The sequence below is a fragment of the Osmerus eperlanus genome, chromosome 21 (genome assembly GCF_963692335.1).
Source record: "Osmerus eperlanus chromosome 21, fOsmEpe2.1, whole genome shotgun sequence".
NCBI classification, from domain to species: Eukaryota; Metazoa; Chordata; class Actinopteri; order Osmeriformes; family Osmeridae; genus Osmerus; species Osmerus eperlanus.
The window spans coordinates 2063015-2124123 of record NC_085038.1 but is presented as its reverse complement, the minus strand read 5'-3'; the positions used below and the strand labels follow the sequence as shown (position 1 = coordinate 2124123).

Genomic DNA, 61109 nt, shown 5'->3' with positions numbered 1-61109 from the left:
GGCACAAGTGGCATGTCACCCTTCTGCACACAAACACACACACAAAGACACACACACACAGGAGTCATCTTGGTGAAGGTCACTAGAGCAGGAGATGTTTTGCATCATCATTCGGCCTTTGAAAAACAGTCTCTCTTTTTTTTCTATCCACCCCCCCTCTCTCTGTCACTCTCTCACACACACACACATAATATTAATTCCTCATGGCCAAAACAAAGACCTTAACCTCTCAGCCCTCATACTACAGCAATACAACATCAAAGCCAGAGACTCCATAATGGATACCACTACATGTCTGGAGGCTAAAGACTGCGTGTGTGTGTGTGTGTGTGTGTGAGAGAGAGAGAGAGAGAGAGAGAGAGAGGGAGAGAGAGAGAGAGAGAGAGAGGAAGAGAGAGAGAGAGAGAGAGAGAGAGAGGGTGCTGGCAGATGTAGCCACTCCAAGCTAATGGAGATACTAGTTTCAATTTTACATTCAGTCACCAGATGTCACAGCATTGGCTAGCTCGTTAACGCCTCTGACCAATCAGAGACTTAACGAGCACTCGTTAGGAACTCTTTCAATTACAGTGTTACAGGATGACCCTAGTGGACCAACCAGGTAAATTGTAAAGTGTGTGTGTTTGCATGTGTGGTCCTGTGTTGACCACCCAGCCACATAGTAGGATTCCCCGCATGAGTGAATATGTGACTAAAATGAAAATGGCTCTATTTGTGTTAACATTTTGGAATGTGTGCGTGACTACTTTTGTGATTTTTACATGGACAGGCATGGTATTTGTATGTATTTGTGTGTGTGTGTGGGGGGGGGGGGGGGAAGCAGGGAGGCAGCAAACAGGCGGTGCATTTGTGTGTGTTTTTTCCCCCGGCAGATCCCATTTATCAGGCCAGTTAACCCCTGGCAGCAGGTTGTAATGTGAAGCAGGGGACCAGGCCGAGAGGCAGCCACTTGCTTTAATTAAACCCCCCCACAGATGCAGCCCCTCCCTGGGCCTGGGAGGCCGAGAGTCCCCCCTCTCCTGGATCCCCCACTTCTGCTCTGTCGACCCACACGGCAAGGTGGGAGGGAGGCTGAGGGGTGCGATGGATCTCAGATCCATTACCTTCTCCTTAGGGGTCTGTTTACATCTCGGAGGTAGGAGGGAAGGAAAGAGAAAGAAAGAAAGAAAGAGAAAATGAAAGATTTTAATTCGACATTGTGTCTTTTATGTTCCTCAATGTCATTTGTTGGTGATAGAAATTTCACAATCACACAATGTAAAGTTCAAAACAGGCTAAAAATGAACAGTGAAGAGTACTTCATCTACATGTGTACTTTGACCAACAGAACAGTAACACCTCAAATTAATCTAGAAGAAAAGGAATCCCTCTGACCTCGGAAAAGCTCAACCCAACTAACCACACTCGCCTGACAGCGATTCATGTTGAAAAAGCAAACATAAACTAATCTTATTTACTTTGCGCCAAGCGTCCGGCATAATTGAAATGTGATGGTGTTCTTTACCCTCTCCAAGAACTTCAGAGTATTTGCCAAGAAGTTAACCTCTCCTGGCCCAGGTTTTCTCCCCGTGAGTGATGGAGTATCTCAAAGCTGACTTTGACTGTGGCGTACATTTCCTCCTCTCCACCTGCTAACGCAGGCATGAATGCAGGCCTTGTTCCAGTCGACGGTGCCTTCTGAGAGTGTTTGCCTTTGTGCCGTGCCATGGTGTCGGGATAGACGGGGGGATCTCCGGGTTCAAAGGCGGCTTCAACAGCCTGGGCGATCCATCTGTGTGACAGTGCTGAGGGAGGAGGCCTCTGGGCGGCGGCTTGTAGGCGGCGGCTTGTAGGCGGAGGCCTCCGGACGGTGCGTCTCCAAACGTTGTGTTCTCAAAAGTCCGGCCTCTCACAGATGTTGTGCAGTTTTTACGGGAAAAACTCAACTGTACTCCATAACTCATGTTCCAATAATAAGTTTGGAACTCCTTTTCCTCTCTGTATATCTAAATGTCACTATGCTGTCTGTCTGTGTGTGTGTGTGTGTGTGTGTGTGAACACTATATATATATATATTTATGCATGCAGAGAGCCACACGTCAACATCTCATTTATGTAATGGCTACACATTTATCGCAGCGAAATGTGATTGACAGGTGGAAATTACATCACTAACATTTCAAAGCCCATCCCGCTTCACTCTAAGTAATATGTCCAGAGTGATGTTTTCCTCCAACATTTTTTCTCTCATCTACCACATCTTCTCACCCCCCCACCCCCTCTCTCTCAAACACACACCTGTGTTCTCTCTGTTACCCCCCACCCCCCCAGTCTCTCTTCCCACCCGTCCCCTCCATTCTCTCTTTCCTTAGCTTTTTACTGTCCCAGCAACCTTACGGTATCACTGCACTATCCAATTGGCATAATTGAGCCAGGTCAGGTGATATGGGGACCCATAACAATCAATAGAGGTGAAATAAAAAACAGCTCTCTGTTATTACCTCAGTCCTCTGCAGCGTCAATCTCACACACACACACACACACAAATTAAGGACACGCAAATGGATAGTTTACATGTTTCTAATACGAATGCCTAGATGTAAAACACATCCTGTCCAGATAACCCAGTAAAACAAACACATACAGACACACACACATGCAACAAATAGGGAAAGTGCGATGTTTCAGACATAAAACTCTAAAAGTATGGAGACACGTACCAACACATTTTGTAATACTCTCTCTCTCTCTCTCACACACACACACACACACACACACACACACACACACACACACACACACACACACACACACACACACACACACACACACACAGGTACCTGTCATACCTGTGCTTACCAGGGCCAGAGTGGACGGTGCCAGCTGTGCTGAAGCGATGACAGGCTGTGAGAAGCTGGTCAGCAGTATGAGGAGGGAGACAGATGAGCCGGCACTGACAGCCTGCCACTCTCCTCCCCGCACCATCTCATCAGCATGACACAGCTGTCACAGCCCTATTTCAGGAAAATTAAACAGCCTTACGGTAAACCAGCCTGTTCGGGCGGGGCCCGGGGCCAGTGTGTGTGTGGTGTGTGTGTGTGTGTGTTAAGGTATGTCGTTGGAAGCGTATGCACATGCATCACCGGTGTTGTTCGTCAGTGACTTGCAAGCATCTGCAGCCGCTGTAAAAGCTTGTTTTGACATTAGCCACAACTTTCTGCTTTGGCACAGGTATTTTTTTTTTTTTTTTTGCAGGTGTGTGCGTACAAGTGTGTGTCAGACAGAGCACCTGCCTAACAGCCTGAGCTGCACAGATGGACACACTCACCCCCACCCCCCTCCGACACCCCCTCCTCTCCTTCCCCCTCCCCTCTTTGCCTAAGCACCATCTTCTCCCTTTGACATGGTAATAGCTCCAAATTGATGAAGACATTTCACTCATTCAACGACAACTCCCTGACAAGCTACGCAAACACTCCCCCTCACGCCCCCTTGTCCATCAATCACCAGGCCCCGCCCCTTGCCGCCTGCTGCCTGTGGACCCCAGAGCCGCTGTTTAATCAGCTAATTGGCTCTCCCTTCTCAGTCGCCCCTAACGACTGCGGCAATGCTGGATTATCTCGTCATCCCGTTTTCCTAATCTTTGTTAATGGTCTGCTCATCCACCAATTAGAATCTGGCGCTCTGTCCCCTAGGAGTGGAACAGTGGTGTGCTGCCGTCTTGAGAACCTAGATCGTCTCGTGATATGTAATCCGAGGATGGTGTTATTTAGGGGATTGTCAGATGGCTGAGCGGTTAGGGAGTCGGGCTATCAATCAGAAGGTTGTTGGTTCGATTCCCAGCCGTGCCAAATAACGTGTGTCCTTGGGCAAGGCACTTCACCCTACTTGCCTCGGGGAGAATGTCCCTGTACTTACTGTAAGTCGCTCTGGACATTGGGTAATGTGGGACACCTTAACTTCAGAGCATTTTCTTCCCTGCTATGACAATGTCTAGTCCACAGAACTTTGACTATAGGTTTAGCATGGATGTTATGTGACTGAAATCACAAAACGTGATTGGTGTGGGGTCACAGAAAGGGTCAGGGCACTAGTCAATCAGGAAGCTCTGATGAGAAAATGCATGCAAAAAATGCACATTGCTTTACTCCATGTGTACTTGAGTGTCCGCGCGCGGTCGTTCGCCCTCTTTGCCCGTTTATGCCACTTTCCTGCAGCACATTACGTGCCGCCGGTAAAAGAGTTGTGATGCCTTTAAAAGCATCAATAACACCCAACCTGCGCTGACCCTGTGACAAATAAAAAACTATCGATCCTACGAACTCCCCGCTTGCCCCTCCACCTCCCCTCCCCTCCCCAAAAGAGACTTATTGTTGGGCCCCACTCTCCTCTAATCACTTTGCACACCAGCCAAGAGCCTAAATAAAGAAAAGATAAATAAAAAAGTCCGTGTGCCAACGTGATGCTCTCACCTTTGCAGATGAAATTACCCGAAAAGCTGTTACAAATCAATATAATCAATGCAATCAGCTAACTGACATAGGCAATCTCCTGCCAGTCAGTAAAATACCCCCGGTGGAGATCTTTCAATCTCCAGCACCGTAATTGCCCCCTGAGGGCGACGTTACCGCGTAGCATTTTGTATACTTAATTAAATTAGCGTTCGTAGCGGACAGGATAGGTTGCCAGGTTTCACTGAGAAGGTGTTGGCCTTCTGCCAGTAATTAAGGCAATACCTTTCTTGATTACTCCAATCCCCTTTAATGAACTCATTATGCATTTTAACCCAAACAGTCCCCCGGAATTAATGAGCAGGCAAAGAGCAGCTATTTGAAAAAAAATAAAAAAAATAAACTCCTCGGTGATAAGTGGCGATCATAACTCAACCACTCAACAGTGCTAATGTAATGTTTGAGTTTTTTTTTCTCCTGTTGTGGCACGCGGACCCACTGGGTCCCCACTGCCTCTGAGGGTTCAGAATCCTTAACGTTGTTTTAAAAGGACACCGCCTGAAATAAATATCTGTGTGTGTCTTAAAACTAATCATGCGTATGTACCAGGGAGTCATCTGATTTCATTGATGACCAAATTCATTTTGTGTTTTTTTTATCTGCTATGAAAGCGTATCATTTATCTTACTAAACTGATGAATGCACACACACACACGCAGGTAATGATTTAGCGAGACCTGGGACCACTGCAGGGTGGGGGCATCTTAAAACTGACCCATAATGCTCGGCTAATTAAATAATTCACTAATTGATTCACCGCCAAATCAATAAAGCGCACCAATGGTTTATGATGTGAGAGCCAGTGAGTGGCCGAGTTATTACCTTCGGTAGTTGGCATACACAAGGAAATACACCTACAGCAAGTGCGAACACACACACACCAATTAACTGCTACAGCAAAATCCGAGACTTCCAACCCATTTCCCATCAACACACACACACACTTCTGATAGCCTATCTCCTTTACTGACCGACAATTGGAAAACAGGGGAATTGGGTGTTAAAATGGCAGCCTGCATTGCTGTGACCTTGCGCTTGTATAGCATGACATCATTTCAGCCCCTCACAGTCACATGATGAACATAAAGGTGGGGAGACGACAGGTCTGTGTGTGTGTGTGTGTGAGAGACTAGTGAGGGCTAAACCCATAAACATAGTGTCTGCATAATGAATTTGCTCTCAGGGGAGTCTGGGAGATGGGTGGGCTTGGAGTAGGAGGTTGTAGTTGGAGAAAACGTTAATTAAAGCCTAATGAATCCCTATATTGTAGTGTGTGTGCATGGAGGAAGGGTGGGGTGGCACTGTTTGTGTGTGTGTATAAAGCATTCCAGTGTGTGTTTGATTTGCCCTTTCTAAGTAGAGCACGTTCTGTTTATGATCGCCACGGTGTGTGCGTGTGTGGTAAGGTTGGGGTCACCTGAGATTGATTAGGACAAAGAGTGAGGTATGATATCAGTTAACCTCCAAGACCCCCACAGCAGTAAATACATCCACCTAAACAGTTTCTGATAATTGTTTTGTATATTTTAGACCACACACCTACACACACACAGATGGGATGAGTGGGAGGGAAGAATCCTTGGACTGAGTTGCTGGCACCACCTTCTGGACAAAGCCGGTATGACTCACTTCCGCCTAAATCAGGTTAACAACCTCACAAATAATTTTCAAACATCGCAGGAATCTTGGAATGTTGTATTTCTTTATAAATAGTTTCATGATAAAGTGATGTGATGCAGTTAGCTTCATGTTGACAGGAAGCTGGTCTTTACAGTCAACACAAGTCGGCAAATAATGCTAGAAGTAAGTCATCCAAAATGGCCAATAACGGTTTCCTTCCTGAAGATTAATTCTGGGCTATTTGACATGATCAGTGTGTGATGTCTTACATTTATTAATTATCCATTCAACAAACACACAAATACCCTTTTTAAGTGAGGACCAAAGACAGGTTCAACCATTTCCAATAAAACACATTCAGATAACACCAAATCAAGAATACCTTCATATAACTCAAGTCTGAACTGGGCAGGGGAAAATAAATAATAAAGGCATACTCATGTAACTGAAAAAAACCCAGCACGACTGATCAACAATCAATCCCGATAACAGTTAACAAAACTACTTCAAAAGTTCACCATCGTATCTGGGGTCTCAAACAGGGCAGAGACGTCCTATGATGTTTTTCCCTTTCCATGGTAACCGCTTGGAATCACAATCGTGGCCAGACTGTAAATGTTCAACAACAACAATCATCTTACAGCTGGTCCGTTCATGCTGGGCGCAACGAGTTTCTATGACGACCCACAGCGAGCCCATTCGGAGCAGACATGTTCGATGTGTCTCCAACGACCCCTTCCTTTCCCAGCAGCAGCTGGCCGTGGCCTGCGTTTGACAGGCAAGCGGTGGAGTCTCGCACGCGTCGCACATAGCTTGGTGCTCGCTCCTCACTGTGTTCTACACTGCAGCATTTGGGTTGTGGGCGGGGGGGGTGAGGGCAGGGGGTGAGGGCAGGGGCAGACCCCTGAGCTGCCCAAAGCAGAGGCGTATTGTCGGGAAGGTAGCAGGGACGAGCCCAGAGGAGCCTAGTTCAAACTTAAGGGCTGTCCAAACTATGAGGGGGTTAGGAGGTGTCCAAGCATCGCCCTGGGCACCCCTGCTACCAGGGCCTCCGAGGCGTATGTCGGGAAAAGAACAGATTTGAGCAAAGACGGAGGACGCTCCAATCTGCTTCTCAAGCCAGTTATGGTTCCATCACCGTTTTGCTTTAACCCATTAGACTCCTAGAGATTTGGTACACACACACACACAGAGGTAGACAAACAACAAACACCAGGTTGTAAATGAGCGATGTGTTCTTAACTGATGTACCTGGTTATTAAATAGAAGAACCAGCAGCAGACCAGGTGGACAGAGGGGGGTCCGGGTCCTGTCCTTGGTCAGGTGCGGTGCAGCAGAGGGCAAACTTGAGGCACCTACGACATACGCAAACATTCCTCCAATGACATTCAGGAGGCAATTCACCCCTGATCCAATCTGTTTGTTTTTTTTCCTCGTAACAAAGCAGCCGCCAAGACAAAAGCCCACTTTCTCCATCAGCGCCGCATCTTGTGGAGCGTCAGACCATGTTGGTCTGGGTGGTGGGGCTGCGGGCCAGGAGGTCATGGACCTGGTCCAGCACCCAGTTGATGTCGGGTCTCTCCTGGGGGTTGGAGACCAGGATGGAGCTCAGCAGCATCTGCAGGCCTTCGGAGTAACTGGAAATCAAAAAACAAAAACACAATTGTTATAAAGTTCTGCGTTACAAAAGAGCACAGTTTGGAACCTCCCTGGAACCCATATCTACTGGTGTGGTTCTCCGGTGAGAACTTGGTGCTACTTTGAATCTTCGGAAAATCACAGAAATCCCAAAAAGGGATGCTACGATTCGCATTTGGTGAAATAGTAAATAGCAGCTGCCCGGTCGTCTGACCTGCAAGACTGAGGGATGTGGATGGGATTCTGGACGGCTAGTGCCACACTATCCCCCTTCTGGAAGATCAGATCATAGGGTCCCTCCAGCATCATCATACAATACAGCACACAACCTAGGGACTGGGAGAGGGGAGGGGAGGAAGAGAAAAAGAACGAGAGTCAGCTCTCTTCCCCAATACACACTCTCATTGCAGTATATATGGAAGTCAAATGGCTTAGTGGTTAGGGAGTCGGGATATTAATCAGAAGGTTGTTAGTTCGATTCCTCGCCGTGCAAAATGACGTTGTGTCCTTGGGCAAGGCACTTCACCCTACTTGCCTCGGGGGGAATGTCCCTGTACTTACTGTAAGTCGCTCTGGATAAGAGCGTCTGCTAAATGACTAAATGTAAATATTTATAATCAGTGAACATGCATCACAGACTTTCTACCATCAAAGGTCCCTTATTAATGACATGTTCTAGTTGGACACACCCTCATTTTTGTTATCACTGCACACAGACGTCAAAGAACGAGCTGGCAGCTACCCAGTTATTCCATAGGCAAACAGATGCCCAACGTACCAAACACACACATTATGTATATGTATATATACATACAGCATACACACACACACTCATAGTTGAGGCTTGATGCTTCAGGCTGGCTCACCCAGATGTCGGTGCGCTCGTCGATGACGCAGTGGCTGTCCACGTTGAAGAGCTCCGGAGCCCTGTAGGAGATGGTGCACCTCTGGGCCGCCCAGTCCTACAGAAGCAAGACACCCGCGGTGGGAGAGGGGCAGGACCGAGGAGAAATGTTTTATTAAGAAAGAAAGAAGAGATGTGGAAATGCAGGAAATAGAAAGACGATATAGAATTAGCTTGAATACTAAAGGAGGGAGTCAGGTGGCTGAGCGGTTAGGGAATCAGGCTAGTAATCAGAAGGTTGCCGGTTCGATTCCTGGCCAATGACGCAAAATGACGTTGTGTCCTTGGGCAAGGCACTTCACCCTACTTGCCTCTGGGGAATGTCCCTGTACTTACTGTAAGTCGCTCTGGATAAGATGCTAAATGACTAAATGTAAATGTAAACAAAAACATAATTTACAACCTCTTGGTGGGGCCTGTTGCCGAGGTCCTGGCTGCGTTGCCGTGAGAGAAGGCATTGGCCTCACCTGAACAGTCATGGCTTCTCTGGTCCCCCGGACCTCTATCCTGGATCGGTTCATGGAGCCCAGGTCCATCAGCAAGGACCGGTCCTCCTCTTCAAGGAGAACGTTGGTGGGCTTCAGGTCCCTGGAATACAGAGGCCAAAGACTTTGTCAAATGTGCCTGTGTATGGTGAAAGGGGACTACGCCTTTGATAAGGTACCACCGAACCTCTCTAACCTCACCTCACATCAACATAACTTGAGTGTCACAACTTCTGTGGTGATCGTGAGAGCTGTGGGGGAAGAGTGGATGTGAGGGGAGAGGTTTGTACCTGTGGTGGATGTGAGGGGAGAGGTTTGTACCTGTGGTGGATGTGAGGGGAGAGGTTTGTACCTGTGGTGGATGTGAGGGGAGAGGTTTGTACCTGTGGTGGATGTGAGGGGAGAGGTTTGTACCTGTGTGCGTAGCCTCTTTCATGCATGGCCTTGAGGCCCGAACAGATGCCCAGCAGGATGCGAAGGACCCGTCTCTCTGCCATCATGCTGCCCTTGTCTCTCAGCTTCTCCAGCACAGACCACAGGCTACCTTTCTGCATGACACACACACACACAGTGAGGAATCTATGGAGCACGTATTTCCCACTCCGTGTCCGTTTCACGTAGAGAGCGTGCGTGTGTGTGTATGACAGTGTGTGTGTGTGAGAGTGTGCATGTGTGAGTGTGTGTGAGAGAGTGTGTGTGAGAGCATGTGTGTGTGTGTGAGAGAGCGTGTGTGAGAGCGTGTGTGTGTGAGCATGTGTGTTTGAGCGTGTGTATGTGTGTAAGAGCATGTGTGTGTGTGAGTGCTTGTGTGTGTGAAAGCGTGTGTGAGAGAGCATGTGTGTGTGTGTGAGAGAGAGCATGTGTGTGTGTGTGTGTGTTCTCCAAGCGACTGACGCTGATGTACGGTAGCAGTAGCCAGGCCTCGCTCTTCCCGCCTCGCTCCACGAAGGTGTGCGCCGTCAGAGACAGGATGTTGGGGTGGTTGAACAGGCGGTGCATGTCCACCTCCGTCTGAGCTTCCTGGCGCCCTTCGCGGTCGTGGCACAGGATCCGCTTCAGGGCGTAGAAGTGGCCATCCTGCACCCCCTCCACCAGGTCCACATAGCTGAACCCACTGTGGTGGAGATGGGGAGCACAAATCAAAATGAGAGTTAAAGGGTGGGAGTGGTTGTGTCGAGCAGTATACAGGAAGTACATTGACATTGGAAGACTATTCACTCATGAACTAGGCTGCCACGTCCATCGTATTTAACATCATACAGACATTCCTACCCCTCATCAAGTTTCTGGATGAAGTAGTATCGCTTATTGTCGATGGTGAGGGCGCCGCGGGAGCAGATACACAGGGCCTGACCCATCCTCTCTGGTACATGTCTCAACATATACATACACACACACCTAAAAGGAAAGGGGAATCAAGCATAAAAAGTACTTCTATTGACTGCACTTGGACTAAGACAAGCGAAGTCATGTTTTTGGTGCAACGCGTGAGCTTGCGATTGGGTAAAGGTCGTTGATCGCATTCATCAACATTAGCTAACTACCTACCTGTCCCCGTCGCAGCTAGCCGGATCGGTTGGCTTTTCCCTGGCTCTCTTCGCTAACGTCACATATTATTGTAACTATTAGCTATTATTAGTGTAACTACAGGTTGTGACCTAGCACCGCACTAGGTTGAGCTGTAACGCTAGCGCCACGTAGTAGAATGTCGCAGCGAATTACACAGGCACGTACATCTTGAATTGCTACACATACACAAATATCTACTCCAATCATAATAGTTAAAAAGGTATTTTACTACAGTGTGATGAAATTACCTGGTTTATCTAAATGCGTCTTTCATGCGTCTTCGTTGGGTTTTCCTGTCGCCTCACTTCCGTGTATATGTTAAACGTAATGGTGACGTTACGTACAGACCACGCCCGTTCGACAATTTCAAAAGTGAACACCAACGTTCACATCGTTTTATTTGGTCGTTTGAGTAAGTAAAATGGCAATTCGGGTGGGAATGGTTCAAAGCTTTTACTTCTACGCTGTCTTTAATAGGTTTATTGTAACTGTTCTATGACATTGGTTACTTTATTCTAATTCGCCTGCATCAGCTTACACATTAGGGTGATAGTGACAGCATTGTTTTCTTGTCTTCTTACAGGAGTCGTCTTAACCAGTCTTTATATCTATGGTCTTAACCCTTTTGGTGAATGCGGACTTCAATGAGACGCTTCCTGCAACTTTCACAGCTACACATCCGTCCCCCCCCCCCTCTTCAAAATAAGAGTCTGTTGATTTGAGATCACACAACTTTATTTACAAAGGAGGGGTGCCAGTCACCACAGTTTCCTGATGCGTTACAATCATAAAATAAAAACTGCAATTTGACAGCAGAGTAGACACACAACATGGAAATCAAGAGTCCTAAAATCATGCTGGGTTAAAAGGAAAGAAATAGAATATTGTGTAGCTTATCAGTAATGTAAAATAACTCTCCAAGTTGGAGAAATCACTTCCATTAAGACCGAACACCATGGGGTTGAGATAATCAGGTTGGCCAAAGGAATTTACTTGGCAGTAACTTTAGTGTTGATGACAGTACTGTCATAAACGAAGAAAACTTTCATGGCGACAGCATTTTTCATTAAGGCAAAGAACAATTCCTTGGTCAACCTTCTTGGAAAAGATTGTCAGACATGAGAAGTTTCTTTGGTAGAGAAAATATATTGGCTTGAAGCAGGTTCTGCTGTTCCTTCCTTCCTCCCTGCATGGTCATGTAAAGGCAATTCCATCTCAGTGATGTTTGCCAGTAGAGGACCCGTCCCTCCTTTGTTGCTCCCTCCACTCCTCCTAATACTCCTCCCCTTCCTCTTCATCCTCAAATGAGTCGAGCCCCACCTCTTCGTAATCCTTCTCCAGGGCTGCCATGTCTTCTCTGGCCTCGGAGAACTCTCCCTCCTCCATGCCCTCACCCACATACCAGTGCACAAAGGCCCGCTTGGCGTACATCAGGTCGAACTTGTGGTCCAGCCTGGCCCAGGCCTCAGCGATGGCGGTGGTGTTGCTCAGCATGCACACGGCTCTCTGCACCTTGGCCAGGTCTCCTCCAGGAACCACGGTGGGGGGCTGGTAGTTGATGCCCACCTTGAAGCCAGTGGGACACCAGTCCACAAACTGGATGCTCCTCTTGGTTTTGATGTTTCCGATGGCCACGTTGACATCCTTGGGCACCACGTCGCCACGGTACAGCAGGCAGCAGGCCATGTATTTACCGTGACGAGGGTCACACTTCACCATCTGGTTGGAGGGCTCGAAGCAGGAGTTGGTGATCTCCGCCACGGACAGCTGCTCGTGATAGGCTTTCTCGGCAGAGATGACCGGGGCGTAGGTGGCCAGGGGGAAGTGGATGCGGGGGTAGGGCACCAGGTTGGTCTGGAACTCTGTCAGGTCCACGTTGAGGGCGCCGTCAAAGCGCAGGGAGGCGGTGATGGAGGACACGATCTGGCTGATGAGGCGGTTCAGGTTGGTGTAGGAGGGACGTTCAATGTCCAGGTTTCTACGGCAAATGTCGTAGATGGCCTCGTTATCTACCATGAAGGCACAGTCGGAGTGCTCCAGGGTGGTGTGGGTGGTCAGGATGGAGTTGTAGGGCTCCACCACAGCTGTGGACACCTGAGGAGCTGGGTAGATAGCAAACTCCAGCTTGGACTTCTTGCCGAAGTCGACCGACAGACGCTCCATGAGCAGGGAGGTGAACCCAGAACCAGTCCCCCCTCCAAAGCTATGGAAAACCAGGAAGCCCTGGAGGCCGGTACACTGATCTGCCTAAGGGGGGGAAAGACAGAGAAACACAGGGAGATCAGTGATGTAGGGACACGCATCATTTCAAACTATATATGCAGTATGTCTGAAACACTCTCAGGACAAGAGGCGCACAGCCGTCACATCCACGTGATCACATGGTCTTTCGGGCGTACCAGTTTGCGGATCCTGTCCAGCACCGAGTCGATGATCTCCTTGCCGATGGTGTAGTGCCCGCGGGCGTAGTTGTTGGCAGCGTCCTCCTTCCCAGAGATGAGCTGCTCGGGGTGGAACAGCTGACGATATGTTCCTGTACGCACCTCATCTGGAGAACAGACAGGACCCGGTTATGACAGGAACCAGTTCACAACTCAAATCGCCAAGTCGCTTTCGCAAACACGTGTTCAATTTCATATCAGCGTTGGGCAACGATGATTAGTCATCCGTAAATCTGGCTTGCAGTTGTGTAGCATATATTTAAAATCTACTGTATGCCATCTGCTGTGTATGGGCACTTTTATTTTGGATGAAAGCATTTGGAATGAATAACCATACAAAATATTTACATGGTTATAATATCTACCTATTTATGCTCAACTCACCAATAACTGTGGGCTCCAGGTCTACAAAGATGGCTCGGGGAACATACTTCCCGGAGCCGGTGTTGCTGAAGAAGGTGGTAAAGGAGTCATCGTGCCCACCCACGGGCTTGTCGCTGGGCATCTGACCGTCCGGCTGGATGCCGTGCTCCAGACAGTAGAGCTCCCAGCAGGTGTTCCCCATCTGGACGCCAGCCTGGCCAACATGGACTGAGATACACTCACGCTGAGGAGAGGAGGAGAGGGAATGGTAAATCATCTGCAGCTATGAACGTGAGCGAGTATGTAAACATTTCATTTTTTAATTTATATTTAGTCATTTAGCAGACACTTATCGAGAGCGACTTACAGTAAGTACAGGGACATTCCCCCGAGGCAAGTAGGGTGAAGTGCCTTGCCCAAGGACACCACCTCATTTGACACAGCCGGGAATCAAACCAGCAACCTTCTGATTACTAGCCCGATTCTCTAACCGCTCAGCCACCTGACTCCCTCCCTATTTATCAATTTACCCATTTCCTATCCACTTCTACTACATCTAGACAATAATCTAGGTCAAAAACACTGGTTGTGCTTTTGTTGGACATCTTGTACCATGCTCCCCCACCTGGCTGGCTGTCAATCAAATGTCGGGAACAAATGACAGGTAAGCTCCAACTTAATGGGCGTGGTGAAAATAAATCAGGTCATGGTGCGCAAACCGAGGGAGGACAGTGTGAGTCATGAGTTTGCATACCATTGCATTGTGACCCAATTTGTGTGAGCATGTGTAGTGCAACTGTGGCTTACTCATGACAGGATAGTCTTTCCTATTATGACTTTTTTTTTTTTACGCAAAAACACAATGCTGTTGTAGTCAGCTGGAGGGCCTAGTGTGATTCTGAGCTTATGATAATCAAATATTAAAAATAAATAACTAAGGCCCGGACTAGTAGTGAGATAACAAAGATACAAATCTTTGTATCACAAAGGGTAAGCAAAACTTTTGCCTCCAAGCCAGTGAATTTCCAGTCCGCACCCTGCAGAAGTATTTCTAGCATGTTGCCGACGAGGGGGAACGTGTTGACGGATGAGTGGAGAGGAGGACAACAAGTTAGGACACCATTGTATTAAAAACAAAACATGTCAAAAGCGGATTGTTGTGTTGTCCACCAGTCTGAATAACTGCTTTGGCCTACAGTGCAAATATTTAGTGATTAGTTTTAAAGGGAAGAGGACAGGATGTGTGGGTGGTACTGATGGTCTCATTTAAAATTGGAAATTGTGAGAAGTGCCCATCTGTGACAGTAATATAAAAGCACACAGCAACACACATGCCAAACCCATACAGACTCATCTAACAAGTGTTATTTCAGTCTGACCCCATGTTTGAGGTGAAGAACCCTAAGATTACAGATCCAGTCCTCAGACCAATCTACAAAGCAGCCATATGGAATTGTCTATACTAAAGAACGACCCGTGATTGCTAGACTATTCTCAATATGATAGAAGGTCCTCCCTGTTCTCAAACACTGCAGTCATATTTAGGTTACATTTGTTCCTAATCCTTAAACCCAGAGACAAGAGGAACAGCTTGTATAGACGTTCTGCCCTGTAGATCAACAGACAGGGGGGGGGCAGGTTTGGTAGGTGACACTAGTCAAGGATACAGGAGGGGTGCCTAGTTTGGGCAAGGCAGCTAGCTAAGCAGTAAGCTATTTTAAAGGGGAGCGTCAATAATTCCTCCCACACACACCCCCCACCCCTCTGTGTACACCCGTTTTAACTGCCCTGTTCCACCCCTGGTCTCCATTATACTTCACCCAGCAGAGCAAACGTATCATTATTCCTGTACAGTTTACTCCATACACCTGAACAGTCACCAAATTAGGGAACCACAAAACCCTTCTTTTGTGTTGACACCTACTGCATTTGTGTAATTGCGAAATAATACTTCACTAATCGTACGACTCTGGTGTGGCGTAAGAGGCCATCTTTGTTAATGTTCACCAGACGTTGGCCTGTATAGCTTCGCCTGTTCTACATTTACAGCAGTTGTGAAAGTAACCACTTCCTGTGTTTTAAATTTCAGAGTGGCCTGTCATTGGCTCCTGAGTGTTCCGATTAGCATAGTCCTTTTCAGATTAAAATAGACCTTTCCAGATTAACATGGTGCTAATTTGTCTACTGACGTCACTTGGCTCCATAAAGCCTGTCGTGAGGTTGGTGAACACTCGAGAACCTACTTTTAATGCATAGTTTAGTGGGCTAGCAAAGGTAGCCCCCCCTTCTATGTGGCCAGCTTCCTGTTTAGTCCCAAAATGGGCGGTTAGAAAGCACAAAAGGGCCCAGTGAAAAGCAGACAACCCTGTAGGCTTGGTGTTCACACTTTCACAACTGACTACCAGCAGTCACATTTAAACTAAATGTAAATTATAGTCAGGGTGTCAAACCAGGCCTTTAGTCATGCGAGAATTTGAAAACCAAAAGGGCAAGAGATGCAATACAGAGGAATCTTAAGAAAAACGATTGCACAACCGACTACTGCAAACCTTTAAAGACCCATATTGTCAGAGGGCTAAACAACATGCTTGAACATGAATTTAGGAATATAAAATAAAGCTTTCTCCTCATTAGGAAGCAAAGTAGCCGACATATCCCTATGGGAATGTACCCCCCTCCCCCCGCCTTGTGCTTCCCTAAAAAATGTTGATCCTTTAGGGTTCGTCATAACCCCAGATTACACACCAAGATTATAACAATTAAGGTTTAAGTGTGCACGTATGCTGCGCAGCGCAGATTTTAAAGTGATAGAAGTATAGCATGGATGGATTATGAATGAGTAATGCTAAAGATAATTTTACGTTGGCCACGTGGAAACAAACGGTGCCTCCAACTTGATAACCTCGAACAAAACATGAAAGACCTGTCGACACAGCCTCAATCTACCCTCAATCACTAAACTAGAGCTAAGGGTTTTTATACGGTGGCTCGAGGCCACTAAAGAGCGAACAGTAGCAATAGCCACATCACCGATTCAAACCGACAAGGGAGGCAATAAACACGCCCAACCTAACCCTGGCGGTCCCCAAGGCCTATAGGTACCGCTCAATGTGGAAATTCTAATTTGGTAACCATTCAAATCCGTCTAGGCTTTTGCCATCGTGTTATCAGAAATAAAACATAAGCTACGCTTACAGCGTCACGGGGAAAAAACCGTTCATTGGAGGAATAACTTGAGTAGTCTAGTAAAGAACAGTGATTCGCCCCATGCAAGTATTAATCAGCTGCGCCACTCGTTGACGCACTGACTGACGAGCCGCAGCGCGCAAAAGTTAAGCGCGGTAGAGGCAAAATGGACACTTCAATCGTGACGCACCACAGATAGGCGCGAATCATTTCCAATTGACATCGTGTAAAACATGTATAAAGCCTTACAATACCATTAAATAGGTAGGCTATCTACAAGTGGACTTGATAAATGCCTAAAACGCGATTCTGCCCATATTTAGTCGACGACATAGTATGAACTACTAAGTATTAACCTAACTACGATATTTCTCCGATTGTAGATTCCCTGACAATGTTTGAAATGTCCTTTAACCTACTCACCATATTTTATTTTCTGGTTGATTAGGCTTCCAAAAATAAGGTAAAAAACGCTACGTTCGTAGTACAAATGCTCACAGTGCACCTATAATGAGGTTTCCGTGAGTATGTCGCAGCAATGCTATGGGGCGATTTGGTTTTATTCAACGCGTAGGGTGGTGGAGGTGGAGCTCTCAAGACACACCCCTCACATACATAGGCTAGCCTACACTGAGCCTTGTACGTGAAACGCCGGTAGTAACGGAAAATACATTTCGAGCACGACTTTGTGCACGCCTATTCTCTGATTAGCCGCTGAGCTCTGTAGTGATCTGGTGAAATAGCTTTCAGCGACACATTAATAGAACGATACCAGTGTTGGCTTCATTTAAACCTGAGATAATGTATCTTAATGTGGCATCGTGGCTTATTCGCGTTTATAAAAAGCATTTATTTGGTTAGCCTATCATCAAAACACCTGACAAAACATCATAATATAACTTGATTTTACAGCCTTACCAAATTCACAAATATAGCCTGTGTAGGCTGTCGGTATCAAATGCCTGTTCACTTTAAATCCACTTTCTCTCAATAGCCGCTTGGTGTCAGCCTTTTCTCGCGCCTACAGGACAAACGGGGTTTTATAGGCTGTTCCAGGTAAAAATATATGGAAGCAAATCAGTGATATCAAATCATGTTTTGAATTTGAAGGTATTGAATACTTAATATTATAATTTAAATACCACCGAATGTGTTGGTTTTGAATTCACCTCTTTAAAATTGAAATAGGAATGTATTTCAATGTAACAAATAATAATTCAAGGTTCAGAAATTCAGGTTGCTCAAATTTGAACAGTAAATTCAGATCCCAAAAATTCAATTAAAAAATTCAAGCTAAAATTCGAATGGTGAAATTCAGATCCCCAAAAATCCAACCAAATACATGCGAGCCGAAAAAAATGCAGATTGCAACTTCCAGGATACTAAGGAAAGGTAAGGCAATCGAGCCTGAATGCAATCGAACCATCTCACTTCTCCGAGAAGGGTCCAACTGCAGACCTCTCTCCTCAGGCCCCCCCTCATCCAGGTGTAGCTGTAGATCCGTCATACAATCACAGCCTTGGGTCTGAGGAGAGAGGTCAGTCATCCAATCACAGCCTTGGGTCTGAGGAGAAGGGTCCGGTCTGAGGCAAACAATACCGAAAAAAACACTTTCCTCAGGCCTCCAGGGAAATCTGTTCCCTTGTGTTCTAATAGACGAGTATAGATGAATAGACGTGTATAGATGAAACTTGTTATACATAATGATCACAGTAGCATACATCACCAGCATTACTGTATTGCTTTATAAATGGCCAGACTGTAATATACAGGGGGGAACCACTTTCCTCAGGCCCCCAGGGAAATCTGTTCCCTTGTGTTCTCAGTGTAAAAGACTGATGTATAGATGAAACTTGTTCCCCATGGAAAAAGTCGGTGGTGTCTAAATTTAAATATTACGTTTAAAAAATATATATATTAAGTTTTAAAATCCTTTTTTTTTTTTTTTTGATTTATCGTGTATCATGGGGTATCGTGATGGTCTGGGGCATATAGGGAGAAGTGTCCTTAAAGGCAAGGTAGGCAAGTTTTGCAAAAGCTAGCTAGCTAGCTAGCTGTTTTACACAATTCAAACCAGACCGTTAGATATATTGGTTGCTATCAAGACGTTAATTTGGTCAAATATGACAAAAAGTGCTTCACACTAACATTGCCTACCCTGCCTTTAATGTCCATATAGGCTACATATGGGTCTCATATCTCATAGGCTTCAATATCAGTATTGATGTACGTTGGTATTGTCTATTTGATATCTCATGCCAAATTAGGCCCACTAAATTGCCCTTTGGACTATACCAATTACCTGTTTTTTTTTTGTAGCATACTTTGGTAAACATTCAAATGTCATGTTTTCTAAACAACTTTATGTTACAGTTATTATGACTGAGGCCCAGAGCTGTAGTATAATGACTGTAAACTATCTGTAACGAAGTCCTTTGCCTACAGCTTTAACGTCCCAGCTAGATGATGACGTCGGTGGACCTTGCCAGAGAAGAACTGAGCTCTCGAGAACACGAGCAATTTGACGGGATCCGGGCGAATAAACTCCCACGATTCTGGAAAACGGCACGGATAAGGATTTAGCGTTATGAGAGATTATAGTGGAACAAGAGAGATGGGTGGCCGAGGAGGCTCGTGCGTGGCGTGTTGCCAAGTTTGCATTTATGCATTTACAGCGTTTCTCATCGTGGCAGAGAGGACAGCGCGTAAGTTCCAATATGATGTATCCAAATAGGCTACATACATGCACGCTCACACCTTGAAGGGGAGGGGGATTGCTTGGCTTGTCACATAGCAGTTCTGTTGTCATTGCAATAGCCATCACTTTTGACTAACTAGTCATCTTGGTAGGCTATCACTGCAAGTCATGTTGTCTTCAGTTTTATGATTGATACCATTTGGGAACGTGGGTCTTTGTGCGTGCACAGCATATTTCTATCCCCATAGTTATGACACCATGCAGATCTGCAGAATACCAGGCCTTGCGTGCCGTCTCTAAAAAACGATTTATGTGGCGCACTGGCGCATTTCATTCCATTCCGTATTCGAGCGCCGAATTTTGGGGTATCATGAATGGACGGTGGAATGGGCGTAGCCAAGGCTACACCCGCCAAATTTTGGCACGCACAGATGGTTCATATTACAGGGGACCTGGGGATGCGGGAAGGGGGGAGGAGAGAGTGAGTGAGGGCAGAGGGGAGGACGCTGCAGCGGCGCGCATCACTTGTGCTTTCTGCTAGAGATGTGGAGAAGGCTCTCGAGCCTAAAACGGTCTGCATCGACGTCAGAGGCCTACGACCTGTCAGAATAAAAAATATAGACCTACTCGCTCCTAGAACATGAACATGCACGAGACAGAAGACACAGGGTGCACCCAATTTCGTGACTAGGCTACAAAATATCTTGCAGTTAGGGCAGCCATGGAACTGCGGAACGTAAACAGACTAATACTAAATAAATCTCCTCTGCGACTGTGTGTGAGTCTGAATAATGTCAATAGTGATTATTGCTAAACATTAAAAACACCTCATCCTATCTGTTTCCTTCACGTCAATTGGTCCATGAGAGAAATATATAATTTAAACATGGATTGATCTTCCTGTTTTTATGTCTCCATCTCCAGTGATCTACTGCTTTGTGTACTACCTGTGGGTGGGGCATAACTACTGCTACGGCCAGTGGGCGGGGCTGACTGCTTTGCTCCTCCTCCCTGGGTGGGGCCCTCAGTTGCTTAGCTACCTGTGGTACCTATGTGACGGGCGCATACCCAGGAAGTCCCTCCACTGGACCCACATCCTGCATCTGGGCATCTTCAAGAGGTATAACTGCCTGGGGTCAGGTGATCAGGGCGTCAGAGTGGAGAGGAGAGATGGCGTTTGCTGAGCTGTCTTTGTTCAGTGCGACGGCTACTTGATTCGAAGCATGTTTACTGCAGTCAATCGACTTTAAAGTGTGCGTGTGTGGATCGTCTTTGTGTTCACAGGTTGTGGGAGTGTATGTTTCTTCCTGGGTTTGACTTGTCCTCAGACATCATGCAGCAGGCTGATGTTTCCGCTCTGCGCCTGTTGGAGGCGCTGGTGGTCACCCTTCCTCAGACAGTCCTGCAGACGTACGTCCTCATCTGCACAGATATCGGTCTCTTCTCTCCAGGTATGTGTGTGCGAGTGTGTTTGACTATATAGCAAATGAAATGTTTGACACGTATAGCTCTTTTTACAAGCAGTGTCACAGTGTACAAGCAGGGCTTCACATACGCCCATAAAAAAACTTTTGAGTGTAACTTTAACCCTATTTTTTATGCTTTCGTCTTTCATCCCCTCTCTCTCTCTCTCTATCTCCCTCTCTCTTTCTATCTATTTTCCATCTATTTGACCTCACGTTCTCGCCCACTTTCTTCACCCAGTTCCGGTGTGTTTTGTGGTGTGCCTACTGTCTCTGTCCTGGGCGTTGGTGCTCTATGCCAGGGCTTGTTACCTCATCAGACCCGGCCATCTGCCAATGACCCCTGCTGCCATGTCTTGCCGACTGCTCTGGAGGGTCAGTGCACAGTGTGTGTGTACGTGTGTTTGTGTGAGCAAAAGTGTGTGTGTGAAGGAGCATGTGTGTGTGCACAGTGTGTGTGTACGTGTGTGTGTGTGTGTAAGAGAGAAAGAGAACGTATGTATATAAGACAGATATTTGAAGAGTAAACAGAGAGATTTTTACAAAGCAGGAAGTGACAAAGAGGGAATGAGATATCAAGAAGACTAGGTCTTACTCCAGGACCACAGAGTAGAGAAACATGTGAGCGAGAAAGCGTTGAGTGTGTGTTTAACAGGCATTGTGTTTGCGTGTGCAGGTCAGTATGATCGGAGCTCGTCTAGCCACCCTCATGCTCTTCACACGTTTGTTCCGGTCGTGGGTTTTGGGTGTCATAGGTGAGTGGGGTGTGAACCTGTAGAACCATGCTGTTTTTGTTATTCGGTTCAATCTAAATTTGTTTGGTTAGTCTTTTTTCATATTTATTCTCTGTCTCTCTCAATCCCTCCCTCCCCCCCCTCCCTCCCTCCCTCCCTTCCCCCTTCCCCTTCCCTCTCTCTCTCTCCCCCCTCCCTCCCCCCTACCCCCCTGCCTCCCCCCTCCTTCCCTCCCTCCCTCTCTCTCCCCCCTCCTCCATCCACCCCCCCCCCCTCCACCCTCCCCCCCCCTCTCTCACAGGCCTCCACTGGATGGGCGCTACATTCTGGCTGGTGTCTCAGCAGACCGACATCATCAGAACGGTGCCGCGATGGCGTCTGTTCAACGTGGTCCTGGGAGCCATCCACATCTTCCTCTTCCTCAACGTGAAGGACGGCCCCTCGAGATATCGCATGGCCGGCTTCTATCTGGTGTGTAGCTCAGCCTACAACCGCAACGCAACACAAATCAATTCTATACAGAAGGAGCTGACAAGGAACAAAAAGTTTCCTGAACTGAAAGCTATCTTGTATTGGAAACCTTCTTAAAAATAATTTAGGAACCCTATGGTTCTAGGTAGAACAGGTGGCTGAGCGGTTAGGGAAGCGGGCTAGTAATCTGAAGGTTGCCAGTTCGACGTTGAAGGTGCCTTATATGAACTATATATATATATATATATATATATATAGTTGTATATATATATATATATATATACAACTAGTTTTATGCCCAAGTTTTACATTTATTCATTTAGCAGACGCTTTTATCCAAAGCGACTTCCAAGAGAGAGCTTTACAAAGTGCATAGGTCACTGATCATAACAACGAGATAGCCACAAAACATTGCGAGTAGCCAAAACATGAAGCACACATTGTGAACAACCAAAATAAGTGCCAAAGGGAAGAACCATAAGAGCATGTAGTTAAACAAGTTACAATTAAACAACATGAACTGCTATAAGTGCAAGTGTACCTGTGGAAAAAAAGCAAGCAACAATAATAAAACAATATATCACAGCGAGTACAAAAATTTAAGTCAGTTACCACTAACCACAAGAGCAACAAGTCTCTAAGCAAGAGTCATTGTGATCCTTGAGGAAACTAACATCGGGTCAAGCGAACCATTCCTAAGTACCGTTGTACTCCCGGAACAAGTGCGTCTTGAGCCTTTTTGCCAAGTTTTCTGAATGTTTGTTGGTAGTTGATGGCTAGATGGGAGCCAGTGATCACGACCTAGTGAAAGCTCTGACACGAGTCAGTAAAGTCAGTGGTCTGGCTGTGTGTTCTTGGTTGCAGGCCATGTTTGTAGAGAATGCTCTCCTGCTTTTGGCTGGCTCAGATTTCTTCAGTGTGGCTACCTGGGACAGCATGGGCATCCCAGCCGCTGTGTTCTGCAGCTTCCTGATTGGTGAGAAAGATGCTGACGTCATGAATTTCACTTTACTTCACTGTCTTTGTTCTACGTCTATGCGTTTAACCCACTTAAGAGTAACTTGACACCCGATCTGCCTCTCCTCTCCAGGTGTCATCGCCCTGGTCCTGTACTATCGCTTCCTGCATCCAAAGTCCTTTGAGATCTTCCAAAGCCTCCGTCACAGAGGGGTAGGAGGGATGTGTATGGAGAGGGGTTCCACCCTGTCACTGGAAGAGAAAACCACACCCACCTCCCATCGCCATGCCACCCTTGTTGGGGGCGGGACTCTGCTGGACCTACCTGGCCAATGGGAAGGCTGGAAACACCACCACTGGCTGCTGATTCGCCTAGCCCTGAAAACAGGAAACGCTGCCAAGATAAGCAGTTGCTATGGTGAAGGCGGATTGGCTGGATTGATGGGGCTGGAGGAGCGAAGGGTCCGTCAACATTCTCCAGATGTTCCTCAGCTGAGCCTTCCACATGTCGCAGAAGTTCCCCACGTTCCACAGGTTCCCCAGGTGGAAGAGGTCGAACAGTTGGTGGATGTCCCCCAGGTAAGTGAAGATGAAAAGGTCCCAATGACATCACATTTATCAGTAACATGGCTTTCAGTCCTCTGCACTTGAGCCTCGTGGGTGTACATCATAAGGCGCCACATCTAGATGTTGAATACTGCTGTGTTTCCGTAGGTGACAGTTGTCGTACCAACCAGAGAGGTGGTGAGAGAGGTGAGACAGGCTCCTCCCCCGCAAGTCCAAGAATTCAGGGTTCACAAAGTGAAAGTTCAGGATTCCAAGCCTTCCCCTCCTCCCCAGGACGACCCCAGCCCGCCTCTGTCCGAGGAACGAGAGGACGACGAGTACCAGAGCGCCGCCTACTGCTCCCCCACCCCCTCGCCACCGCTCAAACCTAGCCTCCGCCACATCGACAGCAACGGGGCCACCACGCCCGAGGGGTCCTTGTCTGTGGCGTCGCTGGAGATCAAAGACATCTCAACCCCAGAGAGACGTCCGTCTCTCTTCATCGGGAGTCCAGAGAGGAACTTGAACCCCATCGAGCCCATGACCGGCATGTACTTCAGCACTGACGCCCCCTCGCCGTCCACCGGAAGCTACCTGGGCTGGGGCTCCGAGCTGTCTCCCATGTCCAGCTACAGAAGCCCCTACCGGATCAGGGAGCCGCGCCTCACCTCCACCCCCAGACAGGAGCCCCAAGCTGAGATACCTGAGGAACCTGGCCTAGCCCCACCTTCCACCTCCCACGCACGCAAACAAATGGTCCAGTTTGTGAACATAAATACAGATAAATTGATTTGATGGGGAATACAAGAGAAAACAAGGGTTTGGGTTAATTCCTTGGCAATTCAGTCTCAGTTCCAGATATTGAGAGGCTGTATATTGTCCTTATTTCATAAAATCAAATAATCAGGTCTTGATTGGAATAAATGGAATTCACCACAGCTCTTGAGTCAAACAAATATTATGATTATGTAAGACTTATGGATGGGGACCAACCTTTGTCTGCTTTTGACAAGATGTTACATTCATGTACCTTGTGTGTTGGCTGAAGCAGAAACAGCCTGGCTCCCCAGTAGGCCTCGACATAACATTCAGTTTGAGCAGTCAGTCAGTGTGAGGTTCTGAATCCCATTAAAACGAGCGTGCACACAGAGACACAAATAATATTATTATATTAGAATAAATATGATTGTATAATGGAGTGAAAGCGAAAGAGCACATTAAATTGTTGTTCATGGTTTGCTAGAGAGAAGAGTTTATATTTATAAGGTGTTTTTTCCTTTCTGCATTTAGCTGCAATCATTTGAGACAGTTGGATACTAATTAAGTGTAGCCTGTTTCTTGTGAACAGAATGGCTCTGGTATAGTGTTGGAATGGATATAGCATCATAATGCATAGCAATGTGATATTTAATCAAAGGTAGTAAAGCAATATAAGAAAAGATAAACACAAATCTATTGTAATGTGTTAAACATTTTAAATATGTTTTACCAATAGTGTTTAAAAGTACTAAGTTATACTGTTTGTTTACTTTAGCCTTTTATGTTAAAGATGGAACATCTTAAGCTAGAAAGCAATCACTGCTGCTTCGATGGTAAGAATCGAAGTGACACCAAAGTTACGCGTGTCTGTTTTAAAACCGGAGAAATTACAAAGTCTTGACAAAGTTCCAGATTGTGTTTCGATTACTCTCTCTAGTCCACTGCCTGCATGTTTGAAGAACTGGACACACCAGTCTAGTCCTAGTCTTAGCCAAAGTAGTACTGCATTTGTGTTTAAGTTACATTGAGAGGGGCAGTCGAAATAGTCACTGCACTTTCTTCCATTAATTTGATTTTATAAAACCAGTGTACTGTTGCGTACCCTGTTAAAAACAAGCACTTGCACACAGCTATCGCATTAATCAAGCACAGGTGCTATGCTAAAATGTATCTCTATGCAGTGCTAATGTCAGTATGCTAATATGAGTATGTATGTGTCTGTAAATGTGTAAGTGCACCCGCACAAGCTTTAGAATGCTATCGCTACGCCTTGGCTTGATCTTGACAATAATGGATTCATAATCACTGGATCACATGATCATAATCGCTTGCCTTGTAGACATTAATGACAACATCAGCTGCGATGATTGTCAGCACATTGCCTTGAATGTCAATATCACTATTTGGTGAATTTGAGTGCTTCCAGTTTCAATTAGCTCTTCTTTTTAAACTTTTATATTATTTTATTTTATTCAGCCATATTTACGTGAAGAATGTGGGCAGAATCACAATCAGTTATTCTTAGATTATGTTTATATATGCATTGGTATCCGTCAACTGAATAATGATGTTTCCTCTTAACGATGTGTTGCCTGTGACCCCAGACAAACGTTTAACATTGGATTGATTTATATAATGACACCACAAACCCAAATACGTGATACTGTATATGTATTGTATTATTGAGACAGAATAAACACAAGTATAAACGCTATCGGGTCGGAGTGTTGTAACTATTATTAGTGCCTATCTAATTAGATTACATAAGTCAGATGATTAAGTAGAAAAGACTGGTCTTGTCCTCTTGATCCAGTGAGATTCCATTTCAGAGACAGTGATTGCTGGTGTTTACAAAACATCTGAAGAAATATTTGATTACATTATCTAAAATAATGTCATTACTGGACAGGGGGGACGTGTCACAGAGAATATACAGGAACATAATTTGATAGATTGCAGGATCCTAGGAGATGCCTGTAAAATAGTCACAAATTTGTACAACTTTACGGATGTCACAGCACACTTGTGTAGCTACTCTTAACAGTTTGAGAAAAAAACGTTCAAGTGGATCGCTCTACTGATCTTGTAACAAATAACTTGATTCGCAACAGCGTTGCGAAACCTAGGGTCACGTGAATTACTCTGATTCCGAGCATAGCACATGATGTCGGTGTCACGTGGTTTATCTTGATTTAAACGGGGAACCGAAAACAAGGTGACACAGTTACCTGACCTGTCTGGACAACGGCAGTGGTCTGAAACAACTTTGTCATTCCCAATCTAGCTAATTACAGGTAAGTGTTAATGACCACATTCTTGAACCTATTTTGATTTACATTTCGATTAATATGTATTTTATTTAGCTAGCAGTCCCCATACAGCCACAGTACTGTACTTTGTCCACTACGAACCAGACTCCAGTGCTGGCTAGCATGCTAGGTGGGCCAGGCTAGTCGTAGTCATATTAGCTATAACAGTGTAATTTACCAGGCTAACTATATATTGTTGCTTGATACTTCACTAACATGTTCCAAAAACAAATCAACCAAGTAGCTAACCATGTGTCCTACTTTGATTCGAAAAGTTTAGATTATTCCGCTATCATTGTTGTTTGATTGGGCGCCGTTGTTGTCGTCCATTTCTCACCAAAAAATGCACATGATCACAGTGGTGGTGCTGCTGACAACTATTGCCAAGTTCTAGTTGGACAACTCGTTAGTCAAGTTCAAACCTACTACTACGCATTGACCGAGACACGTGAAAGTTAATGGCAAGTCTTCTCCTTGTAGCACACTACAAACCTAATATTGTGTTGTCTTGACTTTCCTTTTGGAACTACATTTTTCCAATCGAAACTGAACCCGCCTCCACTCAATGGTAACCAGATCTTAATGTAACAAATGATTGTGTACTTGAACAAGATGCTTATTCTTGTTAACCCGTCCTCTAAAGTTAGATGATGAAACATGAACCTATGAAAGCTCATCAGAGATGATTGAGTGCCTCTAAGAAGTGGCATATTTTTTTTTTCTCTCCTTACCTCTATGCTTGGTTATGTAGTTCGGTGCCCATATATTGGCATACAAGTTATTTTCGTTTCACTTTTTGAGCAGATGGTTCTATTCGACCAAACCTTCCACCCAAGTCAGTTTCTAGTCAGTAATGCACTTTTGAATGTTCCGTTCCCTAGCAGAACTCGCTAACTGCTCATTGATAATGTAATTCGATCTCTCCGCCCGAAGCCTTAAACGTTTGTATTCTCAGGCATGCATTAGAAAACAACCAAAACTAACAAATTAGTACTTTTCCAGTTTGTAAAAGTAAATAGGAATTTAGTATCTCAGCCTAATGTGGTGTTTGCCGTTCTATCATTGGGCTATAACTCATTAATGGTTTGGAAGCCAAATCAAGAGAACAAGTTCCTCTTTAAAGTCTTTAAAGGAAGTGAGCCCATGGGGGGTGAGTTTAGAAGGATGATCATGTTTACTGTTCTGTACGTTTTTGTTTTTTCTAGCCTAATCACTTCCCCCATTAGCAAATGGTGCTGAGTCATCAAACTGTACCCTCATGTGACTCCACACACGTTTCTCGAAGATGCCTCTGACCATACTTCCATCGACTTGTTTCGTGTCATGGCAAGCCACTACTGGTGTGTTGGTTGCCCTGAGTTACTGGCTATGAGCCTTAAAGGTTTGCTAAAACGGAATAAGTCATACTGACAAGTTATTTCATGTGTCTTGAACACCCACACCATTGTGTGGTTTTCTTGTCTGTAAAGTGCAGATTATTGTTAGGGGTGAGTCATAAGGCCTTTACGTGCAGTGTTTCCCCTACAGGTCAAGTTAATAATAAAAAAAAAATTTAAGTGTGTATATAGCGCCCGATCACAAAATAATTTATTTAAGGTTACCGTTCCTATAAAAAAAACAAACTAAATGGCCTCATCTTATTTACACGACGTTGTGTCATTTACATTTAGTCATTTAGCAGACGCTCTTATCCAGAGCGACTTACAGTAGGTACAGGGACATTCCCCCCGAGGCAAGTAGGGTGAAGTGCCTTGCCCAAGGACACAACGTCATTTGTCATGGCTGGGAATCAAACTGGCAACCTTCAGATTACTAGCCCAATTCCCTAACCGCTCAGCCACCTGACTCCCATTTCTGGTCGCCGCCCCCCGCCCTGCTGTAAACCTAGGGGAAACTCTGACGTGGGAGAGAAGGACTGGTATTATTTATAATAAAATCTTATGTTTATTTAGTCAAACTGATCCATGGCCACAGCCAGCCCATGCCTTGATCCTCATACCTCAGGGTCCTCAGTTTGTGACCAGTTGACTGAAGGGTTGAGCCTGCATGAGTGCACATTGAAGCAGGCCTGTGTCTCCTGGTTCGGTTGTGTTCTCGCAGTGGAGTGTCTGAGTGGCCGAGCTGGAGGGCTGTTGTGTTTGTGTGTGCATCTTCAGGTGGTAAAATTCCAATAGAAAAACTAGCTCTGTCATGTTGAATCACATGTTTAACCAGTTGCTTTACTTTTTTTTTTTTTTTTTCTGAGTCATTTCTTCTTGGGTAACCAGAACCAGTTTACTGCAGGCAGTTCCTCCGCTGTGCTATTGTCATTCTTGATTCTGTTTCCTGTCCGGACAGGAAGGATGTTGCGTTTGGCGTTCCTGTGCCTGGTGTCCAGCCTGTCAATCAGCTGGGCCAGACCCCGTCTCTCTCCCCTCTCAAACGACATGGTCAACTACATCAACAAGATGAACACTACCTGGAAGGTGGGTGTGTTTGTGTTGCTGTTCTGGATGAATCTCAGGAGGTCAAACATGCCAATGTAACTGTTTCCTAATCATGTCTACCATTTTGATTTGTGCATGTGAAGGCAGGACATAACTTCCATAACGTGGACTACAGCTATGTGAAGAGGCTGTGTGGAACTCTGCTGAAAGGCCCCAAACTGCCTGTCATGTGAGCGTTCACTTCCTGTCTCCCACAGTCAGAAAGTTCGTTGTGGGTTTGCAAAGGAGGAAACGAGAATTGGCCAGGCTCTCGACTAAACCAGCTTACCTGACATTCCTTTTTGTGCTGAGCTCATCACCTTAGACCTTTTTGAGAGGGGGGGGGGGGGGGGGTGTAAGGGTGGGGGTGTGACAGGGGGGTTGAGTCAGCGATATCATCTTCCAGATCAATCTGCTGTGTTTCAATCTGATGTCTCTGATGCTGAAGGATTTTTTTGTTTGTTTGTGTATCTCTGTTTAGGGTGCAGTATTCTGGTAGTGTGAAAGTGCCAAAGAGTTTTGACCCTAGAGAGCAGTGGCCAAACTGCCCTACTCTAAAGGAGGTCAGGGACCAGGGATCCTGTGGTTCCTGCTGGGTAAGAGACACACACACACACACACTCGCACTCTCCTTCTCGCCCCCTCCTTCCCTGGCGAGTCTGACAAGCGTCTGCCGTCCCCCTCCCCCAGGCCTTTGGTGCAGCAGAGGCCATCTCAGACCGCCTATGTATCCATAGCAACGCCAAGGTCAGCGTGGAGATCTCTTCAGAGGACCTGCTCAGCTGCTGCTACGACTGTGGCATGGGGTAAGGAACGTGGGTGTGGGTTGAGTATGCATGAGGTTTCCTAGATTTTACTAATGGTGTGTGTGTGTTAGGTGCAATGGTGGATACCCGTCAGCTGCCTGGGACTTCTGGACAACAGAGGGGCTGGTGTCCGGAGGGCTGTATGACTCTCACATGGGTAGGTTGAACAATACTACGTTTCTGTGCCTGGAGGTCGACGGTGGAGAGGGGAGTTATCTGTTTATTTGAACAATTGGGTACAGTGGTAGTGACGTGTGTGTGTGTGGTCTTCTCTCAGGGTGCAGGCCCTACTCGATCGCCCCCTGTGAGCACCATGTGAACGGCACCAGGCCACCGTGCACCGGGGAAGAAGGGGACACTCCCAAGTGTTCCAAAGCATGCGAGGCCGGGTACACGCCCACCTACAAGAAGGACAAGCACTTCGGTAAGGCTGGAGTATATATACGCGCACACACACACAATGCAGACACGGGAACACAACCAACACAGACGCATGCTTGCACACACTCGCACAACACGCATGCTTTGCTTCCCATCCAGTCTTGTTCACCTATCTGCTGTTTGTTGTTGTGTAGGTAAGCGTGCGTACAGCGTGCCCCCAGACGAGCAGGAGATCATGGCAGAGCTCTTCCAGAATGGCCCTGCGGAGGCAGCTTTCACCGTCTACGAAGACTTTGTCAGCTACAAGTCTGGTGAGGGCTCTCTTCTCTTGCTCTCTCTCTCCTGCTCTCTCTCTCCTCCTGCTCCTTGATACTGGCTCCATCCTAGTCTGTCGTGCACGTTTGTGGTTTTGCTACCGCTCCTGACTCCTCCACGTGTGCTTGCAGGAGTGTACCAGCACGTGTCGGGCTCTGCTCTGGGAGGACATGCCATCAAGATCCTGGGCTGGGGAGAGGAAGACGGGACACCTTACTGGCTGGCCACCAACTCCTGGAACACAGACTGGGGGGATAATGGTGAGTTATTTTTTTAAATGTGTGTATTTTTTTCAAAGCACTCATTACCTTGTTTGATTACAGGATTCTAAAAAATAAATAAATTGTATTCTCCTTCTACAGGTTTCTTCAAAATCCTGCGTGGGGAGAACCATTGTGGCATTGAGTCTGAGGTCGTGGCTGGCATCCCTCAGTAAACGGCAGATGCCCAGTCCACTAGGGGGAGCTGTGCTCATCTTTTTTGCTCTGCCTGGACCTTTAGTGGCCATGACTAGCATTGGGGGTCCAAGCCACTAAGTTGTGATTCACTTTTTAAATGGACGACAGAACAAATGATTGCTGCTGAGTTTTAGTTGGTCATGACTTGTGATCTTTTCCCTCAGGTGACTGATCAGGTGTGGTTCAGTAGTCCCCTTCTGGCTTAGCTCGTCCAGTCACCTGACTGCAGAATGGAAGCTGACGTGCTCCATGACAGTTTTAGACTCCCCCCCCCCCCCCTCTGGGTTTTTTCCAGTTTCTTTTAAATTGGAGGTAATTTTGGACCGTTAATCAGTGGTGTGACTTTGGCGGTAGACTATCTGGTTTCCTGAGTTTTAAAATGTTTTTGCACATTAGAGCCAGCTGTACAGAGGTCACTAGCTGGGCTTAAAGATCTCTCTTTCTCTCCCTGTTAGCGAGTCTATATCCAGATCATGGTTGAATTGAATTTTTATTCATTAAGTGAAGTTTGGCCAGTGGAAGTGGATAGTCAACCTTTTTATCTTTTTAAATTCTTGTGTGTGATCACCAATTTTGTACTTTTTTTTTTTTCTTTTTTTTACTGCTTTTTTTCTGCTCTGTCCTGATCAGCGTGAGTTTCAATGTGATTGTATCAGAGCTGTCCAACTTAATAAAAGCAAACCAACAGATTAGATATGGTGTTTCTTTGTACTGTTCTAATTGTGTGCCTAAACTGGCAGCCCTCTACACACATCAACTTCCATGACCTTTATCTAACACATTGTTGAAGCAGCTATAGTTGTTTGTACAAAAACGGTGATAACAGAGGCGCAGCTGCTTTATTAAAAATATACAAACCTTCATTCAGGAAATGTACAACAAAAACACTTAATTCCAGATTCTTAGAAAAGTCAACACGGGTAACGTGAAATTACATGATGTTGTGTGTGTTCTGGCTAGCTTCTTATGTTCCTAGGTTTAGCAGGGAAGCCTTGTATTTCCAAGACTGTAGGTGGATGTGCATATAGGGTGCAATGCCAGAATCATCATACTGGACTGTTGCATAAGCAAAGGTTTGAGCCAGGAAGATTCTGAGGCATTCTTTAGACATGTTAAAACCTTTTTACAATTTTCCAACGACACTGGTGTCGCAGACTTAATGGGCCTATATTCGTATGTCAGTGAGAAGCCCTAGGCCTTTGCTTAAATGTTTTAGATTATGTATAGATGTTCCATTTGAGAATGAGACTGCTTGCTTTGTGTCCAGTTGACTACTAAGTACTTTGACCCCAAATGAAATTCTTTGTATAATCTTGTTGAATGTAAAAAATCAGGCAGGTGTTTTTTTTTTTTTTTTTAAAGGGGATGTGGTCATCGGGAGAAACTTGATTTTGCTGCGTTCTGACATCAGCGTATCGTATATTTCATAAGAATAATCTATGGCTTCTTTAGTTGGTTTCAGCAGATGGTTATTGCATAATCGTCTGGGAATGTCTTGCACTTTCCTTTTCAGCCCCATAAGGAGATCTCAAGGTGTAGACCTGGAGCAGCTGTCAACAGCAGCATCAAGACCACACCACTGAGACATTAGATGTGATAGAAAGTTATATGTAAGTACCTTGAAATTCAAAGAAAAGCATTTGATAAAAATCAGGAAACAAAAAAAAGCTAAAAGAAACTGTAAAGGATGACAAATGTTGTGTTGTGTAATCCTGTACACTGGACTGATTGCTATTAGGGGTCAGAGTATGGTGTGTCTCAGTCCCAGGTAGGTCTTTTGGAGTGATTTCTTTAGTTTGTTACTATAGTACAGTACAAGTGTGTGCGTGTGTTGTAAAACTGTGGCTCTTCATACGAGGTTCTGTTCACATCTCAGGCTGTCCCAGGTGCACTTGGGCCTCGTTTCCCTGCTCCAGTTCTGCTGCAGGGGCCTCTGGGATTTGTAGTTCTTCCTGCTCCATTGGCTGGTCTTCCTGTTTCTGCTGCGGTTCTACCTCTCCCTGATGTGGTTCCTGGCCCCCTTCTGGTTCCTGTGGGAGAGGTGCATTGTGGGAATTGGAGTCCTGTTGAGGTATGGGAGGGGAGAGAAGCTCAGAGGGTGCCAAAAGGCCATCCTGGTTTAGATCCCGAGTCTGCAGAAGGAGATCTACCATGGACACCACCTGAAACGCGCGCACACACACACACCTTATAATTCATCACCTGTAATCAAAAACGCTAGGTTGTGTCGACACAGATTTAGTTTCTCCAAACAACAGTCGGTGCAGCAATTTGGCTGTAATGTTATCTGCCAAGCAGTTCAACTTTCATGAGAGGTAACACTGTACAGAATGACTCATGAAACACAACACCAGTACTGGTAATCATTTCCTGATTCAGTTTCCAATAAGGGACAGACACTGTTACAATACCAGGGTATGCAAACTCAAATGCCTGCATACAAATAAAAAATAACCTACCGTATCAGCTGACAGTGTGCCTGGTGCATTGTGGGTGTTGTAGTCTGAAATGAGCTTCATCAATTCCAAGCCATCCATGTGACCGCTGCGGTCGTAGTCGTGGAGAGAGAACAGGAAAAACACCTCTGTCGCAAGAAACAAAGAAGAAACAACACAATCCTATAACAGTAACAGGACACCGCAACACAAATCTGTCCTGGCTGCCTGTGTTGTCATACATTTTGCAGTTCGCTCTCTTAGTGTAAAAGTGCAATTTCGTATCAATTACGTTTGCCCTGCTCTAATCTGTCCTGCAGACCTGATATTGCCCTAGCAGCACAACAGCAGTCCTCGCTGTTAGTGGCATCAGGAGGCGTGCGCCGTCCTGGTCTTCCTACCTTGATCCCAGGTGTTGAGAACAGGCTCTGGTTGGCCCTGATTCACGCTGCCCTTGATGTAGCTCTGCAGCAGTCTGGAACAGGGGTCAGAGGTCACAAGATCATAGGGTCAGGGGTCAGAGCTCAGACAGGGGCCACTCGAGACTGTGGTGGGGCTTGTGTAAGGTTTGTGTTTAGGCACTCGACAGTGGGATGTGAAAAGGCTTAGTGTGTACTACTGTGCATTCTAGTGGAGAGAATCCTATCAGGATTGGTTATGAACACAACAGTCCAAGACCCAGACCTGTGTGTGTGTGTCCTTGTGCTCAGCTGTGTAAAATCACACACTAATCTAGTCAGAGCCAAGATCAAGCACACAGGCACACACCGGAGATCTTTCCAGAGAGAAGTGAATGTACTGAAAACTGTTAATTTATTAACTCCTCAATCCAGATACTCACAGGAATGTTGTGAGTATGTTTAACATCACCGCGCCAAGATAGTGAAAGAAGCAATATAACAACATCATAACTTGTTTGTCTGAACACGTTAACCTTGTCCTATACGACTGACCCACCTACAACACAACATTCCGGTCAAAGTCCACAGGAGATGCATACAACAGATGCCTTTATCTGACTGACATTAAGTTCAGATGTGGTGTAAAATATTTTCCTATTCAAATGACCGCAGAACGCAGCTGTCACTCACTTGCGGTTCTCCTCCCCAGATCCAAAAGGATTGGCTAGTGGGGGCGGAGTTTCACGAGACTCTTCCCTGTGGAACAAGCCAGGAAAAGAGGAAAACTATTATTGAAACTGCATAAGCCACGATGGCTGTCATTATTAGTCAAATCCAAAGGTGAGCATTCGCAATCAAGGCCCATCTGCTATTCCACCTTGCATCCTCCTTATTGCAGAGGGGATGCACAGCACCGTAATTAAGGCCACCTCCAATATACTTAGCGTGATCCAAACTGATTGCTGTCAAACGGAGCAATTATCTATCTTATGTCAAAGGACCCAGACAGAAACACAATTTAGTATAACCGGTAGACCAAACTCTGATCCTGCTTTTCAAGTATGCCTGACTGAGAACGCCCTAAATCATGTGTACTGTGTGAGAGAGAAAAAATGAGAGAGAGACAGAGAGAGACTATCCTACCTTTGGGAGCCAGTTACCTGCGGCGCACACAAACTGTGGCGGGCCAGCAGTATGAGAGACAGGACACCTGTCACCAACATACCTGTAAGTACAAGCGGCACTCTCATTCCATATCACATTCTATTACCACGATAGGCATTACAGTAGTTAGGAGGGACAAAAACAACTACAGAGGATCTATGATCTATTATATTATTATTATCATATGCGTAGTTGGCTGGTTGGCTGTTGTCTGCTCTACCAGACTCTACACAAAAAGCTAGCTAACACTTAAGGCTAGCAATAGGCTACCATACTGTAGAGCATCCCATATTGTTATTTCTTGAAAACACTAACTTCTCCATTACGGTGGAGCTAGCAATACATCGCATGATATACTGTAACAATGAAACCATTAGCCTACCCTTCGGCATTTCAGATGTGTAGACAGACAGATGTATTGTACGGTCGCTGTTCTGTTGTGACTTCTAGATTCCGATTCATAGCGGGTGGATCATACAACATTAGACCGCCCTCTCAGTCTCAGTCAGCACTGCGCAGCGGCAAAGTCACTGGCTCAGTTTTGGTCAATAACAGAGTCCACGTGGAACCGCGGACGGCGGACGTGTCATGTACTGGTAGCCAGACGGTCTGCGGTAGATCTCTCTCTCTTTTCCCCCCTTTCTTTCTTTCTCTCTCTCCGCCCTCACCGTTACGAACTGTCCGTAATACGCATGCTGACTCGGCATTATGAGAGAGAGAGAGAGAGAGAGAGAGAGAGAGGCTTTTTTTTTGTTTAAGTGTTTACATACATTCCAATAAAGTATATTTTTTAACTGACACATCTAACCCAATAATTATTCAGGCTGTTGTCATTTTTGTCAGACAAAAAAAGCTACTTGGGCGTGGCTGGCAGCACTGGTGTGAAAGGTTACCTTTAGTACCTCTCTCTCTCTCTCCTCGCTGTTCTACCTGTGTTCCACCACAAGGTGGAGACCTTTCCTCAGAATACGGCCACTTCTTTTATATCAAGTATCGTGGCCTACCACCATGGCCTAGTCTGTTTTGAAACCACAACATCTTTTCCCTTTTGAAAGGATCAAATGTTTGTGGTTCATCAACTTTGATATATAGATTACAACTACCAATCCAAACAATGTTTCAATTGCCGACACAACACCCAAACCTCATCCAATACACCATAAAGTCAGTTCGACCATACTGTATACACAGTCATGTCTGTACATTTCTGAAAATTAAACTACTATACTGTTACACAGTCTTGCTCATTTCTATTTACATTAATCAGCTCTTTCTTTCCATTGTGGCTGAGGACACAATGGAAGTGCTGGGTCACAGGTCACACACGAGTCCAGTCTCAGCAGTGTTCTTATGAGGAAGACCCAGACACACCCACACACACACATACTGTACATGCAAGCAGGTACACAGATATACACAGACATGAATGCATGCAGACGCACACACACACAACAAACAAGTATACATGAACACGCAAACACACACACTCAGCAGGATCCTAGTGGAGCTAACCCGACCTGGAATCGTTGCCGACGGTAACTCAGCATAACATTGGACAGCTCTCTTAAATAAGACATTACCCCCCCTGCCCCCCCCTACCCCCCATCCTCCTCAACACACACACTATACTGTACACACCATCTTACTCACGCACACGCCTACATTATGCTGTGAGTGCCCTGTAGTGAGAGATGGGCCCTAGGGGAGTGGTTATCCTGTCATCGCATCTCCTGGTTCCCAGATGACTCCACCAGGCCCCCCCTGGAGCCGGTCCCACCCGCTACTCACCAGCCCTCGCGGTCCAGGAGCCCTCCTGGCTCAGCGGAGAAGAGGATAGCCGATAAGGAAATGTAAAAGGAAGATTATGTACAACTGTGTCTGTGCGTGTGTGTGTGTGTGTGTTCTGAGAAATCCGAATAAGGCTGATGGCCAACGTAGTCATTCATTTCAACTGCTGTGGAAGCAGTGACATAACGAACCATCCTTGTGTTTGCCCAATTTTACCCAATACAAAAAAATAATTATATATAATTATATAAAAATAATTTTCTTTTAACCTTTGCAATGTGGGGGGTCTGAGACAGCCCAACGGTTAAAAGAAAATGCTTCACTTTGTTTTTATATGCGGTAAATTTGGCACAGTACGACGGTGGGTCACAATGACTGATGGGTCAGAATGACCCGAAGATAACACAAGGGTTAACTCCCCACTTCCCTCTCATCTCTCCCTCACGTGTCCTCATGGATATTTGATTCTCATCACTCTCTCTCATCACTCACTCCCTCTGATGCTGAGCCAACCCTTCACTCTGCCTTCAATAAATAGACTTGTATGGCACTGGCATACAAGCTGGTAAAGACTCTAATTTAGACACACATGCACACATAGAATCCAGGTCTGGCTTCTTCTTGAGTGTTTGAGGAACCTTTGGCAGGAGTTCAGAGACATAAAGTTTACGTTTGAGAGGGAAAAAAAGCATGTGTTTGTGTGTGTGCATGTGCCTGCTGAGGTTACTGACAAGCTACCCCAGCAGTGAACCATATTGTGCTGAACAGTAAAGCTAGCCATGGGTGTAATTGCACCAGCCATGAACAAACAGCGAGCAACCGTCCTAGCTATAGCATACAGAACATTCAGATCATACAACTGCCTCTCTCTCCTGCTGTTAATTTGGAACGTTTAAATGTGTGTGAGGACGCTGATAAAACTCAGACAAGAAAAAACAGTGTCCACTCTAAATGTGTTTTTTTTTTCTTAGATCCATTTCTCTCAGCTTGGTGCTGTAGCCTCGGTATAATTTCCCTGGAGTTAAGCAGGAATTGGTGTATATCCCACAGCAAGTCTCTTGAAATAAATATAGAAATCCTTTCCTGGGATAAATGGAGGTTCTGCGAAGACGTATCGTTTGGTTTAAATAGGGTTCATTAGTAATATTAGATATGGAACTATGGGTCTACTTCAAGTGAATTTAAAGCAGAAATAAATCCGCTGAAATGTCATGTGTGCGTGTGTGTGTGTACGTGTGTGTGTGCGGGTACGTGTGTGTGTGTGTGTGCGTGTGATTGAAAGAGTGGCGGAGTGGCTGTGCATGACTGCAGTTCACTATGGCAATCAACGAATACCCTCACACTTTGTCTAATTTCCGTCTTTCTGTCTGTCTGTCTGTCTTTCTGTCTGTCTTTCCATCCGTTTGTCGCCTGGTCTCTCTTTCTCTCAGCCACAGACACACGTACGCACACACACATGCAAACATTCTTCAAGCCTTTGCGTGACTCTCAGCTTTTACCAAGTTCAATTACTCTCTATTTCACAGATCGTTGGTGAGGCCCTCAGTCTTCTTCCATGTTGTCATGCGCTCATTTACAGGAAAGGGACTATAATTGTTAACATCCATGTGTGTGTCTTTGTTGTATGTGTGTGTGTGTGTGTGTGTGTGTGTATGGGCAATTTTCTGGAGCCGAGTAACTCTGGTGGTATGTGGATCGATGAAGGAGCTTCAAAACACACAACCGCAGTCAGCTATGAGACCAACTGTCATTTGTTCTGATCCTGAGTTTTATGACCAGACAGATTGCAATGAACTGTGCCCACAACAGACACCTATCTGCATGTTCCAGAAATGATTAGATGTATTTTTTGCCTGAGTTGCACAGCGCTAATTAATTCTTCCCTTCGGTCTATCTTTACAGAGCTGCAGATTCCTACACAGCAGTTATTACTCTGAATGTTCAGGCAGGCTAAGTAGAATCTGCTTTCTCCTCTTTCATTCACTGTCTCTGACTCTTTCATTGCCTCTCTCTCTCTCTCTCTCTCTCTCTCTCTCTCTCTCTCTCTCTCTCTCTCTCTCTCTCTCTCTCTCTCTCTCTCTCTCTCTCTCTTGAATAAATCAGCTCTTCCCCCTCATCATAAGCCTCTTTGTTTGTTTTCCAGATGCAGAAAAAGTTGACCCACCTTCTCTGAATGCCACGATAAATTTAGCTCAGCTTTTTTTTTCTACTCTTTCTCCCTCCGTTTATTTTTACTCTGGTTTGTGGTGGTGCAGATGGCACGGACGTGTTTTCCCTCTCGTTTACTAGTCTCATGCACCTCTTCTTCCTCCCATGAGACACCTCCAGTGGCCCCGGGCGACAGGGCAGAGGGTAGGGGGAATTCTGATGGAGTTCTCAGTGGAAGGGGGGGGGGGGGGGGGGGGAATTGCTTGACTTCACTCCCCGCAGCGAGCAGTGAGGAGGGAAGGGTGTGAGATGTGAAGGGCCCTGACGTGGCAGGTAAACAAACAAACGCAGACTGAACGAGATAAACAACACCCTGAAAGATCAGGATTCCTCATTAACAACAGACTAACATAATAGCCATTTTTTGGCTTTCTGCTCCCCCACAAACTGCAGTTCACATTCTAGGATTTTGTTTCCCAGGTTGGTTGTTTTTCACTAAATATTATTTTTTTATCTTTGTGACAGAAAGAGAGAGAGAGAGAGAGAGGGAGAGAGAGCAATAGAGGAAGAGACAGAAAGAGAGAGAGAGAGTGAGAGAGGAATAGAGAGGGAGAGAGGATGAACTCTTGCTGTCCAGCTATGTTGGTGTTCCCAGAACATCTCTGTTTGTTTTAGGCATAGCGTAAGTGCATTCACGTATATATCCCCCCCACACACACACACATACACACACACACAGAACCCCTCGTCCAACACACCCCTCACTGTTCTCACCAGTTATGTAACCCTAGAAAACCACCAATTCACCCCTCCCACCCCTATAATAATAACAGTAAGAGCACCTCACCTCCACAGCTATTTTTAGGTCCTGACCCTTTCCTCAATAATAATAGTTATTGTTTGACCCTAGATGCATTGGGACTTGCTAACTAAACGTTGACATGGACATCCATGCAGCACAGTATTAGCCCTTGCTAACCTTTGACCCCTGGGGGAATGTGCAGTTTAGATGGCTGAGAAGACCTGTAAGCTAGCTCGTTTAGCAAACCCTCGTCTGATAAAACACTGGGATGCTGAACTTCATCTGGGTTTGCGGGCATTCACATGTTTGGTTTGGGTACATTTAGCTGTGAAAGTGTTTCTTTTGTTGTCAAACCATCTATTCGAACTGATTTAATAGCATGTGGGTTTTTTAAAGGGTAGTTTAGGTTGTTGCTTAGCCATGATTATAGTGGGGTGGTTTGAAACCAAGACATTCAATGGGTAAATGAATTTGAAGCAAGTGAAAGTATTCCAGGCAAGTGAAGAACAAAAGCATTCATTGTATGTAGGGAGTCAGGTGGCTGAGCAGTTAGGGAATCGGGCTAGTAATCAGAAGGTTGCCAGTTCGATTCCTGGCCGTGAAAAATGACGTTGTGTCCTTGGGCAAGGCACTTCACCCTACTTGCCTCGGGGGGAATGTCCCTGTACTTACTATAAGTTGCTCTGGATAAGAGCGTCTGCTAAATGACTAAATGTAAATGTAAATAATCAATAATAAACCTGAAAAGTTAATCTTGCCTGACACACACAGGCAGGGCACACACCTTTGCCCGCACGCACCCACACAACCATGCATGAGGTCACACACATTCTACACACCTAGTCAACAGTTCCTGTCACACACCAGGGAACATTTTTTCCAGTTTTCCAGATCGGTGGGTTTTGGGGGCGGCTTCTGGTTGGACCCGTGTGGCGTTGGAGGACGTGTGGCAATGGCTGTCTAATTACATGCCTGTCATCTAGAATTTGGGGGCATTTCTCCACAGGCACCTGAAGGGGTACCTCTTGTTAGCTTTAATTAAACCACAAGTAGACTGGGGGCCTAAAAACAGACATGAGTCAGGATTAGTACCCCCCGGTTCTGACCTCCTCCGACAGGAGGTGAGGGAGCAGGAAAGTTGAAGTCAACACTTGGAAACCACCTAAACCATCTTCCTCATTAGGGTCCCTCAGGTTGCCGTGGAGACTTATGGGGTCACTATGGGGTCAGCGTTGGTTACCATAAAGATGTAGGTTTGACTGGCCCTCGTGAGGCCCCTTCTCTCCTGGCCAGTTAAAGCCCTGAGTGATCCTGTCATTCATTTCTTCTGTGTAGCTTGTCAGGGTGCTAATGTCACAGATGTCGTTGCATCGCTCGTCAGTATCGCATGTTCCCTCGTTTGCCTTCTCCTGGGTTCGATTTTGAGTCCTCTGATCAGAGGCCACACCTAACAACCTTATAAAAGCACCACGTTACCCAGCCAGGCCAACAAAAAGCCTATTCAGTATGTGTGCTGAGGAGTGAGTTTAACCGATTAACCTTGCATCTCATATTGACTGTTTCATATGGATTTTTGCCAGAACAATGCAAATAAGGTAAATCTGATTAAAATGTATCTACAAGAGGAGGGAGGTAGGGAGAGAGGGGGGAAGGGAGAGAGAGAGAGAGAGAGAGAGAAAGAGAGAGAGAGTCACAGAGGCACCGATGTTTGGGGCCAAACACAATCATTGTTCAAAGCACCTGATAGAACTACACATCTGGTCTGGAATCATCTTTCGTAGAATTAGTAGAACACAAGCTTGTAGAACTAGTCCTGCATGATACAATCTCCTTTTTAGACCGGTTTCCTCTTGAACCCGGCCAACACTCAGAACCAACAGCAGACGCTGTCTTGAATTAGTCTGGAAAACGTTAAATTAAGGTACATGACACAATCAAACCAAACAGCACTGCAGATGGTGGAGAGGCTATACTACTGTAGGATATGCAGTATTTTGGCATCAGAACCATCCAACCTGTCTAGAGTTTGTGGATGTTTTCATAGCGGGTTTAAACGCAATGACACTGGAGGAAGAGGGGATTCAGCAGAATGTGCTTTACATTCGAAAAAAGTTGTGGAACACATAGCAGTATTGATAACTTTAAAACATCGATAAATTTGGCCTTTAATCTAGAATAAACGCTTTAGAAAGAGAAATAATTAGTGGTGGGGGAGGTTGCATGTCCTATATGTGAGCTGGCATGATGATTTGTAGTGGACTCACTCACCCCACCCCACTCACTCACGTGTCAGACAGCGGAGCAGGGAGGGGGGCTATAGATACTCAAGAGTAAATTTCCGATTTTGCCCCCTACTAACCCCCTTTTACCCCCCCCCCCCCCCCCCCCCCCCCCCCGCCGCCGCTGTTTACTCTGTCCCGGGCACCTCCGAGGTAAAAACGCGCCGGTCACCGCGTCCGCGAGTTCAGAAGAGACAGAGGAGAGTAGTCGCTCGGGTGACATGTGGAAACGTCCGACCGCGCGCACCTGCCTGTAAGCTCCCAGCGACACAAGAAAAGTAGAGAAGACAGAGCGCGAAGAGGAAATATTCCCCTAATCACGGAAAGAACGTCTGATGAGGAGCGGAGAGCAGAGGGCATCGGGTAGGGAAGAAGTGAGTGCATGCGCGTAAAAGTAGCTGTTTTATCTCATTTAATAGGGTGAATGAGATCATAGTTGGTTTCTGAACTTTAACGTTTAATAAATCTGAGAGGGAAAAAACCATATAATTCTCACAGACGTTGCTATGCTGCCAAATAAAATAAAGACATATTTATGACAAACACTCAAATTGTATTTAATTAATTTTACGAGAGAGTGGGTGTCTAACGCTTAAAACCTTATCGTTGAAAGGATGCAGCAAAATATTTTATTTTTCCTTCTTCTGACCTGGAACTCGGTGAAAATTGTTCAGTGATTGTTATGCATTAATTAAACCATTGATGCATTTTACCTAAGCGATACTTTTCAGGTTTAACCTACAATTTATGGCACTGTAAAGATTAGGGCTCAATTTCCTAAGGAGCCGTACAGTAATAGGTTGTGTTCTCACATGACAGTTAAAACGCTTATGGACTTAGTCTACAGGAATATTTTGTAAAGAAATATTTGTTTTATTCTTAACAGTGGGAACACTTGTCCGTTACATAAGTGTATAAATTGCACCATATGTGCAACGTGCCATTGTAGTACAGTACTGTACAGTCTGCAGGGTTTAACGCGAAGTTGGTTATCATCAGCTCTGAACTATAACTCTCTCCTCTCTTCTCTTCTCTCCTCTCTGCTTTGCCATCTCTTTAACCTCCATTCACCCATTTAGTTTAGTTTCTCCGCCCTTATACCCTTGTCCTCACTCACTGTCTTAATCCACCTGCTTTTACCCTCTCTCACGGCCGTTTTTCCCAGCAATAATTAGAAAAAGTCCGCATGTTGGACTGCACAGGAAAGCGTGTGTGTATAAATTGATCGTTTTTTTTTTCGCTTGATCTCATCAAGGCTTGGCTTTACTCCATTGACTTTTAATATGTAGCACTGCGTCTCGAATGGGATGCACTTCCTACCTCGTGATTTGCAGTCAGTTGGGGGACAGTTTGAGAACACAAAGAAAGAAAGGTAATTGAATGTACCATTCAATTGTAAGACATCCCTAATCAACCAATCAATTCATCTTCCTTCCCCCACCTCCACCTACCCCTTTGGCAGTGGCAGCACCTGACCTACTGGACCCCAAATCTGCCACTCACAACACCAAGCCCCGCCTCTCCTTCTCCACCAAGCCAATCACACTGAACCCCGAGGAGGACTGTGACACCATCACCACAGTCATGAAGTGGAAGACAGTGTCTGCCATATTCCTGCTGGTGGGGCTGTACCTGGTGATGGGAGCAGCGGTGTTTAGGACCCTGGAGCAGCCACATGAAAGGCAGGCTTTCCCTTTATTAACCTGTCAACCTACCAAACAGACCTGCTGCCCAGGACTGTCAGTCTGTGTCTGTGTGTCTGTGTGTCTGTGTGTCTGTGTGTCTGTGTGTCTGTGTGTCTGTCTGTCTGTCTGTCTGTCTGTCTGTGTCTGTCTGTGTCTGTCTGTCTGTGTCAGACCTACTGCCCAGGACTGTCTGTGTCTGTCTGTGTCTGTCTGTGTCTGTCTGTGTCTGTCTGTCTGTGTCTGTCTGTGCTTGCCCACCTGTCTATGTGTATGCCCCATGCTGACAGCTTCTCCCCTTGTGCCTCAGTGCCCAGCGGTTGGCTATTCTGGCCCAGAAACTGGAGTTCCTGTCCAGGCACTCCTGTGTCAACCACAGCCAGCTGGAGGAACTGGTCAGGGTAAGACTATGTGACAATGCACACACACACACACACACTCTCACACACTCTCACACACACACACACACTCTCACACACACGCACACACTCTCACACACACACTCTCCCACACACACACACTCTCACACAAACACACACACTCTCACACACACACACACACACACTCTCCCACACACACACACACACACTCTCCCACACACACACACTCTCCCACACACTCACACACACAGGGAAAATAAAGTGATATGATACATTTGATATGAGTTTATGCAAAAGAAGGTAGGATTTAGATTTAAATGAAAACATTTCAAAAACAGATTTGGGATTGTGTGTTGTCTTATCTGCCTACAACAGAGCTTTCCCTCACTGTCCGTTTTTGGCACCTGCCCTTGCTTCCCTTGGCGCTGTGCAGTTTGCCACTGCACTGCTCTCCAGGGCTACACAAAGCTTTGTGTGTGTGTGTGTGTGTGCGTGTGTGCGTGTTTGACTGACAATGTAATCTACCAGTCTCAGAGAGAAAGTGTCAGGCAGCCATCCAACCATCCATCCAAACATCCATCCATCCAACCATCCAACCATCCATCCATCCAACCATCCAACCATCCAACCATCCACCCACCCATCCAACCAGCCATCCATCCATCCATCCAACCATCCATCCAACCATCCAACCATCCATCCAACCATCCATCCAACCATCCATCCATCCATCCAACCAGCCATCCAACCATCCAACCATCCATCCATCCATCCATTGTCTATCATAGTTCAAAGTTCATAAAGAAGAGAGTTCATTACAAAAGAGTTTTGTAATCCAGCAACACGTGACATTTTACATACTTTTCGCACATACACACACACATACACACATACACACACATGCTGACAGACCCAGGCATTCCTCCTGCTTGTGTGTGTGCTGTGTCACTTCAGCACCACGGCCAGCTCCTGGTCAGCCCAGACAGCAGAACGTTGTAGCAAAGCTCTCTAGCTATCTGGAGGCCCCCCGGTGTCCTCACACACACACACACACACACACACACACACACACACACACACACACACACACACACATTCACATGTACACACAGTCACTCACACACACACACACACATTCACATGTACACACAGTCACTCACACACACACACACACATTCACATGTACACACAGTCACTCACACACACACACACGTCTCTTTTCACTACTACACTACAGAAGAGCATTCTCTCAGAGCCTCTAGGACTCTTTAAGCTTTGTTGGCTAGACATTGTGCCTGAGTGGTCTTCTGAATTGGAGATGCTGTGATGCTTTGATTATTTTGTTCATGTGGTAAAAGCATACAAACACACGTACACAAACACACACACACACACACTCACATACACAAACACACACTGCTGACTGCACACAGGTACACAGTTGTTATGTTGGATGATGGCAGGTTGGATGATGGCAGGTTGGGTGATGGCAGGTTGGTTAAGGGTTTATTCCCAAAAGGTTCGACAGCAAACATTATTATCAGCAGGTAACAGACACAAAACAGAAATCCAACTCCCTTGCGACGCTGCAAACACACACATACACACACAGTTTCCCAAAATGACACTTATCCATAATGATATGTTCCTATGTCACGTTATGTCCCTATGTCATGTTATGTCCCTCGACACTGTGTCCTGTGTCTAGTCTGTCTGTGTGACGTGCCTATGTACACCACAGCACACCACAGCACACCACAGCACACCACAGCTCACCACAGCACACCACAGCACACCACAGCACACCACAGCTCACCACAGCACACCACAGCTCACCACAGCACACCACAGATCACCACAGCACACCACAGTACACCACAGTACACCACAGCTCACCACAGCACACCACAGCTCACCACAGCTCACCACAGCACACCACAGCACACCACAGCTCACCACAGCTCACCACAGCTCACCACAGCACACCACAGCACACCACAGCTCACCACAGCACACCACAGCTCACCACAGCACACCACAGCACACCACAGCTCACCACAGCACAGCACACCACAGCTCACCACAGCTCACCACAGCACACCACAGTACACCACAGCTCACCACAGCACACCACAGCTCACCACAGCTCACCACAGCACACCACAGCACACCACAGCACACCACAGCTCACCACAGCTCACCACAGCTCACCACAGCACACCACAGCACACCACAGTACACCATAGCTCACCACAGCACACCACAGCACACCACAGCTCACCACAGCACACCACAGCACACCACAGCACACCACAGCTCACCACAGCTCACCACAGCACACCACTAGTCTTATCCGATGATCAGGAGGCAGATTCCACATGACATAATTTGCATGACCCTTCATAGTCAGTCATTTTTGGATGCTTTGCTTAAGTTGGACGGAGAGAAAAGCTATAATTGTCTAAGACTAACATGCACAGTGCCACAGATGAATGGGAATGCCTGCATGCTTTGACACACACAGACTCACAAGACTCTCATGTACTAAAAGAAGATTCTGCTCAAGTACCTCCTTTCAACATGAATTATTAAAAGTTATTATAACAAAATGGACCTCAAAGGCAAATAAATAGCTAATGTGTGGAATCTTTATTAAACTGTGCAGTCTCTAGGCTCTCTTTATGAAATACACTGCCTAACTGTGTGTGTGTGTGCATACCTCCAACAGCAAGTGGTGTCCGCTATTCGTTCTGGAGTTAATCCAGCTGGAACACTGACCAATCAGGGCAGTCTGTGGGACCTTAGCTCCTCCTTCTTCTTTGCTGGGACTGTCATCACCACCATCGGTAAAGTCTTACTCATGCATAGACATACATACACAAATAAAAATTAACTCTCGATTTTTACAAATTTCATGAACTGACCAACCAATATGATATCAAGTTGTCAGATGGCTGAGTGGTGAGGGAGTCGGGCTAGTAATCTGAAGGTTGCCAGTTCGATTCCCAGCTGTGCCAAATGACGTTGTATCCTTGGGCAAGGCACTTCACCCTACTTGCCTCGGGGGGAATGTCCCTGTACTTACTGTAAGTCGCTCTGGATAAGAGCGTCTGCTAAATGAATAAATGTAAAATGTAAGTTATGGTCACGTGGTCGAGGTGTAAGCATGTTATTAGGTTGTTAGTTATTACGGTGAAGAAATGTTTAAGTTTAGAATAAGTTCAATCACAAACCAAAAGCGGTTTTTGAAATCTCGACTGAACGTTAAAGACAAATATAAAAAAGACACAAGAAGATTCTTCCGACACAGTTTTCTCAGACAACAGAGGGTTATCTGTTGAAGACAAAGCGAGCTAACTAAGTGTTTAGACTGCATGGCCATTCTCCTCTACCTAACTCTTTCATCTCCTCTCTCTCGTTCCCTCTCTCTCCTTTATCTGGGTGAACGGAAGGGGAAGGGGGGTCACGACTGTACCTATGGGACTGGGTAGAGAAGGAAATAAAAGGAGGAGGGGTTGGAAGAGATGTAGCTAGGGGTTAGATGGCTGAGCGGTTAGGGAATCGGGCTATTAATCAGAAGGTTGCCGGTTTGATTCCCGGTCATGCAAACTGACGTTGTGTCCTTGGGCAAGGCACTTCACCCTCTGGGAAAATGTCCCTGTACTTACTGTAAGTCGCTCTGGATAAGGGCGTCTGCTAAATGACTAAATGTAAATGTAGCTAGGGACGAAGTAGGGCATTTTCCACAGCGGAGACACAAAGTAGAATGATAAACAGAAGTTAAAACACATTATGGGATGCTTGACCATAATGCCTGGTTAATGGCCTGTCCTGGTTTCGTTACGTACCAGTGTAATTCACAGATAGATTTATACTTTTCTCAGAGACAGTGGCTGACTGGTGAACATTCACTTGAAATGTGCTCAGATCACATGACGTGCAAAAAAAGAAAGAAGAATGAGAAATCCTAGTGTCCAATCCTAGTGTCCAGGAAAAAAAACAGGTCTACAGAAATTAACCTCAATGAAGATTTACATTTACATTTAGTCATTTAGCAGACGCTCTTATCCAGAGCGACTTACAGTAAGTACAGGGACATTCCCCCGAGGCAAGTAGGGTGAAGTGCCTTGCCCAAGGACACAACGTCAGTTGGCATGACCAGGAATCGAACTGGCAACCTTCGGATTACTAGCCCGATTCCCTCACCGCTCAGCCACCTGACTCCCCCCAGATACAGAAAATAGAAGCCTTACTCATTCTTCATCCTACGTTCTATTGACTTGTTCTGGTGACTCAATATTGAGGGTCCCCATAGAGTAGCTACAGTATATCCGGTGTAGTCAGCAGAAGATTGATTTGTGTTCCTGTGTGTGTGTGTCCAGGTTTCGGGAACATCTCACCCCACACCGAGGGCGGGCGGATCTTCTGTATCGTCTACGCCCTCCTAGGAATCCCTCTTTTCGGTTTCCTACTGGCTGGTGTTGGGGACCAGCTTGGGACCATATTTGGCAAGAGCATTGCCAAAGTGGAGAAGATATTTGTGGTGAGTCCAGGGAACATCTGGCCTCACTTTCTCACTCACAGTACCACAGCTCCCCGGTGTGTTTAATTTACCTCGAAATGTATACTTTTGAAACTCAGTGGTTTTCTGGGTGATGTAAATGAAGTGCGCCCGAACAATTAAACAATATTTGCAAGCAGTGTTTAATTTAGGTATTTTTATTGATATGAATAGCTTAGACAGAGCTGATGACTATAAGCCTGTTTGCAGCAATGATTAATTTGCTGCATACAGAAATCTTCAGCTTCAGCATGTGTGTGTTTGTGTTTAAAAATATGTATTATTTTTACCAACTTTGGACCCCATGTATCATTATTCACAGGGGTGTTTAGGAAAGTAATTGTGTTTTGGGGGTTGAAGGCAGACTGTTGTTTGAAACAGATAATAGACTGAAGTTTAGGTCTATGGAGGAGTGGAAATGTGTGTGCCACACACACACACACACACACAGACATACTAACAAACACAAACACAAATTACCAGTGTTTCGTAGGAGCCCAGAGTTCAGTGTGTGCGTTCGTGTGAGGCTCTACTTCTCCATGCTCTTGGGACTGCAGTCCTGGCTATAAGCTACATCCTAAATGAGGGCTGCGAGAAATGTATTCATGACCATATCTCACAAGGGAATAGTGTCATCCCCACTGCATCTCTCTGTCCCTCATGTCTGGGTAGATTTTGGCAAACGGCAAACTTCTTTTAGCCCCAAAGAGTATTCCATGCCCTTTTCTCTCTCCCTCTTTCCGTTAACCTTCCTCTCTCTTTCCCCTTCGTCAGAAGTGGGACGTGAGCCAGACGAAGATCCGAGTGACGTCCACCGTCCTCTTTATCCTCTTCGGCTGCCTGCTCTTCGTGGCGTTGCCGGCCGCCATCTTTAAGCACATCGAAGGCTGGAGCGCTCTCGAGTCGCTATACTTTGTCGTCATCACCCTGACGACCATCGGGTTTGGGGACTTTGTCGCAGGTAACGAGATTTAAGATTTATAATGTGATCCTGAGTCACAATAAAGCCACAAAGTAGATTTTGCTTGTTATCTTTGGGTCATTGTGACCCTTCAGTCATTGTGACCCCCCCACGTGTTGCGACAGATTTACCTCATACAAAAATAAAGTGATTTTCTTTTAACCGTTGGGCTGTCTCACACCCCCCACAGCGCAAAGGTTAAAAGAAAATGCTTTTTATTTGTTTTCGTATTGGGTAAAGTTGTCGCAGCACAATGATGGGTCGTTGTGAACCTTCGGGTCATTGTGACCCGAAGGCAGCACAAGGGTTAATCAGTTCCATAGACAGCAATGGACAAGAAGCAATCCTTGTAGCTACTGTAACATTCATAGAAGGGAGGTGCCATCTTGATCTGAGCTTACACAAAGCGAGATGGCGTTGAAGCTTCAGAAGGGGTCTTATTTCTGTTTTCCTCTAGGTGGTTCTGAGATTGAGTATCTGGACTATTACAAGCCTGTCGTATGGTTCTGGATCCTGGTTGGTCTGGCCTATTTTGCTGCAGTGCTCAGCATGATAGGAGACTGGTTAAGAGTCCTTTCCAAGAAGACCAAAGAGGAGGTACGTGTCTGTGTGTGTGTGAGTGAGAGAGAGCGAGCGAGAGCGAGCGAGCGAGAGAGAGAGAGAGAGAGAGAGAGAGAGAGAGAGAGAGAGAGAGAGAGAGAGGGAGAGAGAAAGAAAGAGAGAGACAGAGAGAGAGAGAGAGAGTGTGTGTGTGCCTATCTGTCTATCACTGACATCCACATACAGGTCGGTCTATGCTAGAGACCTCTGACCTTTAGTCCACCTCGTCTCATTCAAAACACCAAAATCATTTTACATTTAGTAGACGCTCTTATCCAGAGCGACTTACAGTAAGTACAGGGACATTCCCCCGAGGCAAGTAGGGTGAAGTGCCTTGCCCAAGGACACAACGTCAGTTTGCATGACCGGGAATCGAACTGGCAACCTTCGGATTACTAGCCCGACTCCCTCACCACTCAGCCACCTGACTCCCTTTCATTTTCAATCAAGTTAAATATTTCCCAATCAGATCAAATCCACCTGAAAAGGCTGTGAGTTTCTCCAGGGACTCTGCCAGGCTCCTAAAAGGTGAACACACATGGAGTTCTATCCTCTATTTAATTGGCTTTTAACCAAGCATCCCATCAAGCAGCCAATGGTATATTTACTGGTAAAGGCCCTGATCCTTTTCTTCGTTAAAATACATTTTTCTCTATTGTTCTCGTTGCAAATACATCGTCTATCGTCTTCATTTGCATTGTGGGTGAAACGAAACCTCAGCGCTCATGTGATCTGTCTAATGTCCCTGTTTCAGTCCAACGTCTTTGATACTTGGTGGCTCTGAAGCTGTAGTTTTGTGCGTGATGGTTATGAGGGTTAGTGTTTTATGAGGGTTGGTTTGATACCGTGGGTTGTGCTCTGAGCACAACCCACGCAAACAATGAACAACCCTTCCTCCAACCTCTGATCTTTTACAACAGACAGTCCCTCGCTGTTGTCTTTTCATTACCTGTATATCAATAAGTAATACCGGTAACACTAACACCCTCATTTACTAAGCCGATAGGAGATCTCTAGCTGTTTTTACATCACTCCAGTCTGTTTGAGGAACTGAAGTATACAGTAGACCCGGCAGGTGGTCTATGGTCCCTGATCTCGGTGTGTTGACTCTGAATTCATGTAATTTCATTTTGGTATCTTTGGCAAGGGCTGAGGCCATGTATATGGATTGGGTGTGTGATTGTGTGTGTTTGTTTGGGTGTAGCATTGTGTGTGGGCCAGTGTGTGTTTGTGTGTGCATGTGTGTTAGGACTACATTTTCCACGCCGGATCATAAAGAGCGAACGGGGCAGACTAGGCAGGTGTTGGAAACATATATGTAATTGAGGTGACTTCCTGGAAACGACACAGAAAGCAAGACTGTCTGCACAGAACAGCAGGTCCACCACCCCCTTCCTTACTTTCTCTTTCTATCCCTCCACCCCACTCTCTCCTTCCTCCCCTCCACCGCCCTCCCTAACGCCTCCCTCCCCTTTTTTTCTCCCCAGGTGGGGGAGATCCGCGCCCACGCCGCCGAGTGGACAGCCAACGTCTCCGCGGAGTTTAAGGAGACGAGGAGGCGGGTCAGCGTGGAGATCTACGACAAGTTACAGCGGGCCGCCTCCATCAAGCGCAAGCTGTCGTCCGAGCTGAGCCTCAACCTCGCCCCGGAGCTGACCATGCCCAGGAGGGCCCTGTCCATCGACGAGGAACGGGAGAAGGAGGGGGGGTTGCCGACCATGACCAGAAATGGCGGCCTGTTCTTTAACGGCCTCGGGGGCGACCCGGAGGGAGGTGACATCGTCATCATCGAACATCTCAAATAAGGTTTGCGGCTTCCACCGTTGGCCTCCGAAAGCCAAACCGTAACTTGCCTCATCTCCGATCGCAGCAGACGAAATAGCAGACCGATGGCATCAACATGAAACATCTACACACACACCGGAGGGCTATGAGGCAGTCTAACGTCCATCACAACCGAACTATGATGTCTGCGCATGTGAATGACTGTGTGTTGTTTTCCCGGGTTGAGACAGTGTCAGTAGGATAACTAACATGAGAGGAAGCGATGATTTCCTCTCTGCCTTTAACCTGAATGTGAGTCTTGTGGGCGGTCTAACGGGTTCCAATCTTCTTGACAGTTGGAAGAACCATTTTTATTCACAGAAGACACCATTCCTGTGCCCAAAGTTTTTTTAAGATTACCAACCTGAATTTATGTGAAAAGGCACATATGCAGTAACATCTTTTGGTTTGGACAAGAGCACACTTGAAGAGTGGTTATGGTTAAACCAAAGTCTGTTGTACTATTTTCCAATAGTTTGAGGTTGTGATCACTTTAAGATTATATTGTGAACGACAGTTGAAACAACAGAATGTGATGTCATAATGTAATGCTTGAGATTCCTGAGGGCGTGTTTCTGTAGCCAACTGGGATGCTTCCCATGAAGCAGAAGTAATGTATGATTGGTTGGCTCCAAAGTGCACTTCCTATTGCGTTCAATGATTTGATCTCTGTGGAATCCTTTCATCTATCTCACTCTAATACTGCGGGTCTTGTTGATATGCATGTTGCAAGTAAGGGAATAATTGGCCCCTGTTAAAGAATGTCATTAAATTACATTGCCAGCAGGACGAATAGATCATGCTATCACCAAGAAACAAAATGGCTGCCTTGTAAACTGACACTGTCTACTTTTTTCAATATCTGTCTTGAATGCAATGTTCAGTTATGCCAAAGGAATCGAGGAAGGAGAGTTTGACCACTTACTGTTAGAAATCTGCACTCTGCCTGTAGAAGTGCACATGTGTACAACCTTTTCTTCTCTACAATTTGAGAGTTATCGATTCACTTTTATCTTTGAAATGCATGTGGACTTATAACCATGACTGTCCTAGCATAGAAATAATGATTTTGTTTTTCATAGAATCACTGTTTTGTGTTCAAATTGGAGATTACAAGAAAATGTTTATGGAAAACAAAATAGTTCTTTAACAAGACTATAAAAATTAGGTTCTTTAGGAGATGGTTGTTGAGAATTGATGCACATAGCAGATGGATGCACAAGCTAGATGACTGAATGTTACTTGAAATCTTACTAATCGACACCATTCAACAGGAAAAGTACACTGTAAACTTGACCAAACTATATCTTTACAGTAGAATTAACTAAATATTTTCCAAAAATAAGCCTACAAACACTAAACACAGTCACAATACCCGCTCATACACTCCCCTTGGTTCACCTGCCATTCAAAATGCACTTTTATGTACTGTAACAGCCTTTTCTGAACATGACCTACCATTTAAACACTGCTATTTATCGCAAAAGTGTTCATATCGTAGTATGGTGATGGCTCCATCATGTCATTTGGCTGTGATGTTGCTGAACAGTTATTATAGCTAAAAAACGCTGTGATGTTGCTAAGCAGTTAGCAAAGAACGTTGATGCGAATAACTTATTAGCATCCTAAAACAAACAAATAGACGCACACAGAACCAAAACAGGTTCCGCTATCCTCGTTCTGAAAACCCCTTACAGAACCACTTTGGTTCGCTGCTAGAACACTCATATTTCAAAAGGGTCTAGAAACTGAAAACAGAGTAACATTCATTTTCTTGATGTGTGCTCATTTAGGTGTGAAAGCCTGCACCAAAGCACTGAAAAATAATTTACAAAGAACTGCATGTTATAGGCTACTAACGAGGTGTTGAAATGTGCTTACAGTAGGGTGATACTATACTATTATGTTCTACATATCCGGACTAATCTAAACCCCCCAAAAGATGGGTCAGAAAAATGTGATTCATATTGTAGGGTTAGGGTTAGGCCTGTTTGTGATGAGAAAGATAAAGGGGCGAGGAGGTACAAGAGAGAGAGGGATGGGCAGTGATGAGGAAGATGAAAGAAAAGTGACTAAATGTAAAAGGAGCAACATGATTGTGTCCGCATCATAGCCTTTGCCTCCCTCTTTTAAATTTTTCTTTTCCAGTATTTTTTGTTGTTGTCGTGTGTTTGTGTTCAGATGTTGTCCTTAAATAAGATCCACATTCATATGAACACATCTGTGGTAACAATAAATCTAACTGTTTTAACAAATGCTTAAATGCCAGGTGTTTTTTAATTAATGATGTTTTACATTTTGTTGTTTTCTACAATTGTTTGGGACATTACAGCAGTTGTCCTTATGCTGTAAATTTAGATTTTATCAAACGAATCATGTCAAATAACTGTACAATGAGTGTATACCCATGTAACTGGTAAGCAAGATTCTTATATGACTTGAAAAATACAGTATTCTCAATTCTTAACCTGGCTTCCTGTCTCAATCAACAACACCCATTGCATCTTCTTATCGTTGTTAAAACTGTTAAACTATAGACCCCACTACTGGAGGTAGGCTATTACCCACGGCGTGATGGAGTCCGGTTTTTACAATGATGCCAGTGGTGGGATGAGGAGAGTTAGATCAACTCTGGGACAGTAGGACACAACTCGTCGCCTTCGTTGACCAATCAGAAAAGGGCATTTGGAGCGTGAAGTCATGTTATGTAAACTGGATTCAGTTGGCGAGCCAGAATCAACAGACAAAACGTCAACTCATGCGTGACCACGTAACGAGGTAACATATTTTCTTTGAGTGAGGTTTAGTATAGTAGGCTATAGTTTGACCATTTAATTTGTTTGCGCTTGAAAGCACCGATATCATGACCCATGCCCCTCGCTACTATCTACTGGAGAAGTTCTACACTGGCTGAAGTCGGATGTATTGTCGAATAAACAATGCTGTCAACTGTAGGACAAGTCTACTCAAAGAGGTTACAATCATGGATAGGCATATACAGCGTCCTTTTCATCATTAAGGCTCAGTAGTTTCACCATAAATGGTCATGGTAAATAAATGTGTCCATCTAAAAACGATTGAAGATTCTGCAGTGACTGGTCAGCTGCTGTACCTGTGCAAAACTCAAATTTCAACGTGTCTGTTTGCGTATGTCCCAAGTATCTGAGGGGATTTTCTGTATTTGGCCTATGTCTGCTCTCAGCTGAGCAACAGCTGCCGTTATCCATTATTCAGACTGATCTGTGAGAATTAACGTTTGGATGTTGCATTATTCACTGGCCTTCTCTAAACCCTGATTGCTCTTGGTTGTTGTTCGGCATTGTAGGTTGAACGGGGCTGTAGGCCATACAGCAAGCGTTCGCTTAGTTGCTAGCTAAGCTAACACAAGTTTGTAGAAAAAAAAAGCGCCAACGGAAACTCCTTGTTGGTGGTTAAATGTTTCAACCGTGACAACCCTATCCCAAACACTTATGGCAGCCACGTTTACTGGAGAATGCAACAACTTAAAAAGTTAAGTTGAACTGTTCTTCGCTCAGTGCGTGAGGACTTTGTCCTTCACCAGCAGTCTGGACATGTGTGTGTTTGTAGACTTGTAATCATGCCCAGGATAGGCATGCACGTGAAGACGCACACGCTCATTTTCTGTTCATATAATTTCAGCCAGTGGCTAGAATAGCGCGGGCTTGTATCTCCAAGAGACATGGCCTTGCTCATGTGGGTTACCTCTAGAAGATCAAATCAAATCAAATTTATTTGTATAGCCCTTTTTACACGCAAGCATGTCACAGAGGGCTTCACATATGCCCATAGAACTGCCCCTCAACCAACCTAAACCCTCAAGGAAGACAAGGAAAAACTCCCAAAAAACTCTCATCAGGAGAAAAAAAAAAAGGAAGAAACCTTGGGAGGAGCAATTCAGAGAGGGATCCCCTCCTCCAGAGACGGTTGGTGGGAGAGAGGAGCAGAACACAGGCTAAACATAGTCATACAGTGTCGATGGGTTTTTAAAACACCAAAATCCATTATTCAACTTTATAGATGTAGGACAGGACTGGGAGACTCGCGACCAGGTCCAGCGTTGGCTGACCGACGACCAGGCAGGTGCTGACAACTCAAACCCCCCACACCACAAGGGATGTGTGTGGGGGGGACAGAGAGAGGAGAGCAGGGATTAGAGAATGCCAGGAGCAGCTAACAGTTACAGTCATAATAGAATGAGATCCCCACCGGTCAAGTGTGGACTGGTGCAGCAATTTAACAGAGCAAAAAAGGGGAATTTGATGCAACCCCACACACCAAGACAGAAGAAGAGGGTTATATAGCCGTACACAAAACTCTCCAACGGACCAAAATACATAATTTCTTTTCAACTTGGTTGTTTACTACTAACAAAAGATGTGGCACATGTGAGAGGTGTGCTAGTGACCCAACTTGGACCTACATGAATCACATAAAGTCACATTGACTTAAAACGGAACAATGTCTAGATGCTGTCAAACAACGGTGCAAAGTGACACCTGTTGAATGCGCCATGTCATTGTTACCAAGCCTTGCGTCTAACTTCACCTATTTCTTCCCATCTCTCATGCATCGTTTCCAGTTCTAGTTTCTCACACTATCCTGCCAGACTGGCAGCCGACCAATTTCACCAGACAACATCCCATCCCACCATATGTTTATCCCTGTGTCACCCCCTTCTACTTCTAGCCATCTCTCCCTGCTCCCCTCCATCACCCCCTCCGCTCGCTCCCTCGTTCTCAACTTCCTGTCACTGGCTTGGCCCCCCGGCGTTGTCCGCGGCGACAGTTGCTTAGACAGCGTTGCCGGGGAGAGAATGGAGCAGGTCATGCATACAGGGACATCGTGGGTGCAGACACACACACACACACACGGTCACACCCCAGACACACACACACCACAGACACACACACACACACCACAGACACACACATCGCAGACACACACACTTGTTTCAGCGGCAGACTAAACACAGCTTGGCTTGGCCCATGGCATCATTTCCCATGTCCTGGTTCTTTCACAGCACCGGTTGGTACTGGCTCTTAGGCTTACGCCAACTTCCACAGACATCTACACTGAGAAATTGGCCAGCAGACAGTCAGTCAGCCCTGGGAAAGTATGTGTGTGTACGTGTCGGTACTGTCCAGTAGTGTGTGGAGGTTTAAATGTTATGTTGGTAATTGTTGCGTGTGTCTGTTGGGAGAGTTTAATTGTTGACAGCGAGTCTTCAGACTTTGTAGAGTGTTTGTGAATGTAGCAGTATGTTTTGGATTTCTGTGTGTTCTGTGTGTGTGGACTCTGAGGAAAATCTGCTCTGTGGGCCCTCGGCTGTGGCGGGGGGGAATGAGGCCTCGAGTGTTATTCTAAGCAGAGAAGCTGTTGCTAGGAAGAGTTTCCTGATTACATTATTGGCTGCTGTGGTCTGAGAAGAGGAAGGAATGAAAAGAGAAGGGGGTGTTGAGAAGGAGTGGGAGACACAGAAAGCAGAGGCTCCATTTCTCCATTCATAAATTATCCTTCTATCAAATCGGTTATTCATTGATTGATTGATTATTCACAGCCGGCTAGCTAACGGGACCGATGCACAGCCACGTGATCCATTGCATGAAATTGATTCACCAAATGTAACTGCATTTAATGTAAAAGGAAGCCTTTCAGCTAATTTATACATTTTAATGTATTTCTTTACTACTGATTAAAGGGACCAATGCCACAATACAGAAGTCCCTTTACAACAGTGACAGAGTATAGGCCTAATTACATTTAGTCATTTAGCAGACGCTCTTATCCAGAGCAACTTGCAGTAAGTACAGGGGCATACCCCCCGAGGCAAGTAGGGTGAAGTACCTTTCCCAAAGACACGTCTATTGCAAGGCCAGGAATCGAACTGGCAACCTTCTGATTAATAGTCTGATTCCCTAACAGCTCAGCCATCTGACTCCCTTGAACTAACTGAAGAACCAGTCCTTTGTTTCAGACCGCTGCAGCAGTGAACTTTCTAGTCTGAGCTGCCCAGACACTCCCTCCAAAACAGCCTTGAAACATTTGACGGAGGGTCAACCTCCAATACAGGAATGCGTTGTAGAAGTGGTCACATTTACATGTATTCATTTAGCAGACACTTTTATCCAAAGCGACTCCCAAGAGGGAAAATACAAAAAGTGCATTGATACTTATCTGGTAGGCGTAATGCCTCTTCTGATACAATCTTGGGGGGGGGGGGGGTCCCCAAACTGTTTGATGTGTGGGGAACGCTAACAGCACGGACCCCCCCTCTCAGAGATGGATGACATTACAATTCAGCTGTATATTACATAAGTAGTCCAATTCCTCAGTCTCTGTCCTCACCAGCTTGACTGCACGACGGAGGAAAAACTTTCCTCTTATTCTTCCTTGTATTAGCATTCGACACACTAACTTAAGTAGCTCTCGCACTCCTGCTTCCAAAAACGACATTCTTCTTAGAGGACGTTGCATTGATCTTCTCAGCGGGGGGGGGGGGGTGAGGAGCTGACTGCTCGTGTGAGAACACTTGACATATGAACGTGTGCGATAAAATAGTCTTGCTGTTCTACATTTACATTTAGCAGACGCTCTTATCCAGAGCGACTTACAGTAAGTACAGGGACATTCTCCCCGAGGCAAGTAGGGTGAAGTGCCTTGCCCAAGGACACAACGTCATTCTGCACAGCCGGGAATCGAACTGGCAACCTTCAGATTACTAGCCCGACTCCCTCACCGCTCAGCCACCTGACTCCCCTTCTAGAAAGGAGTCGTTTTTATATTGTGTGTGTGTGAGGGAGAGTGAGTGAGTCAGGGGGAACTGTAAGGTTAACGCCAGCAGCAGCTACTGCATGAACAAAGGACAGCGTGAAAACTACCAAGTTGGTGCAGGGATCAGCACTGTGTGTGCTGCAATGTGAATGACTGGAAGAGATGGCTCACACCGTGAACACAATGTTTAATATAAAAAGGTAGTAAAATATAAGCAACATCTGTTATGTACTAAGAAGCAATCAGTACCCAAATGGCACAGGACTCCAAAAGCTAGACAGTGAAATGCCAAAAGTACACAGAGGGGAAAAAAAAACTAGCACTGTGATCAAAGAAAACATAGAAAAAACATTCCAACGAAAACATTAGTCATATAAAACATTTACAGCTGCCACAGAGAAACACAGCACCATATCTGACACTATTGAGACAGCAAGCTATTATACAGCAGAGTAAAGGAGGAGGCTAAAAATCTACTAAACAGTTAAGGCTGATGAATCTGGAGTTACAGCCAATAGTATTCGACCTAAGCAGTTAAAAGCTGTGCAAGAGATAAGTAGTGTTAGCCAGGTGTTAGTCTGGACCAGCAACCGGAACCACACTTGATAAAATCGTTTCTTTCTTGATTTCTGCCCTTGATTTATCTGTTAACATTGATAAGCACTGTTCCGGTTATCCTGTAGTGCTGAATAGGACTGACTAAATCAAGCGCTAACCCCACCTACTCTACCACCTAACCACAGATGATGGTCTATTCAGTGCTGTTTCTGCTTGTCCTCTATTGAACTTGGCAGTTCTCCTCCCCTTGCGTGGAGTTCAAGGCCTCTCTGCGTTTCTCCCGCTGTTCCGGAGTTTTCCGCATGCTCAGGGACCTCCGTCCTCGACTCTCCCGAGAGTGGGGGGCGGGGCTAACGCACAAGCCTTTCCAGTCGGGGCTGTCCGTCACAGGGGTTTCCTTGACTACGGGGCTCTGGAGACACAGTGGCTCCAACACCTGTAGAGAGAGAGATGAGGGGTCAAAGGTCAGGCTGCCTTACAGAGCCACGAACCAGGCAGAAAGCGGTCACCATCGAGACTGACACGACCAGTCAGTCAGGTGGCCCTGGTTACCTGAGCCCCTTTCATGAACCCTCTTTAATCCCCCCTACAAGGTCCTTCCCTGGGCTGTCCTCCTGTGGATGAGATCAGTCCAGCTGACCTGACTCGCTGTGGGACCATCATGGCATGGGCTCGTCTACCCTAAATAGTTATTTAACCCTTGTGCTGCCTTCGGGTCACATGACCCAAAGGTTCATAACGAACCATCGTTGTGTTTACCCAATTTTACCCAATACAAAAACAAATACAAATAATTTTCTTTTAACCATTCCAATGTGGGGGGTCTGAGACAGCCCGACAGTTAAAAGAAAATGCTTCACTTTGTTTTTGTATGAGGTAAATTTGTCACAATACGACGGTGGGTCACAATGACTGATGGGTCAGAATGACCCGAAGATAACACAAGGGTTAAGAGGGGCCCCAAGCTTGTTTTCAGCTGGGTAAGGGGTCGACCTGGGAGGGTAGAGGATGGAGGGTCAAGCCCCCCCCCCTCCCCTCCACCCAGTTGAACTAAACATCCCATAATGTCCCAAGAGTAATTAGTAGGAGAGGCTGATCCGCAAGAAAGGTTTGTCCAAGTAATTTTTTTTTAATAGATATTACTGTGTTTTATTTCTGTTATCTCCTCTGAATGCTTTGTCAAGCAGGTGTGTGTGACTGTGTGTGTGTGAGAGAGTTTGAGGTGTGTCAAATGTTTTATCTAGACGGGGGAAGGAGGATTCCCATGACATGTCAGTGGCAGGTTAGCGTGACAAAACACTCACACCTCTCTCCTCCACCCCCTTTTCCTTCCTCCCGTTGGAAAGAAGACAAATCTTTCCCACCTTGTACACGCCTTTTCATTGCCATGGTGTTTAAGCAACCTCTCTGTAGCGTGGACAGAAAGGCCATACTTCCCCACTCTCTGTTCTCTCTCTTTCATTGTTCTTTCTCCCTCACTCACAATCTCTCTGTGAGACTACTGAGGGGTCAGTGGTCTCTCTGGGGCGCCAGCCTCATCTTCTCTGCCAACCTAAAGTGTTTCAAAATGTGCGTGTGTGAGCAAGCACGTCGGTGTGTGCGCGTGTAAAAGGCTCACCTTCGGCAGCTTGCCATCTTCGGCAGGTGAGAGAGCGCCACGCCTCAGCTGGTTCTGG

At 45.8% G+C, this 61109-nt stretch overlaps 7 protein-coding genes across 12 annotated transcripts in view; 3 read left to right on the top strand and 4 right to left on the bottom strand.

Annotated features, from left to right (window-relative positions):
• Positions 1-6161: 6161 nt before the first annotated feature.
• stk16 (serine/threonine kinase 16) lies at positions 6162-11302 on the bottom strand. Of its 3 annotated transcripts, none has more exons than XR_009928028.1 (9): positions 10955-11301; positions 10410-10535; positions 10032-10251; positions 9552-9685; positions 9120-9240; positions 8615-8710; positions 7963-8084; positions 7354-7747; positions 6162-7273 (listed from the first exon to the last, which is right to left on the bottom strand). XR_009928028.1 is itself a non-coding variant. In XM_062446699.1 (9 exons), exons 2-8 carry the CDS (start codon positions 10523-10525, stop codon positions 7609-7611), a joined length of 948 nt encoding a protein of 315 aa, XP_062302683.1. In that variant the 5' UTR covers positions 10526-10535; positions 10955-11302; the 3' UTR covers positions 6162-7465; positions 7578-7608. The 3 variants fall into 3 exon arrangements, 2 of the variants coding, with proteins under 2 accessions (XP_062302683.1, XP_062302682.1); XM_062446699.1 differs by having other exon boundaries at positions 6162-7465; positions 7578-7747; positions 10955-11302; XM_062446698.1 differs by having other exon boundaries at positions 6162-7747.
• Positions 11303-11423: 121 nt separating this feature from the next.
• On the bottom strand, positions 11424-17277 carry LOC134007306 (tubulin alpha chain-like). Its single transcript, XM_062446683.1, has 4 exons — positions 17120-17277; positions 13532-13754; positions 13106-13254; positions 11424-12953 (listed from the first exon to the last, which is right to left on the bottom strand). Exons 1-4 carry the CDS (start codon positions 17120-17122, stop codon positions 11979-11981), a joined length of 1350 nt encoding a protein of 449 aa, XP_062302667.1. The 5' UTR covers positions 17123-17277; the 3' UTR covers positions 11424-11978.
• Positions 17278-19145: 1868 nt separating this feature from the next.
• LOC134007776 (XK-related protein 5-like) lies at positions 19146-26057 on the top strand. The gene is made up of 9 exons (XM_062447441.1): positions 19146-19401; positions 20319-20514; positions 20679-20845; positions 21099-21232; positions 21534-21612; positions 21893-22062; positions 22927-23038; positions 23153-23598; positions 23734-26057. Exons 1-9 carry the CDS (start codon positions 19284-19286, stop codon positions 24358-24360), a joined length of 2049 nt encoding a protein of 682 aa, XP_062303425.1. The 5' UTR covers positions 19146-19283; the 3' UTR covers positions 24361-26057.
• Positions 26058-26479: 422 nt separating this feature from the next.
• On the top strand, positions 26480-31750 carry ctsba (cathepsin Ba). Of its 3 annotated transcripts, none has more exons than XM_062446595.1 (10): positions 26480-26618; positions 28971-29098; positions 29203-29288; positions 29580-29694; positions 29789-29904; positions 29976-30061; positions 30182-30328; positions 30480-30596; positions 30732-30860; positions 30963-31750. In XM_062446595.1, exons 2-10 carry the CDS (start codon positions 28976-28978, stop codon positions 31034-31036), a joined length of 993 nt encoding a protein of 330 aa, XP_062302579.1. In that variant the 5' UTR covers positions 26480-26618; positions 28971-28975; the 3' UTR covers positions 31037-31750. The 3 variants fall into 3 exon arrangements, with proteins under 3 accessions (XP_062302579.1, XP_062302581.1, XP_062302580.1); XM_062446597.1 differs by having other exon boundaries at positions 28971-29102; positions 29207-29288; XM_062446596.1 differs by having other exon boundaries at positions 26507-26618; positions 28975-29098.
• Positions 31751-31880: 130 nt separating this feature from the next.
• On the bottom strand, positions 31881-35677 carry cgref1 (cell growth regulator with EF-hand domain 1). Of its 2 annotated transcripts, none has more exons than XM_062446599.1 (6): positions 35441-35677; positions 35038-35119; positions 34585-34650; positions 33895-33968; positions 33518-33642; positions 31881-33121 (listed from the first exon to the last, which is right to left on the bottom strand). In XM_062446599.1, the coding sequence occupies exons 1-6, from the start codon at positions 35448-35450 to the stop codon at positions 32924-32926; spliced, it is 555 nt and encodes a 184-aa protein (XP_062302583.1). In that variant the 5' UTR covers positions 35451-35677; the 3' UTR covers positions 31881-32923. The 2 variants fall into 2 exon arrangements, with proteins under 2 accessions (XP_062302583.1, XP_062302582.1); XM_062446598.1 differs by having other exon boundaries at positions 31881-33220; positions 35441-35640.
• A 6608-nt stretch (positions 35678-42285) lies between these two features.
• kcnk2a (potassium channel, subfamily K, member 2a) lies at positions 42286-52229 on the top strand. The gene is made up of 8 exons (XM_062446981.1): positions 42286-42449; positions 43538-43757; positions 44068-44158; positions 46866-46983; positions 48520-48680; positions 49473-49659; positions 50117-50256; positions 51747-52229. Coding segments are annotated over exons 1-8 (1236 nt in total). The 5' UTR covers positions 42286-42448; the 3' UTR covers positions 52065-52229.
• A 6816-nt stretch (positions 52230-59045) lies between these two features.
• The window catches only part of cenpf (centromere protein F), a 14558-nt gene continuing 12494 nt past the window's right edge, over positions 59046-61109 (bottom strand). Inside the window, exons 20-21 of the mRNA XM_062447556.1 lie at positions 61052-61109; positions 59046-59869 (exon numbers count right to left, since the gene is read on the bottom strand). The exon at positions 61052-61109 is cut by the window's right edge and continues 109 nt beyond it. Coding sequence (XP_062303540.1) covers positions 59654-59869; positions 61052-61109 — 274 coding nt within the window. The 3' untranslated portion in view covers positions 59046-59653. The remainder of the gene's footprint in view (positions 59870-61051) is intronic.

Bases quoted from the DNA above. Each gene is read 5' to 3' on its own strand.
- stk16 (XM_062446699.1), bottom strand. From the start codon at position 10,525: ATGTATATGTTGAGACATGTACCAGAGAGGATGGGTCAGGCCCTGTGT. The intron at 9,686-10,031 runs GTCAGTCGCTTG...TGTGTCATGCAG, and splicing joins TACTGCTACCGTACATCAGC to AAAGGTAGCCTGTGGTCTGT. The intron at 8,085-8,614 runs GTGAGCCAGCCT...CCCCTCTCCCAG, and splicing joins ACGAGCGCACCGACATCTGG to TCCCTAGGTTGTGTGCTGTA.
- LOC134007306 (XM_062446683.1), bottom strand. The intron at 13,255-13,531 runs GTGAGTTGAGCA...TCTGTTCTCCAG, and splicing joins CCTGGAGCCCACAGTTATTG to ATGAGGTGCGTACAGGAACA. The intron at 12,954-13,105 runs GTACGCCCGAAA...TCCCCCCCTTAG, and splicing joins TGGACAGGATCCGCAAACTG to GCAGATCAGTGTACCGGCCT.
- LOC134007776 (XM_062447441.1), top strand. From the start codon at position 19,284: ATGAGAGATTATAGTGGAACAAGAGAGATGGGTGGCCGAGGAGGCTCG. The intron at 20,515-20,678 runs GTATAACTGCCT...TTGTGTTCACAG, and splicing joins CATCTGGGCATCTTCAAGAG to GTTGTGGGAGTGTATGTTTC. The intron at 23,039-23,152 runs GTGAGAAAGATG...TCTCCTCTCCAG, and splicing joins GTTCTGCAGCTTCCTGATTG to GTGTCATCGCCCTGGTCCTG.
- ctsba (XM_062446595.1), top strand. From the start codon at position 28,976: ATGTTGCGTTTGGCGTTCCTGTGCCTGGTGTCCAGCCTGTCAATCAGC. The intron at 29,289-29,579 runs GTGAGCGTTCAC...ATCTCTGTTTAG, and splicing joins GGCCCCAAACTGCCTGTCAT to GGTGCAGTATTCTGGTAGTG. The intron at 29,905-29,975 runs GTAAGGAACGTG...TGTGTGTGTTAG, and splicing joins TGCTACGACTGTGGCATGGG to GTGCAATGGTGGATACCCGT.
- cgref1 (XM_062446598.1), bottom strand. The intron at 34,651-35,037 runs GTAGGATAGTCT...CTTGTTCCACAG, and splicing joins CAGGTAACTGGCTCCCAAAG to GGAAGAGTCTCGTGAAACTC. The intron at 33,643-33,894 runs GTAGGAAGACCA...TTCTTGCGACAG, and splicing joins TCTCAACACCTGGGATCAAG to AGGTGTTTTTCCTGTTCTCT.
- kcnk2a (XM_062446981.1), top strand. The intron at 43,758-44,067 runs GCAGGCTTTCCC...CTTGTGCCTCAG, and splicing joins CTGGAGCAGCCACATGAAAG to TGCCCAGCGGTTGGCTATTC. The intron at 50,257-51,746 runs GTACGTGTCTGT...TTTTCTCCCCAG, and splicing joins CCAAGAAGACCAAAGAGGAG to GTGGGGGAGATCCGCGCCCA.